The sequence below is a fragment of the Lampetra planeri genome, chromosome 81 (genome assembly GCF_965212315.1).
Source record: "Lampetra planeri chromosome 81, kcLamPlan1.2.h2, whole genome shotgun sequence".
Lineage (NCBI taxonomy): Eukaryota > Metazoa > Chordata > Hyperoartia > Petromyzontiformes > Petromyzontidae > Lampetra > Lampetra planeri.
Window position 1 is genome coordinate 1,996,460 of NC_136185.1, and position 67,818 is coordinate 2,064,277.

Here is a 67,818-nt window from a genome sequence, read left to right on the forward strand (position 1 = left end):
TCCGTGAACATAAAGCAGACTTGAAACACGGTAGAACGAACACCTCAGCCATGGCAGACCATTGTTATAATTCAGTGGGCTCACATGACATTGACTTCTCCAAGACGGAGGCTCTTTGAAGGCCATCCGGCTACCATGAGAGATTCGTTTATGAAGCCATCCACATATATAAACACAAAGACCATTTCAACCGAGAAGATGGACTCTGGCTCAGCAATCATTGGAAGGACGTGATAAACCATTTCGGGTCTTAACTGATTGTGTTCACGTTTTCTCCTCACGAAATGGAATCTTTGCTCTGCTGCAAGTCTCCTGCTACCACTCTCCCATTGACATATTTCGTTGCTTCCTCTTGGTACCTTTCACGCGACGATCAATGAGATGGTGTATAGCAGATTGTATAATAATAAATAGTATAACAGTGTAATGTCTAATATAATGTATAAGGTAATATATAGTATCGTAATTGTATAGTGAATATACAGCAGTGTGGTATACAGTAAGGTGTGTATAAAAGTAATATTACAATGTATAGTCTAAGGTGGTGTATAGTAACACAGTGTATAATTCAATGTTGGGTTTGTCTATGGCAGTGTATAGTACGGGGTATATCCGTGTGATGTAAGAAAAAAGTTTAGCTGGAGGCATATTATTGTGTTTTTTGCGACGTAGAAGTGTAATGTATGACTTACTGTTAGTAGCTGAGCTTATTGGAGAGTATATTGACTATATTGATTACATTGATGTATTTTATATTTTAGTTTTTATCGGTTCACTATATGGTAGTCATTATATAGTGTAGCGTATACCCAGTTACTTAATGTTAATAGCTCAGCTTATTGGAAAGTATATTAAGCACATTGATTATATTGATGTAAATTTCGATTTAAAGCTTTCGTTACTGCAGGGATTCATTTTCTTGGTTCTTTCGGTAAAGTCACGTAGAATGGAAACAATAAAATAAAACATAATAAAATAATATAAAGCTACCCATACGGATAATAAAATAATATAATATAAAATAATATAATAATCTATTTTATTATGTTTATTATTATTTTATTATTTCCATTCTATGTGACTTTACCGAAAGAACCAAGAAGATATATTGATGTAGTTTATATTTTAGTTTCTTCACACAGGTGTATTATATGGTAGTAGGGCATTTGCAGTTCTTTAGAAACTCCTTCTTTGTTGCCCACACAATGCACGCGCTTGATACGCCCCGCCCTCTCCCCCCCGCCCCTCCCACCCCGCCCCTCTTCTCCCCATGCCACTCATCCCCCGCCACTCACACTGAGCCCGTCTCGCGCTCGATGACGTCACGAGATAACCCCTGAACCAGGAAGTGACGCTGGTGAGTCGTCTCCGTGGGTCTCTGAGCAGAGGTGTTGACATCGTAGTTGTTGTGGTGGTTGTGTTGTGGTGGTTGTGGTGGTGGTTGTGGTGGTCGTGGATGTGGTGGTTTTGTTGTGGTCGTAGTTGTGGTGGTTGTAGTAGTTGTGGTGGTTGTGGTGGTCGTAGTTGTCGTAGTTGTGGTGGTTATGTTGTGGTGGTCGTAGTTGTTGTGGTCGTGGTTGTTGTGGTGGTGGTTGTGGTGGTCGTAGTTTTGGTGGTGGTTGTGGTGTTTGTAGTTGTGGTGGTCGTGGTTGTTGTGGTGGTTGTGGTGGTCGTAGTTGTGGTGGTCGTGGTTGTTGTGGTGGTTGTGGTGGTCGTAGTTTTTGTGGTAGTTGTGGTGGTTGTAGTTGTGGTGGTGGTTGCAGTTGTGGTGGTCGTAGTTGTGGTGGTTGTAGTTGTGGTGGTTGTAGTTGTTGTGGTCGTAGTTGTGGTGGTCGTTGTTGTGGTGGTTGTTGTGGTGGTGCTGGTTGTGGTGGTTGTGGTGGTTGTAGTGGTTGTAGTGGTTGTGGAGGTGGTGGTTGTGGTGGTCGTAGTTGTGATGGTTGTAGTTGCGGTCGTCGTAATTGTGGTCGTAATTGTTGTTTTGGTTGTGGTTTTAGTGCTCGTAGTTGTGGTGGTTGCTGCAGGGACGGATCAAGGTTCTTGTAGGCCATAAGTGATAACTTTCAACAGCTGCTACTGCTGCCCACGTTACTACCGCCCACGTTACTACCGCCACTGCCTTCGATTTCGCCTAGATTGAAGCAGGCTGCTTTATGTGAGGAGCTCGCAAATCCTTGAAAGATCTGGACAGTCCCAACGGTGAACTCCTCCAACAGGCGAGGCTGCGTCGGCTGGGTCATGTGCCCCGTATGCCCAGCCACTGCATGCCCAAGCAGCTTTTGTTAAGTTATATACAGGAGCCTAAACGGGTGTGTCATGGGCTAAAGATGAGATATTATACAGGACGATGTGTGAGTGATGTGATACAGGAGGATGTGTAGCTGAGTGAATTTGCTCACGACTGGTACCAGGGGTGTCAAGATCGGCCTCTGGAGGAGGAGGCTCGTGAAGGACGCTACTGGACAGTTGGAGGCAGTCGCCCTCCAGCAACAACGGAGGGCAGAGGAGCGACGCTCTCTACATTTGAGAGGAGCGCCGGGTGGCTAAAAGACATCGAGCTGGCACAGTAGAGGACACAGGTGATGCATTTGCCAATAATCTCAGTCAACCCATTGTATCTGGGTCTGTCTTGTGACCAGCCAGAATGCGTTCAACAATTCACATGGCCTTAAAGTGCACAGTGCCTGGCACAAGCACGTGGTGATGTCACAACAGTGTCAAATAGGTTATTGGTGTGTGTATGTGTTATATATATATTGTGTGTCATATGTATGTATAGCTACTGGGTGTACTGCATGTGATCGATGTCCAGGTGCAGTCGAGGGATGGCTCCTTATTGGTCATCAACCATGTTAGGGGCCGTCCATAAATCGCGTCACGCGATTTTGGCCGATTTTTTACCCCCCTCCCCCCCCTCGTCACATGGCGTCACAAAAAGTCAGACCCCCCTCAAATATGACGTCACGAAGCTCTGCCCCCCCCCCCCCAAAACAATATTTCCATTTTGAAAAAAAACATGCTTCAAATCACTTTAAACTATTGTCACTGTAGTGCGTATTTAATGTGGAGCTGCACTCTGATGTAGGATAAATACGTATTAAAAAGGAACCGTTGGAGAGCTGAAATTTAGCATAAAATTCACTTGAAAATATTCAACGCGTAACTAAAACTGCAAATGTTCAGAATATTATATTGAAATTATATTATAATTATAAAATATTAAAAGTAATTATAAGTATAAAAAAATACTTGAAACTTTGTAGTAGAACGAAGCAAAATGGAGAGTACAATTATAACAATCACATATTCATTCCACAGAATGAAATGCCCTGGTAGAATCATTACAAATAATTTTTTTAATAACAATCATTTTAAATTTTTACAAAATTTATGCTTCTCCATTCTACCATGAAGAAGCAAAATGCTCCTTCATGGAATAAATAAAAGGTGAGCTTAGTACATTTAAATAATCAAATAGTTATACTGGTAGGAACGAAGTGAACCAGCCTACAATAGATTATATCGTCCGTCCGTCCTTCCGTCCGATGTCTGATTAGGTGTAGCAACATCGCCCCCTACTGCAAACACTTGGCATGACCCTACAAAAACCTTTAGACTCAGTGAGGCTTTCCTGGCTAAACAAGTGTAATAATAGATTATCTTTATATTCTTTGCTTATTTGTTCCTACCAGCCCACCCCGCAGGGACCTGTTAATGAAAATTAATCAAAATTAGTGTTATAACAATTCGCTTGTTTATATTTATTTAAAGTTGCGCATTTTGACGTCGCATCACATTTCTCAAACCCCCCCTCCCCCCGTCACACATCGTCACAAATGTCTGACCCTACTCCCCCCCCTAGGTGTGTGATGTCATCTATGGACGGCCCCTTATGTTTGCTGATGATCTGGTGATTGCTGCTCACTCAGAGGAGGAGTTGGAGGCGCCGCTGCTGAACCTGGAGTGTGTCACAAAGAGGTGGGGTCTTACTATCAGCCCCACCAAAACTAAGCACCTGCCTGGGTATTTTGTGTCATCAAAGACTCTACCCCCTCAGCACCCTATTGGTGGTGTAGCAGTTGATGAGATGTTGGAGAGTTTCCCATACCTGGGCAGTGTGCTTATGTCCAGCACCGGTTTGACAGCAGAGGTCTCACTCTGAATCAGTCGGACAGCATTTTCATTTAAGCGACTGCCTAATTTTGCATGGCAGCTACCTCGCCTGTCACTCCACACGAAGCTTCAGGTCTTCTCGGATACAGTCATGCCCTCCCTTGCAAAATGTGGAGCCCCCTCTAACTGAACATCTGCACCAGTTTGTAATATTCAGGCTAGCCTGTCTACGATCCATCCTGGGTTTAACCACACTGGTTTGTGTAAGTTCAGGGATCATTGCAAGATCTGGACAAAGTCCCATCAGTGGTGCCACAATGGTGAGATGTTAACTACATCACCTGGTATACAGGACTTCATCGGTTCAATCCGGACCCTGACATTTAGAAAATACTTTTAGAATATTTGGCTGCTAAAAATGTCCACGTGATGATAAGCCACTTCGTTGAGCTATCATTTGTGGCCAGGTCATTTCTGAAAAAGAGATCTATTGCTCAGTGCGCTTTACCTGGTGTGATAAAAATATTTAATGGTTTTAAAAAAAATCTGTGAGCTCTCCTGGCAAGTGAGTGCATTAGCTGGGTTATGTCGCCCGCATTCCCAGCCACCGCATGCCTAAGTGTCTGTTCGGCTGGGTGTTTCATTTAGTTTAGTTTCATTTATTAGGTATAACCCTGTGAGCTATGGGTGCAACCGCAACAAAACAAAAACATGAACAAGAAACATCTTAAAGTGACTACATGCAACAGAAAAATCCTGGAAAAAAGAGCAAAGTCTTCAAGAAAAAACACTGTATTTCAACGCTGTGTGCAAAAATCCCGGTGGGATGCAAGTCAAACAATTTAGATTAAAGTTATCAGCCTAACTCTGTGCTACAACAAACAAACATGGCTAAACCAAAACGTTTTCAAAATCACCAAAATAAAGCTATAAAAACAATGTAACAGTGATCATAGGAACTGAATCAAATTTAACAATAAACGATATACATAACATGTACGACCAAACTTTGCAGCCATAGTTTGCTGCATGAGTCACTCCATAACAGCAGGAGTATCAGTAGCAGAATCAAAATCAATACACCTTTACAGATCAGCACACTATAATCAAAACTCAAGATCATACTTTGTTGCGGTTATCCGGAATGATACATTTGATTTCAGGCCATTCTGAATAGCAGTGGCAGCTAGGGGTGTACATCTCCTCTAGAGCAGTTTTGAGTGAAGATCTCACAGGCAAGTTGCAATTTATTGGCGATAGCATTCCAGACCCTGGGGGCATCAATAGAAAAGGCCCTTCCTCCAGTATTTGTACGGCAATAAGGAATGTGAAGCTGGTAAATGAGCAAAGACCTTAGGTCATATTTGTTCTTCGAAACTGAGGAGATCCAGCAGGTAGTCCGCTGATTTTTTTTGTAAGTACATCGTGAATAATACTACGTGTGCGTGTATATTCTGTGTATATTTTGTGTAAGGTGTGCATCTCATGTCCCCTGGGTGTACTGTGTGTCAGTATGTAACGCATGTGTATATTGTGTAAGGTGTAGATGTGTATAATGTGGAGGTGTTCTATAATGTGTATCATGTATATTGGTTATATATATTTTGTGTGTAATGTGTAGGTTGAATGACATGAAGCAGAGACTCAAGACAGCCCAGTGGTAGAAGGAATCAATGCGAGCAGTCTCCATACGACATGAGCCACACTGGACACATTAATTTCAACGACAAATTACACATGGCCAAGAAGACCTTCAAGTGTACTATATGCGAGAAGGTATTTCGACGTTCACCACTACTTAGAACTCACCAGAGACAACACACAGGAGAGAAGCCCTTTAAGTGCACTGTCTGTGGTAAAGCGTTTCCACAGTCAGGATCTCTTAACGCTCACCAGAAAACACACACAGGCGAAAAACCCTTCAAATGCACTGTGTGTGGAAAGGCATTTGGAACTTCAGGAATTTTGTTTCAACATCAGAAAACACACTCAAGTGATAAGCCCTTCAAGTGCACTTTGTGTGAGAAGACATTTAGACAGTCATCACATCTCCAAATTCACCAGATAACACACACTGGCGAGAAGCCCTTCAAGTGCACTGTTTGTGGTAAAGCGTTTACACAGTCAGGATCTCTTAACATTCACCAGAGACAACACACAGGCGAGAAGCCCTTCAAGTGCACTGTGTGTGGTAAAGCATTTACACGCTCAAGATGTCTTACCATTCACCAGAGACAACACACAGGCGAGAAGCCCTTCAAGTGCACTTTGTGTGAGAAGACATTTAGACAGTTATCACATCTCCAATTTCACCAGAGAAAACACACAGGCGAGAAGCCCTTCAAGTGCACTGTGTGTGGTAAAGCATTTACACGCTCAAGATGTCTTACCATTCACCAGAGACAACACACAGGCGAGAAGCCCTTCAAGTGCACTTTGTGTGAGAAGACATTTAGACAGTTATCACATCTCCAATTTCACCAGATAACACACACTGGCGAGAGGCCCTTCAAGTGCACTGTTTGTGGTAAAGCGTTTACAAGGTCAGGATATCTTAACATTCACCAGAGAAAACACACAGATGAGAAGCCCTTCAAGTGCACTGTGTGTGGGAAGTTATTCACACGGTTAGTCAACCGAAATAGGCATGAGAAGATCCATGTGGAGAAGGAGGTGGAATCGAGCCCATCTCGCATTCAACAAGATCCAAAAGACAACCCGAGTTTAGCAACGTGGCCATCAGTGAAGGTTCAATGGGAAGAAGTGAAGGGGGAATGTGAAGAGGTGAAGGTGGAATGTGAAAATGTGAAGATGGAATGTGAAGAAGTGAAGGTGGAATGTGAAGATGAAGACTCAACTCCAGGCCCCGACCTCCAGGTGAATGGAGGCAGCGTCAAGCAGGAGGAGCATTCGGACTCTGAGGGAGGGCGAGGCGACCCACAGGAGGTTGTGGATGTGGAGGTGTGGGTGGAGTTTTTGGCGGAGGGATCATGCAGTGGTTAGTGTGCTGTCTTACGAGCGCGGGAACCCGAGTTTGATTCCCGTTCACGGTCGACATCGGTGACAATTATCTGAATTGGTCCTGGACCTCCCCAAGGTTAACTCAGCCTCAAATGAGTACCTGGTGTGGTGCCTAAACACCACTGGGAAGATAAAGGCGGACGGGCATGGTGCTGACCACCCACCCCCTCGTGTACCGTGCCGGCCTTCATCGGTGCTCGCTGCCACACTTGTCTTTAAAGTCTGTTCAGGCTCTCAAGGGGCAAATTTAACTTCAAAGTTTTTGGACAAAGCAGAGTAAGAGGGCCCAGCACGTTTGAAGTGGGGTCTGGAAAGGTCTGAAAGAATTCCCAATGAGGTCACCTTATTTACAGGCATCTCATTACAACAATACGTGCAGCTTTTAGCGTCATCCACTCAGAGGTTACCTTTCATTTAACGTAGCTACCCCAAAGCCTTGGGAACCACCTAAGAAGTTTCGTCTCTTGGAATCTCCATCCGGTCATCTTCTGTCCTCATTCAAACTGACTCTCTTTTAAAATCACCAACGTTTAAGTGTGAATGCTATTTTACATCATAATTACTATTATTACATATCTTTGTTTTATCTGTAATTGGGTGGAATGCTTTGATGTTACTTACTGGCCCGAGTCGCCCTTAAAACAAATCTCTTCTCAATGGGGTTTGCTCGGAAAATATACTTCTGGTTCTTCGGATTCTGTAAATCTGATGGCATTGAAAACATTATTTAGCATTATGAACGAATGATTACCCATCAACCGATTGTGAGTCTCGATGTAACAAGTTGCGTGTATCGGGGTCACGTATAGAATATGGGATGTCTGGACAGATCGATTGCGTGGTATGAATGAGCAATGCCCTTGTATTCATGTGACTGCAGATGTTTGTGCAACACGAGCTCTCAAGACTGATATTGACCTGTGTTTGAGTTGTACACCTTCTGGTGTCATCTGGTCCAACACCAATGGGGACTAGGCTCTAAAGAAAGCCGTCTCGGGTGTGGACCAATCAACTTCAAGGACAGTGCATATTATTATCATTATCAGAGTTGCTTCTTTTTGTTTGCTTTTTTGAATTCTTGTGTTGTGGTTATTGCAAACATGACGCCTTGAATAAAGGTGTCAGTTTTGTACCAGTTTAAAAGGGTAAAAACCTACTACTATATTTTGCCACTGGTAAAAGAGATCTCATAGTGTAAATGCTTACCCCAAGCTCTCAAGACTCTGATATTGCACTGTGTTTGAGTTGTACGCCTTCTGGTGTCATCTGGTCCAACACCAATGGGGACTAGGCTCTAAAGAAAGCCGTCTCGGGTGTGGACCAATCAACTTCAAGGACAGTGCATATTATTATCATTATCAGAGTTGCTTCTTTTTGTAAAGTCACGTAGAAGGGAAGTAATAAAATAATAAAAATAAAACATAATAAAACAATTCTCACGACGTTTCGGCCACAACGCAAGTAGCCGTCCTCAGTCGAAGAATGAAACACCACCAAGCTTGGAGCATATATTTAAGCTGGGTTAGAGGGGGGGAGGTGGGAAGAAGAGCGCCTAGACAAAATAATTTGCATATCAAGAGGAATTCAGCATATGGAAAATGCGTAGGAGGTGGGCGGGGGGGGGGGGTTCCAAATCAATACTATGCCCGTGCATTATGCAGGATTAGCAGCATCAAAGGGGGGGGGGGGTAGCATTAACAAAGGAAAGGAATGTTAATAGTATGTAGCTGCAGTTACTAAACAACCACGTAAAAACTAAAGTATAAACTGCATAACAAACTAAAGTATAAACTACATAGCATCATCAGTATACTTACTATACTCTACAATAAGCTGAGTTACTAACAGTAAGTAATACATAAAAAATTCTACGTAAAAAATTATATAATATGCTTCCATCTAAACTTTATTCTCTTACATCACACGCGTCTATACCGTACTATATACTGCCATAGACAAACCCAACATTAAATTACACTATGTATTATTCTACCCACCCTAATGTGTATCGAAATGGTTTATTACATCCTTCCAGTGATTGCTCAGCCAGAATCCATCTTCTCGGTTAAAATTGTCTCTGTGTTTGTATATGTGGATCGCCTCATGAACGAATCTCTCATGATAGTGTAATTTAATGTTGTGTTTGTCTATGGCAGTATATAGTACGGTATAGACGCGTGTGATGTAAGAGAATAAAGTTTAGATGGAAGCATATTATATAATTTTTTACAACGTAGAATTTTTTATGTATTACTTACTGTTAGTAACTCAGCTTATTGTAGAGTATAGTAAGTATACTGATGATGCTATGTAGTTTATACTTTAGTTTGTTATGCAGTTTATACTTTAGTTTTTACGTGGTTGTTTAGTAACTGCAGCTACATACTATTAACATTCCTTTCCTTTGTTAATGCTACCCCCCCCCCCCCTTTGATGCTGCTAATCCTGCATAATGCACGGGCATAGTATTGATTTGGAACCCCCCCCCCCGCCCACCTCCTACGCATTTTCCATATGCTGAATTCCTCTTCATATGCAAATTATTTTGGCTAGGCGCTCTTCTTCCCACCTCCCCCCCTCTAACCCAGCTTAAATATACGCTCCAAGCTTGGTGGTGTTTCATTCTTCGCCTGAGGACGGCTACTTGCGTTGTGGCCGAAACGTCGTGAGAATTGTTTTATTATGTTTTATTTTTTATTATTTTATTACTTCCCTTCTACGTGACTTTACCGAAAGAACCAAGAAGATGAATCCCTGCAGTCACGAAAGCTTTAAATCGAAATAGCTTTTTTTTGTTTGCTTTTTTGACTACTTGTGTTGTGGTTATTGCAAACATGATGCCTTGAATAAAGGTGTCAGTTTTGTACCAGTTTAAAAGGGTAAAAACCTACTACTATATTTTGCCACTGGTAAAAGAGATCTCATAGTGTAAATGCTTACCCCAAGCTCTCAAGACTCTGATATTGCACTGTGTTTGAGTTGTACGCCTTCTGGTGTCATCTGGTCCAACACCAATGGGGACTAGGCTCTAAAGAAAGCCGTCTCGGGTGTGGACCAATCAACTTCAAGGACAGTGCATATTATCATCATTATCAGAGTTGCTTCTTTTTGTTTGCTTTTTTTACTACTTGTGTTGTGGTTATTGCAAACATGATGCCTTGAATAAAGGTGTCAGTTTTGTACCAGTTTAAAAGGGTAAAAACCTACTACTATATTTTGCCACTGGTAAATGAGATCTCATAGTGTAAATGCTTACCCCGAGCTCTCAAGACTCTGACATTGCACTGTGTTTGAGTTGTACGCCTTCTGGTGTCATCTGGTCCAACACCAATGGGGACTAGGCTCTAAAGAAAGCCGTCTCGGGTGTGGACCAATCAACTTCAAGGACAGTGCATATTATTATCATTATCAGAGTTGCTTCTTTTTGTTTGCTTTTTTGACTACTTGTGTTGTGGTTATTGCAAACATGATGCCTTGAATTTCGATTTGAAGCTTTCGTGACTGCAGGGATTCATCTTCTTGGTTCTTTCGGTAAAGTCACGTAGAAGGGAAGTAATAAAATAATAAAAATAAAACATAATAAAACAATTCTCACGACGTTTCGTCTTCAGCTGAAAACGGCTGCTTGCGTTGTAGCCGAAACGTCATGAGAATTGTTTTATTATGTTTTATTTTTATTATTTTATTACTTCCCTTCTACGTGACTTTACCGAAAGAACCAAGAAGATTATCAGAGTTACTTCTTTTTGTTTGCTTTTTTGACTACTTGTGTTGTGGTTATTGCAAACATGATGCCTTGAATAAAGGTGTCAGTTTTGTACCAGTTTAAAAGGGTAAAAACCTACTACAGTAATGAATACATATTTTCTGTTCAATTACTTTGCATTATATATTTTTCATGTACTTTTGTTGTAACTGACTAAATGAAAGCGTGGGGCGCGCGTACTATTTTTGAGCAAATGTGTATTCACAATGGAAGTAAATGTTCATATCTTGTTAATATGTTGTAATTTGAATATTTCGATTTAAAGCTTTCGTGACTGCAGGGTTTCATATTCTTGGTTCTTCTGGTAAAGTCACGTAGAAGGGAAATAATAAAATAATACAAATTAAACATTAAATTCTCACGACGTTAAGGCCACAACGCAAGCAGCCATCCTCAGGTGAAGAACAGAGCTGTTGGAAAGACAGCGTCCTAATGAACACTGCTTAGCTTGGCAGTGTATTTTAAGCTGGGTGGGAGGAGCAGAGCACCTTGACAAAGGAGTTTACATATCAACAGGAATTTAGCATGTTGATGACATGCAGATATGGGGTTAGTCACTCTTTGTGGAATGTGTAGGCGGTGGGGGGGTCTCAGTCATATTATGCGGGTGTATTATGTAGGACTAGCGGTAAGTACCCGGCGTTGCTTGGGCGAAACAGACAGAAACACACATCGACTTAAAGACATCGACCCACACACATAGAAACACATCGACTTAGACGCACACACACATGGTTAAACCCAGGATGGATCGTAGGCAGGCCAGCCTAAATGTTTCTTATCGGCGAAGATGTTCCATTAGGGGGGTCCAAGATTCGCAAGCGTAGAGAAGGGAGGGAATGAACGTGGGCGAAAAGACCTGGAGCTTCGTGCGGAGTGAGAGAGCAGGTAGCTCCACACAGTGTTACGCAGCCGATGAAAATATAATGCCGCACGACTTATTCGGAGTGAGACCTCTGCTGTGAAACCGGAGCCGGTCATGAGCACACTGGGTAGGTATGGGAAACTCTCCACTCTCTGCACAACTGCCCAATCACCAATTGTGAGTTGTGGGGGTGGATTGTACGATGGTACAAAATACCCAGGCAGGTGCTTAGGTTTGGTGGGGCTGGTGGTAAGGCCCCACCTCTTAGTGGCAAGCTCCAGGTTCAGCAGCAGCGCGTCCAACTCGTCCTTTGAGTGAGCATCAATTAGCAGATCATGGGCATACATAACGTGCTTGACCAATAGGGAGCCATCCCTTGACCACAGCCGGGCATAGATCAGCCTCCCATTGTATCTGTACCAGATGGGAATTCTTCCGGTACAGCCATTGAAGGCTTGACGAACTTCGTGGTCCAAATATATGTAAAATAATGTGGGAGGCAGAGGACATCCCGGTCGCACCCCAAGGTATAGAGGGAATGGCTCTGACTCACGACCACGTAGTTTAAAGCCGGTCCGCTCACCATCATGAAGGTCCGTAAAGATCGTGGGCAGTGGGTCAGGGACTCTGAAAGCACGAATAACAACCCAGAGCCAGGCCTACTGATGGTATCATAGGCCTTGACCAGGTGAATAAAGTACACAACATGGACTAACACGCACACATGGACCTACAGACACGCAAATAAATGTACTTACACTGACTAACATGGAGGCATGCACACACAGCGACTTTAGACACACCCACATGGAGTTACACAGACACATCGACTCACACACAAACACATCGACTTATACACACAGACATGGACTCGCACACACATAGACATCCACTTTAGATACACATGGAGTTACACACACATCAATGTACACACAGACATACGTGACCTCACACACATTGACGCAAACAACAACCGCCATTCGCCACTAAGTGGCGGTGACGTCACCACGACTCTTGTGCCAGGCCATGTGCACCTTGAGGCCACGTGAAGTGTCGAACGCCCGCTGGCAAGAGGTCACGGGGCAGACCCAGGTGCCACGGGTCGACTGACTGAGATGACCGAGATGATTGGCTGATGCACCACCTGCGCCCCCTACTGTGCCAAATTGCTGTGCTTTAGCCATCCGGTGCTCCGCTCGTTGTGAGCGTCGCTCCTCCGCCCTCCGTTGTTGCTGGAGGGCGACTGCCTCTAACTGCCCAGTAGCGTCCTTCACGAGCCTCCTCCACAGAGGCCGATCTTGACACCGCTGGTACCAGTCATCGGCAAGTCCACTCAGCTCCACGTCCTCCTGTACCACATCACTCCATCTCTTCTCTAGCCCGTGCCGCGCCTGTTTAGCCCCCTCGATCCGGCCGAACAAAAGCTGTTTCGGCATGCGGGCTACATGACCCAGCCAACGCAGCCTTGCCTGCCGGAGGAGCTCACCGATGGGACTTTGCCCAGATCTTTCAAGGATTTGTGAGCTCACACAATCCAGCCTGGTTAAACCCAGGATGGATCGTAGGCAGGCCAGCCTAAATGTTTCCAACCGGCGAAGATGCTCCATTATGGGGGTCCACGTTTCACAAGCGTAGAGAAGGGAGGGAATGACTGGCCGAGAAGACTTGAAGCTTCGTGCAGAGCGACAGACTAGGTAGCTTCCACACAGCGTTACGCAACCGATGAAAATATATTGCCGCTCGACTGATTCGGAGTGAGACCTCTGCTGTTAAACTGGAGCCGGTCATAAGCGCACTGCCCAGGTATGGGAAACTCTCCATTCTCTTCTTCTTCTTCTTTTATGCCTGATGATGATTGCTTGTGTTGCAATCGAAACGTCGCTATTATTTTAATTTATTATTTTATCTTTAGACGTGACTTAACCGAAAGAAACAAAGAATAATTCCTGCAGTCACGAAAGCTCCAAAATTAAGATTGAACCACTTCTACGGGGAAGTTTTAAGCTTATCCTTTTCTCTCTCTGGCTATGTGTTCTCTTTGCCTTTGTCCTCTCTTTAGAATTTTCACACTTAAAATTCTAACTTAGCAATCTTTGTGATACGTAATCAACCAGGCTATGCGCAAATTGTGTGTTAACCGACTCTCTGTGTTGTATTACATCACATTTCGATATTTTGCTAGGTTATTTAATTTTCGTGTGCCTTTCTCCTAGTTTTCAAGCTTGCGTGCCCGTGCCACGTCATCTTGTTTGCAGCAACGGTACGTTGCCGTACACTCATTGATGTGCTGGTTTTCTCTGCCCCCTCCCTCTCTCCGTCCCCGCCCCCCCTCTCTATGTTTAAGGGACCGTCACAGGGTCGGCCCCTCTCTTTGTGCCGATGTGTGTCCTCTCTCTGTGTGCCGTTGTGATGTCTGTCTGCTTGTATGTCTGTCTATAGTTTTCTAGTTAGATTTTTGTTACTATTTCTTTTATGCCTGATGATTGCTTGTGTTGCAATCAAAACGTCGCTATTATTTTAATTTATTATTTTATCTTTAGACGTGACTTAACCGAAAGAAACAAAGAATAATTCCTGCAGTCACGAAAGCTCCAAAATTAAGATCTCCATTCTCTCCACTCCTGCCCCATCACCGATTTGGAGTTGTGGGGGTGGAGTGTCCGATGGTACAAAATACCCAGGCAGGTGCTTAGGTTTGGTGGGGCTGATGGTAAGGCCCCACCTCCAGTCTCAGCAGCAGCGTCTCCAACTCCTCCTCTGAATGAGCAGCTATTACCAAATCATCGGCATACATAACGTGGTTGACCAATAGAGAGCCATCCCTTGATCGCACCCGGGCATCGATCAGCCTCCCATTATATCTGTGTAATAAAAGACTCTTCAACAGTGTAGATCTCCGTTGTCCTTTATTCGGGTTTTTGTCTCTCGCCCCTAAGGCGTCCTCGCTCAGACCCGCACCTCCTCCACCGTACACCCTGCAGCCACACTGCTGCTCCGCTCAGCAGCTACACCGCTGCTCCGTCTGCAGCCACACCGCTGCTCCGCTCTGCAGCCACACTGCTGCTCTGTGTGCCCCGCACACTCTGCCAGCTCTTCACGCCCGGCTGGCTTCCCACACTCCATTAGCTCTGCTGTGCCCCACGTACACCGCTGGCCGATGGTGCCGTGGCCTTCCACCACGTGGCAATCGCGCCACCCTCTAGCCACTGCCCAGCGTGGCCTCCTCCTGTTTCCACTCCTTCTCAACTCCCAGATCCCTTCCGGTTCGCCCGCCGCTGTTGGAGGCCCGTCAACACCAAAGTCCCGTTCCCCAGAGAGACCCGTCGCCGGGGTCTCCCGCAATCGCGTCCGTGGTGGGGTTGGAGGGGCAGCGGGGTCAAGTGTCCCCGTCGCCGTGGTAGGCCCACCCGGAGCAGGATTGGCTGCATCCGTCAGTGTCACGGCCGGTTCGTCTGTCCTGGATGATCCTGCCGCGTCGCGTCCATGGTCGAGGCCTCCTGCTGGGGCGGCCGCGGAATGCGAGCCCAACAACCTCTGGCGAAGTGGCCTTTATGGCCGCAGCGGAAACACGCCAAGTCGGTTCGCCGTGCAGCACCTCAGGACCCCTGTCGTCCCGAACGTAGACAGCCTTCTTCAGGTCCCATCCTGTCGCACCGCCTTCGACCGAGGGGCCCCCCGTCCACGCTGACACCTGTTTCCACCGTCGAAGGTTAAATTGGGCATCCAGGCACTTAGCAGCCGCACGGGACGTTAACTTATCGTGCCCGCACACCGGCATGGGGATGCCCAAGTCCCTGGATAACTCCAACATCTTCCCCAATATCAGGGGTCCCAACAAATCGGGCTCCGTCTCCGGATACGCGGTCATAGCCAGCTCCATCACGGCACCCTGGAATGCCACCGGCGATTCTTCAGGTGCCCGTTGTCGCTGCACGAACCTAGGATGAGCATCGTCCGGGGGTTCATACGCCTCCGCCATTTCTTCGAACACCCCCTGTAGCGTCCTCTTCTTTTCGGCCTTGATGGAGCGGAAGAACCTGACGGGCTCGTCGTCAAGAAGTGTTGGCAGAACCTCCAATGCTTCCGCGTCCGTCCATTTCGCGGATCGTACAGCCGCTTGAAAACGGCAAGCGAATGCGCTCCAATCTCCGCCGATGGAGAACTCTTTCACAGTTGTTAGACGATGGCTGCAGGTCCCTGCTCCGCCGTCTTCCGTCGATGATGATTCGAGCGGCAGCGACAAGATGGCGTCACTCCGCAACGTGTTCAAAATTGCGGCTCCCCGCGGTGGAGGACGCAAGATGGCGGCTTCCCGCCGTTCCTCCCCAGCCACGCCCAAGATGGCGGTTTCGTGCCGTGTGTCGGAGAGGGCCGACTGCGTCGGCAAGGCCCCAGTCGGATGGTCCCCACTTGGCCTCCCCGAACTCGTCGTGGGCGTCACAAGGGTGTATAACTGCGTTAAAACAGCCTTCAGCGACTCAAGTTGGGCCGCCGCGTGTCGCCATCCTCCGTCGGCGTCCACCAACGCGGACGGACCTGCTGAGCCGGCAACGTCCTGCACCCCCGGCGCGTCGCTCGTCCCTGTGTCGCCTCCTCCCTCCATCGTCGGTAGCGCCACCACCGGAGGAAGATCGTCGTCAGAAGATGGTGCAGAAGACGGTGCAGGGACGTTCTTTCTTCTGAGCTGTTTTGACATGCCGTTTCACTTCCGACACCAATGTAATAAAAGACTCTTCAACAGTGTAGATCTCCGTTGTCCTTTATTCGGGTTCTTGTCTCTCTCTCTCGCCCCTACGGCGTCCTCGCTCAGACCCGCACCTCCTCCACCGTACACCCTGCAGCCACACTGCTGCTCCGCTCCGCAGCTACACCGCTGCTCCGTCTGCAGCCACACCGCTGCTCCGCTCTGCAGACACACTGCTGCTCTGTGTGCCCCGCACACTCTGCCAGCTCTTCACGCCCGGCTGGCTTCCCACACTCTACTAGCTCTGCTGTGCCCCACGTACACCGCTGGCCGACGGTGCCGTGGCCTTCCACCACGTGGCAATCGCGCCACCCTCTCGCCACTGCCCAGCGTGGCCTCCTCCTGTTTCCACTCCTTCTCAACTCCCAGATCACTTCCGGTTCTCCCCCTAAATCCTCTCCCTCACGTGACCCTGACTCCTCCTTCTCCTCACGTGACCCAGACTCCGCCCCCTCATTCCTTGCTCGCATTACATCTGTACCAAATGTAGATTCCCCCGGTACAGCTATTGAAGGCTTCACGAACTACGTGGTCAAAATAGATGTTAAATAATGTGGGAGCCAGAGGACATCCCTGTCGCACCCCAAGGTGTACAGGGAAATGCTCTGACTCCCGGCCACGTAGTTTAACCCGGGCCCGCTCACCTTAATGAGGGTCCTTAATGATCGTGAGCAGAGGGTTAGGGACTCCGAAAGCATGAAGAACAACTGAGAGCCCAGGCCTACTGATGGTATCATAGGCCTTGACCAGGTCAATAAAACAGAGATGTAGTTCTTGTTGAAATTCTCTACACTTCTGCTGTAGCAGACGGACAGAAAATATGGCATCTGTGCAGAACTGCCCTTTCCTGAAACCGCATTGGGGCTCCGCAAGCCTCTCCTCAGCGTGCCTAGCAAGGCGATGTTGAATAATCCTTGCCAGGACCTTACCCGGCACACTGAGGAGTGAGGTGCCCCTGTAGTTGTTACAGTCTGTGCGGTCCCCCTTCTTAAAGAGGGGGACCACCAGGACATCCTTCCAATCCTGCGGAACCTGTCCAGCGGTCCAGACTGTTGTTATGATGTCATATAGGGCAGTCTGTGCACAAACCCTATCCTCCCTCAGCATTTCGCTTGGGAGATCATCTCTGCCCGGTGCTTTTCCTGGTCTCAGGCTCTGGATCGCCTTCAGTATTTCCTCAACAGATGGCACCTCAGCCAGCCACTCACAGGGGGTGACCTCTTCCAATATTTTAGGCACCGCAGTCTCAGCAGGGTTATCCCCACTTTGTGCCATCATGTTTTCCTGGCTGAGGGATTTCCCCTCCCCCAGGACCTCACAGAAATGATCAGCAAATCTGCAAACCTGTTCCTGGGGGTCGGAGATTGGATCACCATTTTTTCCCCTAATGATGGTAATAGGTGTGTCGCTGCAGGTTACTTTTTGGATGGAGTTAAATAGTGATTTGTGATCGCGGGCCACTGAGGCAGACTCCATCTCCTCAGCAACCCGCGACCACAACCCATCATCCTTGCAGCGCCTCACGGATCTCCGAACCTCCGAGCGAAGGCTGCGGTAAGCCTCCTCATTCTCTGACGTCGGATGCTGTAGCCGATGAGAGTGGGCCTGTCGCTTTTTCTCAACTATCCTGAACACCTCCTCTGTCAGCCAGGGTGGGGAGGTCTGGACCACGTACCCAAAGCAGCCATTGCAGCTGCATGAGTCACAGTCCTAAACCTAGCCCATTTACCCTCAACATCAGGAGGAGTGGGGGACGATGCCAACCCCAGCTGCAAGCGATGATGAAATTCTCGCTTGCAACTTTCATTAGCTGAGACCAGGCCATTTTAGGTTGGAATGGGGTCCTGGGTGTACACCCACCACCGGAGTGGAAGAATGGCAGGCGCATCTTACAGAGGGCAGATCAGCTCCACGGTAGGTCCTGGTGTCAAGGACATGGGCTCGCATCCGCTGGTCCGTCACTATGTAGTCCAGCAGATGTTCTTGCTGGAACCCGGCATGCATCACTGATGTTGTCTGGATGCGCCAATGCCGGAACAGCGTGTTGGTAATTACCAGCCCATGGGCTGCACAAAAATCTAGCAGGCTCCTACCGTTGTTATTGAGCTGATCTGGCCCATGCCTTCCAATCACTCCAGACCAGGTGCCAGCATCATGACCAACTCGGGCATTGAAGTCACCCAACAAGATGACTCTGTCCCGAGTGACCACTTTAGCCAGCACCTGTGACAGGAGATCATAGAAGGCATCCGACTCATCGGCTTTGCCTGCATCCCTCCACGGATGTTCGTTTTCGGTGGGGGCATAAGTAACCACGACCACCACTCCTCGCCTCCGGTTGATGGGAAGGCGAGCCCAAAGTAGCCTGGGGCTTACAGCTTCCGACACCTCACCGCCACGCTCCCACGCCCCCTTAATTATTTTGTTCAGAAGAAGAGCCACACCCTGTTGTTTGGCAGTCTCCTGCCCCGAGTAGAGGACTGTCCACCCCTCATGGTGGCAGGAGCTAGACCCGGTCCACCGGACCTCCTGAATGCCACAGAGATCCAGGCGTACCGGTCCAGCTCCCAACAAAGGAGTGGCAGCCTCTCCTCCGCAGTGAGCGTTCGAACATTCCACGTGGCCATCCGTAGTGGCTTTTCGTTGTTTCTGGAGGAGCCCCAAGGGTGAAGATTCAATCTCCTGGCTCCGCCAATTGGGGTTTTGCCGGGAGACGTCATAGACGCCTGTACCCCCGGGGCCTCCGGCACAAGTTTATTAGTTACATATTTATGTTTAATTCGTAGTTTCGTGGTAATGAATTGAAGGTGGAGGGGTTACCAGCCCCTCGCACCCGTCCAGAGCCCCCGTTTAGCCACTGTGGTGGTCACAGACGCCATGAGGGGAGAGGCCAATGGGCATTGGCCCTCCCCCCACAGCACTGTCCACGACAGAGTTGCCCGTCCGGCACCACGAGGAGGTAGGGGGTTGTTTTGCCGGACCCAAACACATATGTACTTACACACACATATCAACTAGGACACACATGGACTTGTGTGTGTAAGACACACATGGACTTACACACACACACATATCGACGTGCACAGCAATCCCCAATGATGGCACAGCTATCAGCCTCGAAGCAGTACGTATCAGTAAATAGCGTGACGTGGCCAATGAAAACAATGGAAATGCATAGAAGAAATAAGCTGAAATAAGTGTAAATTAAAGAGCAGCGGTACGCACAGGTAAGTTGAGAAGCAGGCTACAGTCTTGATTATAGACTGGCAGGTCGCCGACTCAATGACATAAGCATTTCTACAGTCGACATTAAAAGCTGGAAATACGGGCAGCAGCTGAAAAAGCAGAATACAGTCGACATAAAATGCTGGCAGTACACTGAGTGTGGTAAAGAAGCAGGCACCAGATTAGAGACTGGCATACTCTCATAATGGCCAAAAGGCAAACTAGCAGTGTAGATAATAGAGTGCCAGTGCACTGGCGTTAATTAATGAGCAGGCAGCGGTCCACAGCACAGACTGGCAGTACATCATCGCAGCGTAAAAAAAGACAGCAAAAAAAGGGAATATTTAGCAATCTACTAATGAAAAATACGTTTTCTGCACACAAACATTATTATAGTAATCTTTGCCAACGTATTTATTTGATAAGAGTGTAGGGGATCTGCGAGCCAGCCTCACGCACACGCACCACGCAAACACGGCGTCACCCGGACCAAGGCGTGCCAGACGGGAGTGTGTATTGGAGATGCGTTAAAGGGCGCTGTGGGACGGGTGTTCGAGGTGGGTTGTGGAACGAGTGTAGCTGTGCATTGGTGAATTAAATAAGTGCTTCAAACCATTATCGACTCCTCTTCAATAGTAAACAATGAACCTGAGTTATCTGCACACAAACATTATGAATGTAATATTTGCCAACGTATTTGTTTCGTAATAGTAAACAATGAAGCGGAGTTGTTATCTGCACTCAAAATTATTATTGTAATGTTTGGCAACTTATTATTTCGATTTAAAGCTTTCGTGACTGCAGGGATTCGTCTTCTTGGTCCTTTCGGTAAAGTCACGTAGAAGGGAAATAATAAAATAATAAAACATAATAAAATAAAAATTCTCACGACGTTTCAGCCACAACACAAGCAGCCGTCATCAGGTGAAGAAACAGAGCTGTCGGAAAGACAGTGTCCCAATGAACACCGCCAAGCTTGGCAGCGTATATTTAAGCTGGGTCGGGGGGAGGAGAGCGCCTTGACAAAGGAATTTACATATCAACACCGGAATTAAGCATATTGATGGGAAATGCAGATATGGGATTAGTCACTCCTTGTGGATTGTGTAGGTGGTGGGAGGGGGGGTCTCAAATTCATATTATGCTAGTGTATTATGTAGGATTAGCAGTGATAAAGGGAGGAAGTAGGATTAGCAGTAATAAAGGGAGGGAAATTTTAATCGTAAGAAACTGCAGCAGCCAAACCACCGCATATCAAGATCGTGCATTGTGTGGGCAACAAAGAAGGAGGAGTTTCTAAAGAACTGCAAATACCCTACTACCATATAATACACCTGTGTGAAAAAAACGAAATATAAACATCAATGTGCTCAATATACTCTCCAATAAGCTGAGCTATTAACATTAAGTAACTGGGTATATGCTGCACAACAAAATTCAAGAACTATTCAACGATGGCAGCTATACAAAAAATAAAAAGAGACCCCACCAACAGCCTCGTCATCAAAACCAACAAAATCATTTCTGATTCAACCACATTAATTGATCAAACCAAACAGTTCTCGTTGAAACCTTCTGTGGTCAGGCCACCAAGATTATATGGCTTACCAAAAATACATAGAGAAGATACACCATTTCGTCCAATTGTGTTACTATCAACTCCCCCACCTACAAACTGGTTCGTTTTTTGTCTGAAATCCTGCGGCCTTTCACTGGAAAAACCACCTCTGTGGTACTAAACTCTACCCACCTGGTATCGACAATCAAGGGTATTTCCCTGTCCCCAGACGACCTGCTTGTCAGTTTTGATGTGGTTTCCTTATTCACCAAAGTTCCTGTACCTGACACCATCGCAATCATTGAAGACTTGGTTCATCAAGGACTGAATACTGAGGTACCCCCCCCTGGTGAGACACTGCATACTTCACCTGAAATGAAACTTTCTACAAACAAATTGAGGGCACCCCAATGGGCTCCCCCCTATCTCCGGTTGTAGCCAACGTTTTCATGGAGAAATTTGAGACTGACGCCATCCAGACTGCCTCTCGACGCCCGACCTTATGGAAGAGGGGCGTGGATGACACTTGTCATCTGGCCACATGACCGGCTTGCTCTAGACCAATTCCTCGACCACATCAATTCCATACACCCAGCCATCAGATTCACCATGGAAGTCGAAAAAAATGGCAAGCTACCCTTTTTGGATGTCTTAATTAAAAGGAGATCTGATGGTTCAATGAGCCACTCTGTCAACAGGAAAGCTACCCATAAGGATGCTTACCTAAAACCGGATTCCCACCACCATCCATCCCAGAAGAATTCCCTCATCAAGACTCTACACCATAAAGCCCAATGCATCTCCGACCAGGAACACATTGCCTGTGCACTAAAGCACGTACACCTAGCTCTCAAGGCTAATATTTACTCCGACTACACAATCCGCAAAGCCATCACTCCAACCATGAAGAAGGATCCTCTTGAGGAGCCTTTCAAAACCATCAACTTACCCTACATTACGGGGGTCACAAAAAAGACCTCCAAAATCCTGAACAAACACAAGATCCAGGTCCGATTCAACACAGTACATAAAATCCGTGATCTGGTACCTTCTGTAAAAGATGTGGTCCCAGACATACAGTACCCTAGCATCTACAAAATAAGTTGCCTCTGTGGTAGCAGTTACATTCGAGAAACGAAACGACATGTCTTGGACCGCATGCGTGAACATAAAGCAGACTTGAAACACGGTATAACGAACACCTCAGCCATGGCAGACCATTGTTATAATTCAGTGGGCTCACATGACACTGACTTCTCCAAGACGGAGGCTCTCTGAAGGCCATACGGCTACCATGAGAGATTCGTTCATGAGGCCATCCACATATATAAACACAAAGACCATTTCAACCGAGAAGATGGACTCTGGCTCAGCAATCATTGGAAGTTCGTGATAAACCATTTCGGGTCTTAACTGATTGTGTTCACGTTTTCTCATCACGAAATGGAATCTTTGCTCTGCTGCAAGTCTCCTGCTACCACTCTCCCATTGACATATTTCGTTGCTTCCTCTTGGTACCTTTTACGCGACGATCAATGAGATGGTGTATAGCAGATTGTAAAATAATAAATAGTATAACAGTGTAGTGTCTAATATAATGTATAAGGTAATATATAGTATCGTAATTGTATAGTGAATATACAGCAGTGTGGTATACAGTAGGGTGTGTAGAATAATACATAGAGTAATATTACAATGTATAGTCTAAGGTGGTGTATAGTAACGCAGTGTATAATTCAATGTTGGGTTTGTCTATGGCAGTGTATAGTACGGGGTATATCCGTGTGATGTAAGAAAAAAGTTTAGCTGGAGGCATATTATTGTGTTTTTTGCGATGTAGAAGTGTAATGTATGACTGTTAGTAGCTCAGCTTATTGGAGAGTATATTGACTATATTGATTACATTGATGTATTTTATATTTTAGTTTTTATCGGTTCACTATATGGTAGTCATTATATAGTGTAGCGTATACCCAGTTACTTAATCTTGGTTCTTTCGGTAAAGTCACGTAGAATGGAAATGATAAAATAAAACATAATAAAATAATATAAAGCTACCCATACGGATAATAAAATAATCTAACCTATATAACTAATTTTTTGTCTGTCTGTCTGTCTGTCCGTCCGTCTGTCCGTCTGCGTACGCTCCCTTCCAGGGGATGTAGCTCTCGTACCGTGGGGTTCGCCGAGATTAAATTTTGCAGGTGGGCACGCCCCTGGCCCCGCGGTAAACTTAGGCATTTCAGATTTTTCGTCTCTAAACTTTAAATAGGACCGATTATCTATTTAGTGCGATTTATCTTTATTTATTTATTTACTATTGCCGACCAGCACGTAACGAAGCACGCCGTTGCGCATGAGTGAAGGCGGTTGCCCCTGGCAACAGGCGGTTGGCCCCTGGCAACGGGCTGCAACGCTGCTTCGAGGTGGACGCCATTTTTAATTCCCGTAAAAAATATGCGCACGCATTAACACGCGACTCTGAGGTAAATTCATCAAAGTTTCACGTCCTCTTCACTTCCCCACCACACCAATGTGTGCAATTACTATTATAGGGTCGGTAGATAATAAAATTATAGCGATTAGACAGTATTATTGTAGCGCGGGGGGGGGGGGGGGTAACGGCCCCAGTACCCAGCCTCAGCCGGGTGGGCAATCTAGGCGAGGCCGGAGGCTCTGCACGGTACTAGGCCTCGACACCCCACACGTGTCAGGTGACGACTTTGTGGTATACCCAGCGTTGCCTGGGGGAAAAATACATTTAAAATCTTCTGAAAACTTTAAAACATAACATACCAATGAAAATACAACTGTGTAATTAAAATTCTAAACCCGACCGCGCCAAGAATCGATTCTCTGAATCGCGAAGAGGAATCGAAGGTTGTAGATTCATTTAGAATCGCCCTGTTCCCGTTTCATATAAGTTTGTTATAGAGTCGATGTAAACTGCTACGAATGGGAAATATCCGGCGTTGACCGGGGCAAAAATATAATTAAAAACTCCTGAAAACTTTAAAACATAACATACCAATGCAAATTAAACTCTGTAATTAAATATGGAAACCTCCTACGCGCCAGGAATCGATTCTTTGAATCGCGCAAAGGAATCATCGAAGGTTATAGATTCCTTTAGAATCGCCCTATTCCGGCCACGTTTGCTTAACATTTCCCACACACACATTCACACATTTAGCTTTTACATTTAATATACAAAACGTCAGCATCTACTGCTGTCATCATAGGTAAAAATATATACACCTTCACCACTCTCCCTCATCACTCTCCCTCACTCACCCTCAACACTCACTATCACTCACTATCACTCACCACTCACTATCACTGACCACTCACCACTCACACTCACCCTCACCACTTACCCTCACAACTCACCCTCACCACTATTCCTCACTACTTACCCTCACCACTCTCCCTCACCAATCACCAATCACCCTCAAGCATACTTGGCGACACGTAAGTAAGTTTTTAAAACGGGAATAGGGTGAGTGGTGGTAGTGAGTGGTGAGTGGTTAGGGTGAGTGGTGATTGGTGAGGGTGAGTAGTGAGGATGAGTGGTGAGCGTGAGTGGTGAGCGTGACTGGTGAGGGTGAGTGGTGAGGAATAGTGGTGAGGGAGAGTGGTGAGGGAGAGTGGTGAGGGAGAGTGGTGATTGGTGAGGGTGAGTGGTGAGGGTGTGATTGGTGAGGATGAGTGGTGAGGGTGAGTAGTGAGGGTGAGTGGTTGTTGTGAGGGTGAGTGGTTGTTGTGAGGGTGAGTGGTGAGGGTGAGTGGTAAGAATGAGTGGTGAGGGTGAGTGACGGTTGTGAGAGGTGATTAGTGAGTGGTGAGGGTGAGTGGTGATTGTTGAGGGTGTGATTGGTGAGAATGAGTGGTGAGGGTGAGTGGTGAGGGTGAGTGGCGGTTGTGAGTGGTGATTAGTGAGGGATGAGTGGTGAGGTTGAGCGTGAGTGGTGAGGGTGAGTGGTGAGGGTGAGCAGTGAGGGTGAGCAGTGAGGGTGAGTGGTGATTGGTGATTGGTGAGGGTGTGATTGGTGAGGATGAGTGGTGAGTAGTCAGGGTGAGTGGTGAGGGTGAGTGGTGAGTGGTGAGGGTGAGTGTTGAGGGTGAGTGGTGAGTAGTGAGGGTGAGTGGTGAGCGTGACTGGTTAGTGGTGAGGGTGAGTGGTGAGGGAGAGTGGTGAGGGAGAGTGGTGAGGGTGAATGGTGAGGGTGAGTGGTGAGGGTGAATGGTGAGGGTGAGTGGTGAGGGTGAGTAGTGAGTGGTGAGGGTGAGTGGTGATTGGTGAGGGTGAGTGGTGAGGGTGAGTAGTGAGGGTGAGTGGTTGTTGTGAGGGTGAGTGGTGAGTGGTAAGAGTGAGTGGTGAGGGTGAGTGGCGGTTGTGAGTGGTGATTAGTGAGGGGTGAGTGGTGAGGGTGAGCGTGAGTGGTGAGGGTGAGTGGTGAGGGTGAGCAGTGAGGGTGAGCAGTGAGGGTAAGTGGTGATTGGTGAGGGTGTGATTGGTGAGGATGAGTGGTGAGTGGTCAGGGTGAGTGGTGAGGGTGAGTGGTGAGCGGTGAGGGTGAGTGTTGAGGGTGAGTGGTGAGTAGTGATGGTGAGTGGTGAGCATGACTGGTGAGTGGTGAGGGAAAGTGGTGAGGGAGAGTGGTGAGGGTGAATGGTGAGGGTGAGTGGTGAGGGTGAGTGGCAAGTAGTGAGGGTGAGTGGGGAGGGTGAGTGGCGGTTGTGAGTGGTGATTAGTGAGGGGTGAGTGGTGAGGGTGAGGTTGAGTGGTGAGGGGAGGTTGAGCGGTGAGGGTGAGCAGTGAGGGTGAGTGGTAATTGGTGAGGGTGTGATTGGTGAGGATGAGTGGTGAGTGGTGAGGGTGAGTAGTGAGGGTGAGCGGTGAGGGTGAGTGGTTGTTGTGAGGGTGAGTGGTGAGTGGTGAGAGTGAGTGGTGAGGGTGAGTGGTGAGCGTGAGTGGTGAGGGTGAGTGGTGATTGTTGAGGGTGTGATTGGTGAGGATGAGTGGTGAGTAGTGAGGGTGAGTGGTGAGGGTGAGTGGTGAGGGTGAGTGTTGAGTGGTGAGGGTGAGTGGCGGTTATGAGTGGTGATTAGTGAGGGGTGATTAGTGAGGGGTGAGTGGTGAGGGTGAGCGTGAGTGGTGAGTGGTGAGGGTGAGCAGTGTGGGTGAGTGGTGATTGGTGAGGGTGTGATTGGTGAGGATGAGTGGTCAGGGTGAGTGGTGAGGGTGAGTGGTGAGGGTGAGTGCTGAGTGGTGAGGGTGAGTGGTGAGAGAGTGGTTAGTTTTGAGGGTGAGTGGTGAGGTTGAGTGGTGAGGGTTAGTGGAGAGTGGTGAGTGGTGATTGATCAGTGGTGATTGGTGAGGATGAATGGTGAGTAGTGAGGGTGAGGTTGTGTGGTGAGGGTGAGTGGGGGTTGTGACGGTGAGTGGTGAGGGTGAGTGGTGAGGCTGAATGGTGAGGGTGAATGGTGAGAGTGAGTGGTGAGTGGTGAGGGAGAGTGGTGAGGGAGAGTGGTGAGGGTTAGTGGTGAGGGTCAGTGGTGAGGGAGATTGGTGAGGGAGATTGGTGAGGGAGATTGGTGAGTGGTGAGTTGTGAGGGTGAATGGTGAATAGTGAGTGGTGAGTGGTGAGGATGAGTGGTAAGGGTGAGTTGTGAGTGGTGAATGGTGAGGGTGAATGATGAGTACAGTCAATATGCACTGCTGTAATCATAGCAGGTACCACCACCACCACAGAATGTACTGCTGTCATCATAGCAGGTACCACCACAGTATGTACTGCTGTCGTCATAGCAGGTGCCACCACACTCGGTATGTACTGCTGTTATCATACCAGGTACCACCACCACAATATGTACTCCTCTCATCATAGCAGATACCACCACAGCAGTATGCACTGCTGTAATCATAGCAGGTTCCACCACAATATGCACTGCTGTCATCATAACAGGTACCAACACAGCAGTATGCACTGCTGTAGTGATAGCAGGTACGACCTCAGTCGGTATACACTGCTGTAGCGATAGTAGATACTGCTATTGAGTTGGTAGATACCGCTATAGTAAATACTAAAACAGTCAGTATATACCGCTACAGTCAGTCAATACTGCTACAGTCAGTATATACTACTATACAGTCAGTACATACTACCACGGTGAGTAGCTACTAGAGTCAGTAGATACTATTATAGAGTGAGTAGATACTGCTATAGATTTTGTAGTTACTACTATAGTCATTGGATACAACTATAGAGTCAGCAGATACTATACAGTTAGTCGTTACGAGTATATAGTCGGTAGATACTACTGTAGGCCCAGTAAATACTACTATGGTCAGTAGTTATTACAGTCACTAAATACTACTACACAGTCAGTAGCTACTACTGGCTCAGTAGATACTACGGTACAGTCAGTAGATACTACTACAGAGTCAATAGATACCACTTCCTCTGTTGTCTGTGTAATGAGTTCGAATTAGGTGCACACACACGCAGCTTGGAGGCAACACTATTTATTAACGGTAAGTAATATAACACTGTACATGAGGTGGTGACCACCTTCCTCAACTCACTAACACTCTGGAACGCGACACAGACTGGACCAGGCAGGCAACGGCCTGCCTGGCCCAGGACGACGACTCAGGACTTGACGACCGATGATGTCTTCTCCTTGGAGTACAGTACAACAGCCTCGCTCTGCGTTCACACCACGCTTATATCTGGTTTGGCGTGGCTGGCTCCGCCCCGGCGTGGCTGGCTCTCTTCAGGCCACGCCTCCCTTCCCAGGACACGCCTCACTTCCCCCACCTCTGGGAAGGTCCGGATTTCTCCAGCACGTGACCCCCCAGGCACCCCCTTGGGGCCCCCAGCCCTCGTACAGGCCGACACAGTAGTGACCATTCTATGTCACTACATCACCCCCCCCCTGTATAAACACACAGCCGTCCCCGGCTGTAACACAACTGTGAAAAATCGAAAAGGTGTGCCTCCGAACCAGCAACATCAATAAATGACCGGCGACCGATAAGAGATACAATCACGTAATTTATACAGAATCGACGAGGGTAAAAGGGAACCGCATAAAAAACGGGGAATAAACAACAAATATACATGAAAACTGGCTAACCCACTTACGCTCCAGCACAGCCCCCCCCCCGTTAAAATCACGCATGCAATGACAGTCACCCGTTAGCACCCCCCAGCCTTTCCGACGTGGCGTCACAACCAGTAGCACGCGTCGGCCATATCGGGGGGGGAATTTCCATGTTACCACCCCACCGCCTTTCCGACGCGGCGTCACAACCAGTAGCACACGTCGGCCATATCGGGGGGGGAATTTCCATGTTACCACCCCACCGCCTTTCCGACGCGGCGTCACAACCAGCAGCACGCGTCGGCCATATCGGTGGGATTTTAACCCAGTCTCTCTCCAAGACTCGCATCGCAGCATATAGCTGTACCGACCGAGCTGAGACGACCCAGTCTCTCTCCAAGACTCGCATCGCAGCATATAGCTGTACCGACCAAGCTGAGACGACCCATCGTTCACTCACTGCACAACATGCACCCTAACAACTGAGGGATACAGTCTCAACGTAACAGGACAACTCCACCTGAACCTTACGAATCTCCAGCCCACTGTTTCAACGCGCCTCGGAGGGTCTCAACCTCCGAGCCGTCAGGTCAAGCTGTCAGCCATAGCATGACAGGACCACACTCCCCGAGCCATGTGAGCGCACAGCCCACAAGGCTAGACAAGCCACAGAGTGTCTCGATCTCCGGGCTGTCAGGTCAAGCCGTCAGCCATAGCATGACGGGACCACAACGTTCATGTTAGACACGCAACACTCACTGGGCCATCCTGGTCAGGACCTGCGCCCCAAGATAGGTGACAGCCAGCAGCACAATTCCAAATCCCTGGCAGCATGTCACCATCGCAATTTAACACCATCACAACACATACAATTTGAATTATGATCCCCCACAGAACTGATCCAATGCCGAACAGGTACGCACAATTTGTGACGATCCCGAATATTCAATGGTCACAACAATACACCTCACATCCCGTATCCGTACACATCATCTCCGAGACTCGCATTGCAGCATGCAGCTGTACCAACCGAGTGGAGAGAGCAACGCAATTTGATGGCAATTAACGGAAACGCACCCCCGATCCATGTAGAACACAAGAAGCATTCCCGCACAAAAGACATCATCTGTGCAACAACGGACAGGAACCAACCAGTGAGTTTGAAACAAACCGAACCTGTCATTTCAAAATCCCCTTCAACATTAACCATGGGACTCAGGGCATTAGAATTTTGAGAGCAAAAAAAAACTAGACACAAACGTCAAAAATCGCCGAATTGATTAATACAGTATATGCAGTATACGAAGTTCGTACAGTCAATCATTTGGCGCAATGCTCCATCCAGTCCCCACATATAAACAACAACAATCCTAGACAACCGCAACAACAAACCAATCCTAAACCCCTACGCCAAGCATCAAAAACGCCACACAGCAACACACCACAACACCAAGCACCCAACTAACATCCCTATGAATAGCAAACCAAAAGCCCTAAGCCAACCTCTTCCTGGCCACAACATCACAACAACAATATAACACCAAATAACACTCGCACAAGCCAAAATGCAAAAAGAACAGAGGGAAAAACCGTCCGCGAGGAACACAAAACCGGAGAGTCAAACTGAAAAAGTCCCTCCAAGCAGTGTCTCCAACGTCGAAACCCTCTCTTCAATCACGGGCCCCTCTCGCTCTCACCACCGATGCCCTCCCCCGCTCTTCTTACTTCAATGTGGGGAGGGAGGCCCGTAATCACAGGGCTGCAGCGGCGCGCCGCCAGGCCGGCGCAGCACACAAGGCGCAAAAGGCGGGAATGCCGCCACCGCGAAAACACTGCCGCGGTGAAAATAGCGGGAACGCCGCTGTGGGAAGTGCGGGAACGGCCACACGTTGAAATGGCGGGAACGCCACCGCCGCGGGAACGCTGGCACGTAAAAAAAAAAAAAATGGCGGGAACGCCGGCACGTTGAAGTGGCGGGAAACGCCGGCACGTTGAAGTGGCGGGAAACGCCGGCATGGTGCAAATGGCGGGAACGCCGGCGCTGTGAAACTGGCGGGAACGCCGCCGCAGTGAAATGCAGGAACGCCGGCACCGCCGAAACGGCGCGAACGCCACAGCTGCGTCATCTTGCAATTTCGCCATCACTCACCAACACCCGGCCACTCCCTTGCCACCAGCAGCTGGTCGAGTTGACGAGCGACGTCGCTCCAACTCGCCGTCGATGGCGACCAGCCCGGGCCCGCAGCCTCCTCCCATGCAGGCTGCAGTCGCCCATCCCCCGGGGCACATCACCGGGGCCCCGGACTCCGGGGTCGTCGCAGGGAGAAGCCAGGTGCAACCCACACCGTCCATCCGCACCTCCGGTTGGGTCTTGCACTTCGCTGCCAGCTTTTACACCATGGCAGCGAAGGGTACAGCTTCTTCAAATTAATCAGCGAAAGTTCGATGACCACTTCTACACCAAATGTAATGAGTTCGAATTAGGTGCACACACACGCAGCTTGGAGGCAACACTATTTATTAACGGTAAGTAATATAACACTGTACATGAGGTGGTGACCACCTTCCTCAACTCACTAACACTCTGGAACGCGACACAGACTGGACCAGGCAGGCAACGGCCTGCCTGGCCCAGGACGACGACTCAGGACTTGACGACCGATGATGTCTTCTCCTTGGAGTACAGTACAACAGCCTCACTCTGCGTTCGCTCTCTTCAGGCCACGCCTCCCTTCCCAGGACACGCCTCACTTCCCCCACCTCTGGGAAGGTCCGGATCCCTCCAGCACGTGACCCCCCAGGCACCTCCTTGGGGCCCCCAGCCCTCGTACAGGCCGACACAGTAGTGACCATTCTATGTCACTACATCTGTAAGGTGTTGTTAGTATATATACCTACGAGGGGTAAAGATATTTTTTGAGGGGGGGGGGGGGGAGACCACAATTTTCGGAAACCTTTTGACATCAACTATTTACCCCACACTTTCTACAACTTTTTGGACTTGTGAAAGCCTCTTATATATTTGTTGGTGAAGAAATGTACAAACAGCCCACCGGGCTTTGACAATACCTTAGTATCTGTGTATATATATGTAAGGTTTTTAAGAAATATATTTTTCACCCGGGCAAAGCCGGGTACTTCCGCTAGTATAATATAAAATAATATAATATTCTATTTTATTATATTATTTTATTATGTTTATTATTATTATTTTATTATTTCCATTCTACATGACTTTACCGAAAGAACCAAGAAGATATATTGATGTAGTTTATATTTTAGTTTTTTCACACAGGTGTATTATATGGTAGTAGGGCATTTGCAGTTCTTTAGAAACTCCTCCTTGTTCTTTGGTTCTTTCGGTAAAGTCACGTATAAAGAAAAAATAATAAATTAAATAATAACATACGACGTTTCGATTGCAACACAAGCAATCATCACCAGGTATAATTAAATAGTGACATAAAATCTAACCAGAAAACTATAGACAGACATATAAGCAGACAGATATCACCAAGATACATAGAGCGAGCAACACATGTACAGAGAGGGGTGATCGTCTCTGTGGGGTGGCCTTAAATAGACAGAGGGGGGCGGAGGCAGCGAGAGGGAGGGGTTAGAGACAAAATTTACATGTCAATGAGTACGAGGAGACGCGTTGAGCAGTACGCAGGCTTAGAGGGAGAAAGAGACACACTAAAATTAAATAACCTAGCAAAGTATCGAAATGTTATGTAAAACGACACAGAGAGTCGGTCAACACACAATTAACGCATAGCCTGGTCGATTACGTATTTCAAAGATTGCTAAGTTAGAATTTAAGTGTGAAAATTTCAAAGAAAGACAAAACATAAAAACAAGAGGAACGGAGACAAAGCAGAACCTAAGAACGACAAAAACCGAGTGTAGACAGAAAAAATTACACTAAATAAACAGGCAGAGAGAGAGAATAAAAACCCAGAGAGAGAGAAAAAAGTTAAACTTAGAACTTCCCCGTAGAAGTGGTTCAATCTTAACTTTGGAGCTTTCGTGACTGCAGGAATTATTATTTGGTTCTTTCGGTAAAGTCACGTATAAAGAAAAAATAATAAATTAAATAATAACATACGACGTTTCGATTGCAACACAAGCAATCATCATCAGGTATAATGAAATAGTGACATAAAATCTAACCAGAAAACTATAGACAGACATATAAGCAGACAGATATCACCAAGATACATAGAGCGAGCAACACATGTACAGAGAGGGGTGATCGTCTCTGTGGGGTGGCCTTAAATAGACAGAGGGGGGCGGAGGCAGCGAGAGGGAGGGGTTAGAGACAAAATTTACATGTCAATGAGTACGAGGAGACGCGTTGAGAAGTACGCAGGCTTAGAGGGAGAAAGAGACACACTAAAATTAAATAACCTAGCAAAGTATCGAAATGTTATGTAAAACGACACAGAGAGTCGGTCAACACACAATTAACGCATAGCCTGGTCGATTACGTATTTCAAAGATTGCTAAGTTAGAATTTAAGTGTGAAAATTTCCGCCGCTGTCTATAGTTTTCTGGTTAGATTTTATGTCACTATTTCATTATACCTGATGATGATTGCTTGTGTTGCAATCGAAACGTCGTATGTTATTATTTAATTTATTATTTTTTCTTTATACGTGACTTTACCGAAAGAACCAAAGAATAATTCCTGCAGTCACGAAAGCTCCAAAGTTAAAACTCCTCCTTCTTTGTTGCCCACACAATGCACGCGCTTGATACGCCCCGCCCTCTCCCCCCCGCCCCTCTTTCCCCGCCCCTCCCCATCTTCCCCCCCGACCCACTCATCCCCTGAGCCCGTCTCGCGCTCGATGACGTCACGAGACGACCCCTGAACCAGGAAGTGACGCTGGTGAGTCGTCTCCGTGGGTCTCTGAGCGGAGGTGCTGACATCGTAGTTGTGGTGGTTGTGTTGTGGTGGTTGTGTTGTGGTGGTTGTGGTGGTGGTTGTGTTGTTGTGGTGGTTGTGTTGTTGTGGTGGTTGTGTTGTTGTGGTGGTTGTGTTGTGGTGGTGGTTGTGTTGTTGTGGCGGTGGTCGTGGATGTGGTGGTTGTGTTGTTGTGGTCGTAGTTGTGATCGTAGTTGTGGTGGTTGTAGTAGTTGTGGTCGTAGTTGTGGTGGTTGTGGTGGTCGTAGTTGTGTTGTGGTGGTCCTAGTTGTTGTCGTAGTTGTGGTGGTTATGTTGTGGTGGTCGTAGTTGTTGTGGTCGTGGTTGTTGTGGTGGTCGTAGTTGTGGTAGTCGTAGTTTTTTGTGGTGGTTGTGGTGTTTGTAGTTGTGGTGGTCGTGGTTGTTGTGGTGGTTATGGTGGTCGTAGTTTTTGTGGTAGTTGTGGTGGTTGTAGTTGTGGTGGTCGTAGTTGTGGTCGTAGTTGTGGTGGTCGTAGTTGTGGTGGATGTAGTTGTTGTGGTCGTAGTTGTGGTGGTCGTAGTTGTGGTGGTCGTAGTTGTGGTGGTCGTAATTTTGGTGGTCGTAATTTTGGTGCTCGTAGTTGTGGTGGTTGTAGTTGTCGTGGTCGAAGTTGTGGTTGTTGTTTTGGTTGTGGTTTTAGTGCTCGTAGTAGTGGTGGTTGCTGCAGGGACGGATCAAGGTTCTTGTAGGCCATAAGTGATAACTTTTAACAGCTGCTACTGCTGCCCACGTTACTACCGCCGCTGCCTTCGATCTCGCCTAGATTGAAGCAGGCTGCTTTATGTGAGGAGCTCGCAAATCCTTGAAAGATCTGGACAGTCCCATCGGTGAACTCCTCCAACAGGCGAGGCTGCGTCGGCTGGGTCATGTGCCCCGTATGCCCAGCCACTGCATGCCCAAGCAGCTTTTGTTAAGTTATATACAGGAGCCTAAACGGGTGTGTCATGGGCTAAAGATGAGATGATATTATACAGGACGATGTGTGAGTGATGTGATACAGGAGGATGTGAAGCTGAGTGAATTTGCTCACGACTGGTACCAGGGGTGTCAAGATCGGCCTCTGGAGGAGGAGGCTCGTGAAGGACGCTACTGGACACTTGGAGGCAGTCGCCCTCCAGCAACAACGGAGGGCAGAGGAGCGACGCTCTCTACAAATGAGAGGAGCGCCGGGTGGCTAAAACACATCGAGCTGGCACAGTAGAGGACACAGGTGATGCATCTGCCAATTATCTCAGTCAACCCATTGTATCTGGGTCTGTCTTGTGACCAGCCAGCAGGTGTTCAACAGTTCACATGGCCTTAAAGTGCACAGTGCCTGGCACAAGCACGTGGTGATGTCACAACAGTGTCAAATAGGTTATTGGTGTGTGTATGTGTGTATATATATATATTTTGTGTGTAATATGTATGTGTTGCTACTGGGTGTACTGCATGTGATCGATGCCCGGGTGCAGTCGAGGGATGGCTCCTTATTGGTCATCAGCCATGTTAGGGGCCATCCATAAATGACGTCACGCGATTTTGGCCGATTATTTACCCCCCTCCCCCCCCTCGTCACATAGCGTCACAAAAAGTCAGACCCCCCTCAAATATGACGTCACGAAGCTCTGCCCCCCCCCCCAAAACAATATTTCCGTTTTGAACAAAAAACATGCTTCAAATCACTTTAAACTATTGTCACTGTAGTGCGTATTTAATGTGGCGCTGCACTCTGATGTTGTAGGATAAATACGTATTAAAAAGGAACCGTTGGAGAGCTGAAATTTAGCATAAAATTCACTTGAAAATATTCAACGCTTAACTAAAACTGCAAATGTTCAGAATATTATATTGAAATTCTATTATAATTATAAAATATTAAAAGTAATTATAAGTATAGAAAATACTTGAAACTTTGTAGAATGAAGCAAAATGGAGAGTACAATTATAACAATCACATATTCATTCCACAGAATGAAAAGCCCTGGTAGAATCATTACAAATACTTTTTTTAATAACAATCATTCAAAATATTTACAAAATGTATGCTTCTCCATTCTACCATGAAGAAGCAAAATGCTCCTTCATGGAATAAATAAAAGGTGACCTTAGTAAATTTAAATAATCAAATAGTTAATAATGAAAATTAATCAAAATTAGTGTTATAACAATTCGCTTGTTTATATTTATTTAAAGTTGCGCATTTGACGTCGCATCACATTTCTCAAACCCCCCCCCCCTTGTCACACATCGTCACAAATGTCTGACCCTCCTCCCCCCCCTAGGTGTGTGACGTCATTTATGGACGGCCCCTTATGTTTGCTGATGATCTGGTGATTGCTGCTCACTCAGAGGAGGAGTTGGAGGCGCTGCTCCTGAACCTGGAGTGTGTCACAAAGAGGTGGGGTCTTACCATCAGCCCCACCAAAACTAAGCACCTGCCTGGGTATTTTGTGTCATCAAAGACTCCACCCCCTCAGCTCCCCATTGGTGATGTAACAGTTGATGAGAGGTTGGAGAGTTTCCCATACCTGGGCAGTGTGCTTATGTCCAGCACCGGTTTGACAGCAGAGGTTTTACTCTGAATCAGTCGGACAGCATTTTCACTTAATCGACTGCATAATTCTGCATGGCAGCTACCTCGCCTGTCGCTCCACATGAAGCTTCAGGTCTTCTCGGATACAGTCATGCCTTCCCTTGCAAAATTTGGAGCCCCCTCTAACTGAACATCTGCACCAGTTTGTAATATTCAGGCTAGCCTGTCTACGATCCATCCTGGGTTTAACCACACTGGTTTGTGTAAGTTGTTCAGGGATAATTGCAAGATCTGGACAAAGTCCCATCAGTGGTGCCACAATGGCGAGATGTTAGCTACATCGCCTGGTATACAGGAGGTCGTAGGTTCAATCCGGACCCTGACATTTAGAAATATACTTTTAGAATATTTGGCTGCTAAACATTTCCACGTGATGATAAGCCACTTCGTTGAGCTATCATTTGTGGCCAGGTCATTTCTGAAAAAGCGATATATTGCTCAGTGTGCTTTACCTGGTGTGATAAAAATATTTAATGGTTTAAAAAAAAATCTGTGAGCTCTCCTGGCAAGTGAGTCTGCATTGGCTGGGTTATGTCGCCCGCATTCCCAGTCACCGCATGCCTAAGTATCTGTTCGGCTGGGTGTTTCATTTCATTTAGTTTCATTTATTAGGTATAACCCTGTGAGCCATGCGACTCTTGACTCAGGTGCAACCGCAAAAAAACTAAAACATGAACAAGAAACATCTTAAAGTGACTACATGCAACAGAAAAATCCTGGAAAAAACAGCAAAGTCTTCAAGAAAAAGCACCGTATTTCAACGCTGTGTGCAAAAATCCCAGTGAAACAAAAACAACCATGAGACAATTTAGATTAAAGTTATCAGGCTAACTCTGTGCTACAACAAACAAACATGGCTAAACCAAAAGTTTTCTAAATCACCAAAATAGAGCTATAAAAACAATGTAACAGTGATCATAGGAACTGATTCAAATTTAAAAATAAACGATATACATACAGTGAGGGAAAAAAGTATTTGATCCCCTGCTTATTTTGTACGTTTGCCCACTGACAAATAAATGATTAGTCTATAATTGTAATGGTAGGTTTATTTGAACAGTGAGAGACAGAATAACAACAACAAAATCCAGAAAAACGCACGTCAAAAATGTTATAAATTGATTTGCATTTTAATGAGGGAAATAAGTATTTGACCCCCTCTAAATCAGAAAGATTTCTGGCTCCCTTTAAGAGTGTGTTCCTAATCTCAGCTCGTTACCTGTATAAAAGACACCTGTTCACAGAAGCAATCAATCAATCAGATTCCAAACTCTCCACCATGGCCAAGACCAAAGAGCTCTCCAAGGATATCAGGGACAATATTGTAGACCTATATAAGGCTGGAATGATCTTCTTGGTTCTTTCGGTAAAGTCACGTAGAAGGGAAATAATAAAATAATAAAAATAAAACATAATAAAATAATTCTCACGACGTTTCGGCCACAACGCAAGCAGCCGTCCTCAGGTGAAGAACAGGTCTGTCGAGAAGACAGCGTCTGAATGAAACACCCCAGGCTTGGAGCGTATATTTCAGCTGGGTTGGAGGGGGAAGAGCGCCTTGACAAAATAATTTGCATATCAAGAGGAATTTAGCATATTTATGGGAAATGCAGATATGGGATTAGTACTACTTGTGAAATGCGTAGGAGGTGGGCGGGGGGTTTCAAAGTCATATTATGCCAGTGCATTATGCAGGATTAGCAGCATCAAAGGGAGGGGATAGGGGTAGCATTAATAAAGGGAAGGAATGTTAATAGTATGTAGCTGCAGTAACTAAACCACCACGTAAAAAAAAAAACTGAAGTATAAACTACATAGTATCAGTATACTAAATATACTCTCCCATAAGCTGAGCTACGAACAGTAAGTAATACATTACAATTCTATGTCGCAAAAAATATAATATGCTTCCAGCTAAACTTTTTTCTCTTACATCACACTGGTCTACTCTGTACTATATACTGCCATAGACAAAACCAACATTAAATTATATACTGTATTACTATACACCACCCTATACCTTTGACTATACATTGTAAGATTAAACACAAGATCCAGGTCCGATTCAACACAGTACATAAAATCCGTGATCTGGTCCTGTCTGTAAAAGATGTGGTTCCAGACATACAGTACCCTGGCGTCTACACCTCAGCCGTGGCAGATCACTGCTACAATTCAGTGGGCTCACATGACATTGACTTCTCCAAGACAGTTCTCTGCAAGCCATCTGGCTACCATGTTGGTTTTGTCTATGGCAGTATATAGTACGGGGTAGACCCTTGTGATGTAAGAGAAAAAAGTTTAGCTGGAAGCATATTATATTTTTTGCGTCATAGAATTGTAATGTATTACTTACTGTTAGTAGCTCAGCTTATTGGAGAGTATATTTAGTATACTGATGATACTATGTAGTGGTTTAGTTACTGCAGCTACGTACTATTAACATTCCTTCCCTTTATTAATGCTACCCCTATCCCCTCCCTTTGATGCTGCTAATCCTGCATAATGCACGGGCATAATATGACTTTGAAACCCCCCCGCCCACCTCCTACGCATTTCACAAGTAGTACTAATCCCATATCTGCATTTCCCATAAATATGCTAAATTCCTCTTGATATGCAAATTCTTTTGTCAAGGCGCTCTTCCCCCTCCAACCCAGCTTAAATATACGCTCCAAGCCTGGGGTGTTTCATTCAGACGCTGTCTTCTCGACAGACCTGTTCTTCACCTGAGGACGACTGCTTGCGTTGTGGCCGAAACGTCGTGAGAATTATTTTATTATGTTTTATTTGTATTATTTTATTATTTCCCTTCTACGTGACTTTACCGAAAGAACCAAGAAGATGAATCCGTGCAGTCACGAAAGCTTTAAATCGAAATTTAAGGCTGGAATGGGCTACAAGACCATCACCAAGCAGCTTGGTGGGAAGGTGACAACAGTTGGTGCGATTATTCGCAAATGGAAGAAACACAAAAGAACTGTCAATCTCCCTCGGCCTGGGGCTCCATGCAAGATCTCACCTCGTGAAGTTGCAATGATCATGAGAACGGTGAGGAATCAGCCCAGAACTACACGGGAGGATCTTGTCAATGATCTCAAGGCAGCTGGGACCATAGTCACTAAGAAAACAGTTGGTAACACACTACGCCGTGAAGGACTGAAATCCTGCAGCGCCCGCAAGGCCCCCCTGCTCAAGAAAGCACATATACATGCCCGTCTGAAGTTTTGCCAATGAACAGAATGATTCAGAGGACAACTGGGTGAAAGTGTTGTGGTCAGATGAGACCAATTCTCAATTCGCCGTGTTTGGAGGAGGAATGCTGCCTATGACCCCAAGAACACCATCCCCACCGTCAAACATGGAGGTGGAAACATTATGCTTTGGGGGTGTTTTTCTGCTAAGGGGACAGGACAACTTCACCGCATCAAAGGGATGATGGAAGGGGCCTTATACCGTCACATCTTGGGTGAGAACCTCCTTCCCTCAGCCAGGGCATTGAAAATGGGTCGTGGATGGGTATTCCAGCATGACAATGACCAAAAAAACACGGCCAAGGCAACAAAGGAGTGGCTCAAGAAGAAGCACATTAAGGTCCTGGAGTGGCCTAGCAAGTCTCCAGACCTTAATCCCATAGAAAATCTGTGGAGGGAGCTGAAGGTTCGAGTTGCCAAATGTCATCCTCGAAACCTTAATGACTTGGAGAAGATCTGCAAAGAGGAGTGGTACAAAATCCCTCCTGAGATGTGTGCAAACATGGTGGCCAACTACAAGAAACGTCTGACATCTGTGATTGCCAACAAGGGTTTTGCCACCAAGTACTAAGTCATGTTTTGCAGAGGGGTCAAATACTTATTTCCCCCATTAAAATGCAAATCAATTTCTAACATTTTTGACATGCGTTTTTCTGGATTTTTTTGTTGTTATTCTGTCTCTCACTGTTCAAATAAACCTACCATTATAGACTGATCATTTCTTTGTCAGTGGGCAAACGTACAAAATCAGCATGGGATCAAATACTTTTTTCCCTCACTGTAACATGTACGACCAAACTTTGCAGCCATAGTTGGTTGCATAACAGCAGGAGTATCAGTAGCAGAATCGAAAAATTTCAATACACCTTTAAAGATCAGCACACTATAATCAAAACTCAAGATCATACTTTGTAGCGGTCATCCGGAATGATACATTTGATTTCAGGCTATTCTGAATAGCAGTGGCAGCTAGGGGTGTACAACTACTTTAGAGCAGTTTTGAGTGAAGATCTCACAGGTAGTGATCCAAGTTGCAGTTTATTGGCGATAGCATTCGAGACCCTCGGGGCATCAATGGAAAAGACCCTTCCTTCAGTATTTGTACGGCAATAAGGAATGTAAAGCTGGTAAATGAGCGAAGACCTTAGGTCACATTTGTTCTTCGAAACAGTGAGGAGATCCAGCAGGTAGTCTGTTGATTTTTTTGTAAGTACATCGTGAATAATACTAGGTGTAGGTGTATAATCTGTGTATATTGTATGTAATGTGTGCATCTCATGTCCCCTGGGTGTACTGTGTATATTTTGTGTGTAATGTGTAGGTTGAATGACATGAAGCAGAGACTCAAGACAGCCCAGTGGTAGAAGGAATCAATGCGAGCAGTGTCCATACGACATGAGCCACACTGGACACATTAATTTGTACCACAAATTACACATGGCCAAGAAGGCCTTCAAGTGTACTGTATGCGAGAAGGTATTTCGACGTTCATCACAACTTAGAACTCACCAGAGACAACACACAGGAGAGAAGCCCTTTAAGTGCACTGTCTGTAGTAAAGCGTTTACACGTTCAGCATCTCGTCATGCTCACCAGAAAACACACACAGGTGAAAAACCCTTTAAATGCACTGTGTGTGGAAAGGCATTTGCAGGTTCAGGAAATTTTGTGACACATCAGAAAACACACTCAAGCGATAAGCCCTTCAAGTGCACTTTGTGTGAGAAGACATTTAAACGCTCATCACATCTCCAAATTCACCAGATAACACACACTGGCGCCAATCCCTTCAAGTGCACTGTTTGTGGTAAAGCGTTTACACGGTCAGGATCCCTTAACATTCACCAGAGAACACACACAGGTGAGAAGCCCTTCAAGTGCACTGTGTGTGGTAAAGTGTTTACACGGTCAGCATCTCTTAACAGTCACCAGAGAAAACACACAGGCGAGAAGCCCTTCAAGTGCACTGTGTGTGGTAAAGCATTTACACAGTCAAGATATCTTAAGAATCATCACCAGAGACAACACACAGGCAAGAAGCCCTTCAAGTGCACTGTGTGTGGGAAGTTATTCGCACGGTCAGACGACCGAAATAGGCATGAGAAGATCCATGTGGAGAAGGAGGTGGAATCGAGCCCATCTCGCATGCAACAAGACCCAAAAGACAACCCGAGTTTAGCAACGTGGCCAGCAGTGAAGGTTGAATGGGAAGAAGTGAAGGGGGAATGTGAAGAGGTGAAGGTGGAATGTGAAGAAGTGAAGGGGGAATCTGAAGAGGTGAAGGTGGAATGTGACAAGGTGAAGGTGGAATGTGAAAAAGTGAAGGTGAAATACGAAGATGAAGACTCAACTCCAGGCCCCGACCTCCAGGTGAATGGAGGCAGCGTCAAGCAGGAGGAGCATTCGGACTCTGAGGCAGGGCGAGGTAATCCCCAGAAGGTTGTGGATGTGGAGGTGTGGGTGGAGTTTTTGGCGGAGGGATCGTGCAGCGGTTAGCGTGCTGCCTTACGAGCGCGGGAACCCGAGTTTGATTCCCGTTCACGTTCGACATCGGTGACAATTATCTGAATTGGTCCTAGGCCTCCCCTAGATCAACTCAGCCTCAAATGAGTACCTGGTGTGGTGCCTAAACACCACTGGGAAGACAAAGGTGGACGGGCATGGTGCTGGCCACCCACCCCCTCGTGTACCGTGCCGGCCTTCATCGGTGCTCGCTGCCACACTTGCCTTAAAAGTCTGTTCAGGCTCTCAAGGGGCAAATTTATCTTCGAAGTTTTTTTAGCAAAGCAGATTGAGGGCCCAGCACGTTTGAAGTGGGGTCTGGAAAGGTCTGAAATAATTCCCAATGAGGTCACCTTATTTACAGGCATCTCTTATTACAACAATACGTGCAGCTTTTGGCGTCAACCACTCAGAGATTACCTTTCATTTAACGTTACCCCAAAGCCTTGGGAACCACCTAAGAAGTTTTGTCTCTTGGAATCTCCATCCGGCCATCTTCTGTCCTCATTCAAACTGACTCTCTTATTAAAATCACCAACGTTTAGGTGTGAATGCTATTTTACAACGTAATTACTATTATTACATTTCTTTGTTTTATCTGTAATTGTGTGGAATGCTTTGATGTTACTTACTGGCCCGAGTTGCCCTTAAAACAAATCTCTGCTCAATGGGGTTTGCTCGGAAAATATACTTCTGGTTCTTCGGATTCTGTAAATCTGATGGCATTGAAAACATTTAGCATTATGAACGAATGATTACCCATCAACCGATTGTGAGTCTCGATGTAGCAAGTTGCGTGTATCAGGGTCACGTATAGAATATGGGATGTCTGGACAGATCGATTGCGTGGTATGAATATGAGCAATGTCCTTGTATTCATGTGACTGCATATGTTTGTGCGACACGAACTGTCAGCTTAGAAATGTAGGTACCATCTTCCTCAAGAGAACAATTCGTAGTTTTCTTTAAAATAAGGAACCTAATGGGACCTGTCTCGGCCTCACTGTGCATTTCTCTGCACACTTTCGTCTAATAACACAGAGCAAGGATAAACGTCAAAACTCTGATGTGTTTAATTAAAAACAAGAAAACTGGTGGATAAATAACAGATCAAATATATATTTTTAAACTTTTTTTTAAACACGCACTTATGAAATGTACTAAAAAGTAAAAAATAAATATTTTCTGTTCAAGTACTTTGCATTATATATGTTTCATATACTCTTGTTGTAACTGACTAAATAAAAGCGTGGGGCGCGCATACTATTTTTGAGCAAATATGTCTATTCACAATGGGAAGTAAGTGTTCATATCTTGTTAATATGTTGTAATTTGAACGTAAAGGTTTTAAGCCGTATATTTTTGGAATGTCTGCATTGAGAATGTAAAGTTTAACACGTATGCTTTCGCGACCAATATTATTCATATAGGTTATTTTTGGGTCAGATCGTGTTATTTATTTACTTTACATAGAATAGAATGTAAAGTAACTTAATATGTAGTGAATATCTTATTATTGTAACGTAGAGCTTTTCACGTGTTGATGATTGTGAATGTCTCGATTGACAATCGCAAGTAACTGGTGATATGTTGGTCATATGTTGTCATGTAAACGTGTAAGTTTTTAAGCCGTTTATGTTTGTGAATATGTCTGCATTGACAATGGAAAGTAACTGCTCATACAGTGAGGGAAAAAAGTATTTGATCCCCTGCTGATTTTGTACGTTTGCCCACTGAAAAAGAAATGATCAGTCTATAATTTTAATGGTAGGTTTATTTGAACAGTGAGAGACAGAATAACAACAAAAAAATCCAGAAAAACGCATGACAAAATTGTTATAAATTGATTTGCATTTTAATGAGGGAAATAAGTATTTGAACCCCTCTCAATCACAAAGATTTCTGGCTCCCAGGTGTCTTTTATACAGGTAACGAGCTGAGATTAGGAGCACACTCTTAAAGGGAGTGCTCCTAATCTCAGCGTATTACCTGTGTAATGTGAGGTTATATCCGGGTCGCTGACAGATCACAACTCGTCACGATGATTGGCTCTGTCGGTCCTGGTCCATAGCCAATGGGGGGAAGCCTAGGGGCGTGGCTCTGGAAAGGTGACAGCTGTAAATAGAGGATTGGTTCTGCTGGCTTTAGCCACATCCAATGGGGAGACGAGTCAGGGGCGTGATCCCGGGAGCCTACGGTGGAGTCTGGAAGATTCCATAGAGGCTAACCAGGATTGGTGGAAAGGTACCACGTGACCCGGGTATTAAATAGGGGTGGAAACGAACAACACGTAGTCAGAACTGGAACGAACGAAGGGAAGGGGCCACGCAGGAGCGGGGGTCCAGGCTGCCACGTGGCTGCGCGCGTCTCTCTCTTTCTATCCCTCTCACGCTGTCTGTCAGCAGCGTGAAGGAGTGTTGTAATGAAAGACGAATAAAGACCGGATTCCAGAAGTGGCTTCAACGACCTTTATTACATTGGTGACAGAAGTGTCTATTGCGACCGTTTGGACGATTCTTACAAAATGTTCAAGCACCTCAAGAAGAGAAACCCACCGGACCCTCCGTCGGAGGAAGATGTTGAGGTGGACGAGGACGAGCTGGTGGGAGCTGCGGGTCCTCTACCTCCGTCTGCTGCTCTCCCCGACAGGCCGGCGAAACAACGTCTCCTGCTGCGGACGAGGGGTGGCGTCGGCTGGCGGAGCAGATAGAATCGCTCCGTGCGATCCTGCTAAATCTTGTAACGGCGGTCGCGTCATCAGCGGCCCTCGGGCGGGCCGCGTGGAATTCACCCAAGGGCCAATGATCAAGATTTTCAGCGGGAAACGACGTCCGCCATTACTCCTGCCGCGGAGGGAGAGGCCTCCATCTTGGGCGGGGCTGCTGCAACTGAGCCGCCGGATGCCATCTTGGGCGGGGTTGCTGCCACGCAGCCGCCGGACGCCATCTTGGGTGGGGCCGCTGCCACCCGGCTGCCGGACGCCATCTTGACGGAGCCGCGTATTGCGCGGAGAGTGGGATCGGAGACGCTCGAGGCCTCGGACATTCACCGCGGCCATCGCCTTTCCTCATATTAAAGAATTTGTCGCCGGGGGTGACTGGAGCGTGTTCACGTGGCAGTTCGAGTCAGCCTTTCGGTCGGTGCGATGGACGGAGGCAGAGGCGCTGGAGGCTCTGCCCACGCTGTTGGATGATGTCTCCTTTGGAGTCTTCCGATCCATCCCGGCGAGTAAGAAGAAGACGCTGCGTGACGCTTTCACGGAAATGGCGGAGTTCTACGAGCCGCTGATGGTGGCTACCAGGAAATTTATGCAACGTCGTCGAGGAGCAGAAGAATCGCCCTTGGCTTACCGAGGGGCGCTGTTAGCGCTTGCCATGGCCGCCTACCCCGATTCGTCAGCCGATCTCTTGGATCCTCTCATCCTTTCCAGAATGATAGAGTTAGCCCAGGAACTTAACATCTCATTACCGGTGTGTGTCCACGAACCGCTTATGTCTCGATGGGCGGCGCGCTGCTTGGACGCCAAGTTCAACCTCAAACGCTGGGATCAGATGGCTGCATGGACGGGGGATCCTGAGATAGACGGGCCACCGTTAGGGTGGTCTCCACGTCGGGTGGTCCACAGCTCCAACGACTCCAGCGATGATGAGGTGATGGCTGCTGTTCATCGCTGGGTCCCGAAACGCCGGCCACGCGAGCAGCGTGATGGGGCCGGACGACCACGAGCGGGGACCTGGGCGAACGACCGCCGGGCGGCGGCGGCCACGTGCTTTAAGTGTGGCCGACGAGGCCATTTCGCCCGGGATTGCCGCTGCCGACTTCAACCTCCTCAGCTCCCGTCGGGCCGACTTCCATCTCCTTCACCGGACGCGGATCCATGGCACCCTCGGGCAAGTCGGCACATATCGGACACCCGGCAGGTCTTGACACATCACCCATCCACTTGCACGCATGTTTGCACTCCGGAAGGGAATTGTGGGTCACCTGTGTCGATGCCGCACTCGGTTACACAATGGAAGAAATTGGCCTGTAGGGTGGTAGCCGCGTCGGGGTCCTCGATGGTACGGGGTACCATCAATGGGGTCGATGTCCGTATTTTGGTGGACACAGGCATGTCTGCTACCATCACTTCCGATGTTATTTTTCATCTGTCCATTCCTACGCCGCGGATTCGACCGGCTAACGACGCGTGCATTGCTGCAAATGGGGGTAGCATGGGTATTTTGGGGCGAGTAGATGTGCGCATTGCTATAGTGAATATCACCGCGGAGGGACCAGTTTTGATCTCAAGTTCATTGGCCGTCTCATGCCTATTGGGCACCGATTTCCTTCGCCGCATGCCCGTTAAAATACTCGTCGACCAAGGTTGCTTGGAAATGCCAGGGGGCTGTAGAATGTCGTTCCTGCCGTCCCTGCTGGGCCGTTCGCCCCCAGGAAACGCTGTTTACGCGATTGTTACTGTCACGGTAGAAGTACCATCAGGCTCACAAATGCTTATTCCACTGCGTTACCAGAAGCGATTGGAAGCTGCGGATGGTGCGACGGGTGTGCTGTTGTCCCCGTCGAATTCTGTGGCAAAAATAAATATCTTTTGGTCGGGGTCGAATATTTTTCTCGCTGGCCTATGGCCTGGCCTTTGCCTGACCAAACAGCCTCATCCATCACCTAGGCTTTCTTGAATGGATATGTCATGGATAAAGGAGCACCCGAAGGGCTGCTCACAGATCAAGGACGTAACTTTTCCAAATTGATCAAAGAAGTGTGCTCTGCTTTGGGTACAAAGAAATCTGCACTTTCCCTTACCATCCGCAAACGGATGGCATGGTGGAACGATTTAACCGCACACTTTCGGCCATGCTTTGTCACACGGTGAGTGAAAAATCAAACCGATTGGGACTTGCACATACCGGGCGTCCTGGCGGCATACCGCATGGTTCCGCACGCGTCCACAGGATATTCGTAATTTTTCCTGATGTATGGCCGTGAGAATTGATGTGCAACTTGGTGCAGCAAGGAAACAACCGTCCCCTTCCTTGCCTGACCACGTGCGGGACTCGCTTAAACGGGTTACGGAGGAGCGAGAGGCTCCTCCGTAACCCAGATGTGCGACGGCCCGTACGCAGGCAAGGAACGAGAGGTATGCGCGTCGATCGCGAACTGACATGCCTTGGTCGGTGGGCGATATGGCATGGCTCCATTGCCCTCAGGTGCCAGTGGGTACATCCCCTAAACTGGACAAGCCTTGGCGGGGGCCTGTGAGGCTGGTGGACATTCGGAATCCCCAGAGTGTTCGCATCCAGTACGGCCAACGTCGTTGGTATGTCCATTCGTTGTGGCTCAAGCCCTATGTTGACCCGCGTGCTGGCCCTTCATCTCCACTTGTTGACCTGCCGAGGTCTGCCGTGCCGAATCTGCCACTTGCCTTGCTGATTGATCCCCAGCGGGGCTGTGTTATACCCCCCACAGATGAACAGGTTTTGAAGGACGACGAGACCCCGGACGTTCCACCTCTAACGGTGCCTGTCCCAGATACAAAGGAAACTGAAAATTCTTCTTCTCCACGGCAACCACCTTCTGCTGAACAGTCGGCGAGGCAACCACGCGCGAAGGGAGGAGAGGGTCCGGCGTCGCGTACGCGGTCGAAGTCTCTCCAATTTCGCGAATACTGCTTTCCTTGCGGTCTGTCACCCTGGTGTTACTGCGCTACAGGGGCGCCCTAATGTATGTCGGTTGTTTTAATGTTTTAAATTCCTCGGCGCGTTGACGCCTACTACCCCTTACCTTGTTAATGCGTCTTAGACGCCCTAAGATTTATTCAAAGGGATTCGGGCTGTCACTCCTTTCCCAGCCGAGACGGCTGACTTTTTACACCGGGGGGGGAGGAGAGTGATGTAATGTGAGGTTATATCCGGGTCGCTGGCGGATAACAACTCGTCATGATGATTGGCTCTGCCGGTCCTGGTCCATAGCCAATGGGGGGAAGCCTCGGGGCGTGGCCCTGACGTAATAGAAAGGTGACAGCTGTAAGTAGAGGATTGGTTCTGCTGGCTTTAGCCACAGCCAATGGGGAGACGAGTCAGGGGCGTGGTCCCGGGAGCCTACGGTGGAGTCTGGAAGATTCCATAGAGGCTAACCAGGATTGGTGGAAAGGTACCACGTGACCCGAGTATTAAATAGGGGTGGAGACGAACAACACATAGTCAGAACTGGAACGAACGAAGGGAAGGGGCCACGCGGGAGCGGGGGTCCAGGCTGCCACGTGACTCTGCGCGTCTCTCTCTTTCTATCCCTCTCACGCTGTCTGTCAGCAGCGTGAAGGAGTGTTGTAATGAAAGACGAATAAAGACCGGATTCCAGAAGTCGCTTCTACGACCTTTATTACACCTGTATAAAAGATACCTGTATAAAAGATACCTGATCACAGAAGCAATCAATCAGATTCCAAACTCTCCACCATGGCCAAGACCAAAGAGCTCTCCAAGGATGTCAGGGACAAGATTGGAGACCTACACAAGGCTGGAATGGGGCTACAAGACCATCGCCAAACAGTTTGGTGAGAAGGTGATAACAGTTGGTGTGATTATTCGCAAATGGAAGAAACACAAAAGAACTGTCAATCTCCCTCGGCCTGGGCTCCATGCAAGATCTCACCTCGTGGAGTTGCAATGATCATGAGAACGGTGACGAATCAACCCAGAACTACACGGGAGGATCTTGTCAATGATCTCAAGGCAGTTGGGACCATAGTCACCAAGAAAACAGTTGGTAACACACTACACCGTGAAGGACTGAAATCCTGCAGTGCCCGCAAGGTCCCCCTGCTCAAGAAAGCACATATACATGCCCGTGTGAAGTTTTCCAATGAACATCTGAATGATTCAGAGGACAACTGGGTGAAAGTGTTGTGGTCAGATGAGACCAAAATGGAGCTCTTTGGCATCAACTCAACTCGCCGTGTTTGGAGGAGGAGGAATGCTGCCTATGACCCCAAGAACACCATCCCCACCGTCAAACATGGAGGTGGAAACATTATGCTTTGGGGGTGTTTTTCTGCTAAGGGGACAGGACAACTTCACTGCATCAAAGGGACGATGGACGGGGCCATGTACCGTCAAATCTTGGGTGAGAACCTCCTTGCCTCAGCCAGGGCATTGAAAATGGGTCGTGGATGGGTATTCCCGCATTACAATGACGCAAAACACACGGCCAAGGCAACAAAGGAGTGGCTCAAGAAGAAGCACATTAAGGTCCTGGAGTGGCCTAGCCAGTCTCCAGACCTTAATCCCATAGAAAATCTGTGGAGGGAGCTGAAGGTTCGAGTTGCCAAACGTCAGCCTCGAAACCTTAATGACTTGGAGAAGATCTGCAAAGAGGAGTGGGACAAAATCCCTCCTGAGATGTGTGCAAACCTGGTGGCCAACTACAAGAAACGTCTGACATCTGTGATTGCCAACAAGGGTTTTGCCACCAAGTACTAAGTCGTGTTTTGCAGAGGGGTCAAGTAATGATTTCCCTCATTAAAATGCAAATAAGTTTATAACATTTTTGACATGCGTTTTTCCGGATTTTGTTGTTATTCTGTCTCTCACTGTTCAAATAAACCTAACATTAAAATTATAGACTGATCATTTATTTGTCAGTGGGCAAACGTACAAAATCAGCAGGGGATCAAATACTTTTTTCCCTCACTGTAGTCTAAGTTAAAACCAGTTAACTCACACTTTAAATCACATTGTACAATAGCAGTTGACAAGTGCCACTTTTTTCATGAAATAGCAAGTTTAATTAGCTGGTGTTGTTTTTTTATTAGCATTCTAGGGAAATGTCACCTAAAAAAGAGAATTATCACGCTACATGTTGACATATAGCATTCTTGTTTAACTGTGTTGGACAGCCTAATTGTGCATCTCCCATTAGTGTCGCATTACTTTTATACAAAACACGAAACCTTTGTCTGTAATGGGTCTAGTTACGTTCTTGAAAATAGCCACAGTTGGCAAATCCGCGATTCGCAAAACTCAAAAGGCATTGTGGGGAAAACGAGGGTCTGTTTCACGGGTTTTCTAATACAACACCTGCTCCTCCGCCGCCTGTTTGACATTACCCGAGGCGAGCTGTCAGGGCCAGCAAGGCCTTCTCTGCTAGCCTAGAGATTGTCAAAATCAGAAATGTATTATTTAATATATATTTTCATTAATGCTATATGTATTTTACAAAGTTCGTTCCCATCAGTCTATTAACGTCATGCCATTGCTACTCTCTCCCTCCGTAACAATGCTTTCAGTGCAGCTCATAAATTAGAGTGTGTATCCAATCAGATTTTCCACCTGTGCTGTCTCCGGGTGAAACATCTACCGAGGCCTTCAGAAATTTGAGTGAATCCCTTCTGCTGTTGAAGCAAATGGGGACGATGTTGTCAAATTCTTTAACCAATCAGATTTCGAGTGCCATGTTGGGTGTGTTCTTTGACACGCCGGAGCCTTCTTGCTTGTCTCGCCGCCTACGTCAGCATTTTTCGTGTGGTGTGATCGGGTCAGCTAACTGAAACATGTAACGTGGCATCATCTTAGATTGATTTAAACTTTATTTCGTGACGTTTAGATTTTTTGATGTAATGCATTATATTTTTTGGTTAGATTTTTACTTAGCCCTGTTTTTTTTTTACGCACAATGGCTGAAGGAGACAATTATTTGGTGGCGGATTTATTGGACATTACATTGATTTGGGCTATGCGATATCAATTTGTGATGCAGCATCCTGTCATACTGCATAATAGTGGTATATCCTTGGATTCAGTCACTATGTATTCATGTATCTCCAATTAGTGTATTGTAACTCTCAGGTGTTGAGCCTCGTGTTAAATAACTTGATTCCACTCGATAGAAGTTACTGTCACTGAATATGGGGGGTGGTTACGTCGAATGACAATAGCCTATTGCCCTCGTGTCATGGTGAGGTTATTCGAAGGCGGCTTGATTGCGGGAGGATAGCACTGAAGGCCTCGGTGTAAAATACATGGCCCACCACTGGTTACCCTACAGCCGACACCAACCCAGACATTACACGGGGAGTATCTTGAGTGAAAAATACGTGTGATATATTCTACAGTGTAAAATGTTATTTGAACAGTACATTTTCGAATTTTACACATCAATGTAGCATACAATACTGTACACGAATTCGAGTAAAGCAGCGTACGCTACTGTACAGTGCTGTACAATACCGGACACGTGTTTTCCTGACGCGTACACTACTGCGCATGGACAGGAAAGAAATTCACAGGCAGCAACACTGGAGGCTGGGAACACCACGTGATGTGGGACCCGCGATGGGATGCTGCGGAGACAAGGGAGAGGCAAGATTGGAGACAAGACGGCAGAGGTGTAAAAAGTACTCAAAAATGTTACTCAAGTGAAAGTACAAGTACTGAGGGAAAATTTTACTCAATTAAAAGTAAAAGTATCTGGCTAGAATCTTACTTGAGTAAAAGTAAAAAAGTACTACATTAAAATTGTACTTGAGTATTAAAGAAGTAAAAGTAAAAGCAAGAATGAAAACTAGAGATTCTTGTTTAAGCTTTTAATCTCAATGTTAGTTAATACATTAACTAATGAACCATATTGTAAAGTGTTACCGTTTTGACAATACAACATGTTTGGTAATTATTAAAAATAAAAATGTATCGCTTGATTTTCTTGTGTTGTGCATGAATTCAAACACAATGAGAGCACGGAACGATAATGATGATTCAAAGCAATACTGCTATAGGCGCCAAATTTCCCGTGGACCTAACGTTACCATAGCAAATAATTTACAGACAATTACCAATGCATTTAAGCATTTTATTACGTGAGCCTTATATTGTCAATCGCATGCATTAGTGAAAATAGGCCTACTACACATATAAAAGGCGCGCCGTCAAGGTCAAAACATGCACACAAAAAAACTATCAGTAAAACAAAATACTTAACGTACTTACCTCAATATGCTTCCTTAAGTTTGATAGCGAACATTTGAAGGCCGATATTTCCTTATTAAGCGGGAGACAAAGGACACATTTAATCTTGAATGAATCCTTATTAATACCACTAAAAGAAAAGAATTCGCTAAGATACGGCCACGGGTGCTCTTGATCCTGTGGCTCATTTTGGACTGTGCTCGCAGCTGAATCATGTTCTTCCTCCATTTTCTTCCACTGATTGACTGTTATAATTTCTCTAATTTCCAGGTCAAGGTGCTGTGCATTGTGGTAATAGATGTGACATGACGTCACTTCCAAAGGACCAATGAACATGTCTGACCAATTCCATGTAATGTGAAAACGATTTTCATAGGCAGAATAAATAACATTTAAATTAAACTGGGCATCAGCGCAATTCAATTGGTTTGGTAATAGCAACGGAAAATAGAATGAAGTGATCTCCAAAAAATAAGTACTTTTTGACTGTAAATAAAATTGTAAGGAGTAAAAAGTACTTTTTTTCTAAAAAAAATGTAATTAAGTAAAAGTAAAAGTATTGATTTTTATTCGTACTCAAGTAAAGTAAAAAACCCCAAAAATAATACTTAAGTACAGTAATCAAGTAAAATTACTCAAGTACTTTACACCTCTGCAAGACGGAGACAAGGTGGCACCGCGTGCATATCTTGAATGTATCTGGTGTCCATATCTTGAATGTATATGGTGTCAATATCTTTCCACCATCCTTCAACTAAAGTCCTGGAGCGAGGGATAAGGAGCAAAGCAGCAGGCCTGACGAGTTGCAAGCTGTAGAAACAAATTCACATACAGGTAGTTTGGGAAGATGGGTCGTGCAGTATCTGCATTAGTTATTGATCTGCAGGGCAGCACCCCAAGTGACTGCCCACCCCGATCCGGAGAGCAACCTACAAAAGGTAGCTTAAAACATGTTCACCCCAAATCGTACCTGATCAGCTCGGCGTGGCTGGTGGGTAACCAATTTAGTAATAAAAAGCAAAAGTATAAACAGAGAAATACATTTGTAATTGAAATTTGGAATGTTTGCACCCTAATTGATCGAGAGGTTTGCCCCAGACCAAAACGAAAGACTGCACTTATTTTACGGGAGCTCAATCGCTATGGCATAGACATTGCTGCTCTCTCTCTCTAAGACACATTATTCTGGGGAAGTACAGATCATGGAATACCTCGCAGGATACACCCTACACCCTCTGGTCAGAAAGACCCGAAGGAAAGAAACGTACTGCAGGGGTCAGTTTTGCCATGAAGAATTCCCTTGCCAGAACATTGCCATCGCTTCCTGAGGGGAATTCAGATAGACGCATGGTACTTCGCCTCCCTCTTAAGGCCATTAGACACATCATAGTTGTCTCGCCTTATGCTTCAACCTTAAATAACCTCAAACGATAAAGGAAACGTTATATCATGAATTATCCTCCATTCACAGGAATGACAAGATCCTCTTGCTAGGTGACTTCAATTCCAGGGTAGGGACCGACCATGACACCTGGCCTGGTTTCATTAGAATGCATGGTGTGGGCAAGTTTAATAGCAATGGTCAACGTCTCCTGGGACTGTGCTCAATGCATAGCCTCTCATCAAATTATTTATATCTACTTCCTCACCATCTCAAAGCAATCTGGATGCACCTGAGGTCAAAACATTGGGACTTGATAGATTATATTATTACTCCACAAAGTGATTCAAAAGACATCTACATCACACGAGTAACAAGAGGTGCAATTGGTGACACAGACCAATGTCTTGTAAGATCAAAGATGCACCTTCATATATATATACTCCAAAGTGTAAAGACTGCACCACTTCCAAATAAACTCAACATAATCAAACTTAAGGCGGAATAGTTCCAGCTCTCCTTCCAACAGAATCTTGGCCAATCTCTGAGAAACCTTGCCTCCGAACGCAAAGATATTGCGCTACGTTTGACTAGTTTCAAAGACACCGTCTATAACGTCTCATCAAACGTCCTTGGAATTTCAAGTCGAAGACACAAGGACTAGTTTGATGAGAATGACCCACAGATCCAGGAGCTTCGATATGCAATAGCTTCAGCTCCTAACACCCTCCTTCAAGGCCCTCAATCCCAAAGGAGGAAACTGGCATATTATACAATATGGTCCACCCTCCAGAAGAAGCTAAGAGAAATTTAAAATAAATGGTGGCACGAGTAAGCAGCTGAAATACAAAATTACACAGATGCATAGCAGTATAAACAATTTTATCATGCACTTCAAGAAGTCTATGGCCCAGTTACTCATACAGAAACCCCACTTGAAATAAAACATGGCCAATGCCTGATCACTGAGATTGGGGAACTTATGAAATGGAAATAACTCTTACAAGGTTTATTGAACCAGCCTGGTAGAACCACAGAGCAAGCACTAGATAAAGTAACCCCACCTTAGATTCTGCTTGAACTTGACAGTGACCCCACACTTGATGAGGTCAAACTAGCAATCCGACAACTCAAATCTGGTAAAGCCCCGGGAGTGAACGAGATTCCTGCAGACATACTTAAAGCTGGTGGAGATATTCCCGGTGAAGAATTATGGCACTTATTCAGAGAGTTCTGGAAATGTGGAGTCCTACGACAGGACCTGAAGGATGCAGTTTTAGTACCATCTTTAAAAAGGGAAATAGGGCCACCTGTAACAATTACAGAGGCATTTATCTTCTTTCTATTCCACGTAAATGTTTAGCCGAGATGATTCTTAACATAATCAATAAAGCCATCACGAACAAAATTATCCCATAAAGCAAAGGTGGTTTTAGGGAAGGTCTAGACACAACCAACATGATTTTTACTCAGACAACTACAAGAGAAGTGCATTGAACATCAGTAACCACTGTACGTGACCTTGTTTGATCTCGACTTTGACATAGTAGGGAGAAAGGGACTTTGAAAACTACGACTAAAGTTTGGGTGTCCACCCAGAATCCTTGGAATAATCAAGATAGTCCCATGATGGTATGCAGGAAGGGTCAGCACTCCCTCAGACATATCAGATGCATTTATTTCAAATGGAGAGAAGCAAGGCTGTGCTCTAGCTCCAACTCTTTTAGCCTGTTCTTTGCCACTATGGTCGATGAGGCTATGAAGGATCTGAAAGCAGTAGTAGCTATCCAGTCCCGCACAGTTTCTGGGCTTCATAACTTGTCATAGTTACGCACGACAATTTCCCATCAGGGAGATCATAGTACGTATGCAGATAACTGTGCCTTGGTTGACCACACTGAAGTGGGCCAACAACTGCTAGTCAGCTACATTTCCAATTCAGCCAGAGAATTTGGTCTCGCTGTGAGCCTCAAAAAAACTGAGGTAATGCATCAACCGGCTCCTGGGATCACTGAATCTGGAGCAAGGATCCACATTGTCCAACACCAACTTAACTCAATCACATAGTTCACATATCTGGAAAGTACAGTGATAAGCAATGGTAATCTGGACCAAGAGATTAAAATTAGAATAAGCTGAGCCTCGTCCGCTTTCGGTCGCCTTAGAGAGCATCTATGGGACAAGCCAGGCATCACCATAAGGACAAAGTGCAGTGTTTACAGGAGTAGCTCTCCTTCATAGTTCTGAAAATTGGACTCCTTACCGTCGCCATTTACAACTCAACAACATCCAGCAGACCTTGCTAGAACTGGAATGGCTTCTGTGTCATCTATGGTCACCGCTTCCCAACTTCGCTGGGCTGGACACACTCGGAATGGGAGGAAAAAACACTCCCGAAACAATAGCTCTACACTAAATTGCAAAAGGACTCCCGAAGTGGAGGTCAGTGCCTGCGCTTTAAGGATGTATTTCACTAAAATTTGAGATGAAGAATATCGGTAGATTCATGGGAAAATCTCGCCAAAAACAGACAGCAATGGCACACAGCTACTCAACTGCTTGAGAGACATGTTAATGACACGGAGAAACACTAAGCCAGGAGACGCGGGTTAGAAGTGGTTACAGTATCGGCCAGTGCATCTGAATCTCAGGAGTTACCCTCAGTCCACTGTGCATGTGACCCATGTGGAAAGGTGTGTCGTTCAATCACAGGTCTTGCTAGTCAAAAGCAAACTCACAGGAATCAAACAGTACAACCACGTAAAATGACTAAAGTATACCGACTCCCGATGCAAGAGGTCATCGTCCTTGGGGACGCATTGCATGATCATGATGATGGCACACGAGGGGGTGGGTGGCTAGCGCTACGCTCGACTGCCTTAATCTACCCAGTGGTGTTTAGGCACCACCCCAGGTACTCATTTGAGGCTGACTTGACCTAGGGGAGGCCCAGTACCGATTCAGATAATTGTCACTGATGTAAACCGTGAACGGGAATCAAACTCGGGTTGCCGGGCTCGTAGAGCAGCGTGCTGACCACTAAACGATCACTGCCCCAAAAACTCCACCCACACCTCCACATCCACAAATTCCTGAGGGTCGCCTCGCCCTCCCTCAGAGTTTGAATTTTCCTCCTGCTTCACGCTGCCTCCATCCACCTGGAGGTCTGGTCCTTGAGTTGAGTCATCTTCATTTTTCACCTTCACTTCTTCACAGTCCACCATCACCTCCGCACAGTCCACCTTCACCTCTTCACATTCCATCTTCACTTCTTTACGTTCCACCTTTACTCCTTGACGTTCCACTTTCACTTTTTTACATTCCACCTTCGCTGCTGGCCACGTTGCTAAACTGGGGTCGTCTTCTGCTTCTTGTTGCATGCAAGATGCACCCAATGCAGCACTTTCACTTCTCGATTCCACCTCCGTCTCCACATGGATCTTCTCATGCCTATTTTGGTCATCTGACGTTGCATGTGCCTTCCCACACACAGTCCACTTGAAGGGCTTCTCCCGTGTGTGTTTTTTCTGGTGAACGTTACGAGATCCTGACTGTGTAAATGCTTTACCACACACCGTGCACTTGAAGGGCTTCTCGCCTGTGTGTTGTCTCTGGTGAATGTTAAGACATCTTGACTGTGTAAATGCTTTATCACACACAGTGCACTTGAAGGGCTTCTCGCCTGTGTGTTTTCTCTGGTGAATGTTAAGAGATCTTGAGTGTAGAAATGCTTTACCACACATAGGGCACTTGAAGGGCTTCTCGCCCGTGTGTTGTATCTGGTGAACATTAAGAAATACTGACCGTGTAAACGCTTTACCACAAACAGTGCAACTGAAGGGCTTCTCGCCTGTGTGTTGTCTCTGATGAATGGTAAGACATCCTGACTGTATAAATGCTTTACCGCACACAGTGCACTTGAAGGGCTTCTCGCCTGTGTGTCTTCTCTGGTGAATGTTAAGAGATCCTGACCGTGTAAACCCTTTATCACAGACAGTGCACTTGAAGGGCTTCTCGCCTGTGTGTGTTCTCTGGTGATGTTTAAGAGATCCTGACCGTATAAACGCTTTACCACACACAGTGCACTTGAAGGGCTTCTCGCCTGTGTGTGTTTTCTGGTGAATTTGAAGTTGTGATGACCGTTTAAATGCCTTCTCACACAAAGTGCACTTGAAAGGTTTATCGCACGAGTGTGTTCTCTGATGTTGCAAAACATTTCTTGAATCTGCAAATCCCTTTCCACACACAGTGCACTTGAAAGGCTTCTCGCCTGTGTGTGTTCTCTGGTGAGTTTTAAGTTGTGATGACCGTCTAAATCCCTTGTCACAAGTAGTGCACTTGAAGGGCTTCTCGTCTGTGTGTATTCTCTGGTGACTTTGAAGTTCTGATGACTGTCTAAATGCCTTCTCACACATAGTGCACTTGAATGGCTTCTCATCTGTGTGTGTTCTCTGATGAATATTCAGGTGAGATGACCGTCTGAATTCCTTCTTCGCCATGTGTGACTTCTGGTGCAGATTCATGTGTCCAGGGTGGTCCGTGCCGTATGGACACTGCTCGCATTGGTGTCTTCTAGCACCGGGCTGTCTTGAGTCACTGCTCCTTGTCATTCAACCTACACATTACACACAATATATACACACACATTACACGCAATAGATATACACACACACACTACAAGCAATATACATGATACATATGCATTATACAACACCAACACATTACACACAATATACACGATACATAAATATTATTCACACAACCTACACACTACACACAATATACATCATATACATACGCATTGCACACTCACATGCAGTACACCCAGCAGATATACATGCACATTACACACAATATACACAGATATTATACGCTTACACGCAGTACATTAACTGTTATCAGCCAATAATATGTACTCCACATTATCTGCATACTCTTAGATTAACATAATGTTTAACTGTGATTAACCCAAACAATAGGCACGGGCATATGCTCAGATTAATATGTTCCATTATAACTTACACGACTACATTAACCCCTCTCTGGCTTTTGCACCGGATAGGCATCACAGTGATGACATCACCTTTACTCCCCTCTATTTCAGACCGGAAACAGAAGGAATTCTTCGCAATTCTGGCTATCGACCAATGGAGCTTGTTGCTGTTGTAATCAACACTAAAACGTCACAGCACTCGACTTGTAAATGTTGTAATGCGTTCACTCTCCAACACACAACTGGCGTGCTGAACTAGTAACTCATTGGCATGTTATGTTTACGTGACAAACCTTGGTAACTGGCTTTGTCAAGCGGTGGTGGCAGGTTTCACGGCACATTCACCCGATCAAACCCAAAAAAAGCTTTATGGATGTTTATTTTATATAGATTTAAAACGCGAACTTACAAATTGAACCGTGGAACTATTTTGTTCAGCACGTAATTGCGTGTGTAAAAGTAGTGCAGCAGTTAGCATGCTACGCTACGAACCCAGCGTCCAGAGTTTGATTCCCGCTTATGGACAACACCAGTGACGATTATCTGAATGGGCCTCCCTGAGAGGGAATCGGCCTCAAATGACTACCTGGTGTGGTGTGCAAACATCGCCACTGGGGATACAAAGGTGGTCGGGTGTGGTGCTGCCACTAACCCCCTCGTGTACCGTGACGGCCTTCATAGGTGCGCGCTTACAGCACCTGCCCCGACAGTTTATTTAAGCTATACGGGGAATCTTTTATATTCGTCTTTGTTGTGAGTGGGTGAGAGTGAATATGCCAGTGAGTGAGTGTGGGTGGGTGAGTGGGTAGTTCGATGGGTGAGTGGGTGAGTGGTGGACGAGTCCGTGAGTGGGTGGATGGATGAATGGGTGAGTTGGTGTGGGTAGGTGGGTGAGTAGCTGGGTAAGTTAATGGGTGAGTGGTTGAGTAGGTGAGTGGCTGGAATTGTGGAATGCTTTCATGTTGTCTGTCGGCCGAGTGGCCCTTGACAAATACCTTCTTAGCTCTGTGGGCTTTACTGGAAAATTATTCTTCTGACTGAAACTTTCTGCGTGGAGTTTGCATATTCTGCACCTGTTTTCCAAGGTTTTCCTCCAATTAAAAAATATGCAACCCCCCCCACATCCAAGTAATTGAATTAACATCGCAGTGCTGAAAATGCAGCTGCCTACAAATGACTCAAGTTGCAGGAGTCCTTGTAAAATATTCGCAGATTGGGCAAAAAATCCTGAAAGTGAGGATCTCACCGATGAGATCCAGCAACGAGGGCAGGCAGCAGGCCTGAAAGTGAACGAGGAGCATTTAGCAAAAGTAAATGGAGCAGCAGGGCAGACATCAAACACCGACGTACGATACACTTAAGACACCGATCCATAGCTGTGCGCACCTCAATCGATATCGTTACAAAGGGAGAGAAATAATGAAGCAAAAAAAAAGTAATCAAGGCAAAAGCAGCTGTATCACGTAAATCTAAGTTACATATTGAAGACTCGCCACAACATCGCGAAGCAGCCAGGAGAGATGATGTAGAGATGCACCAGAGTAGAATGACGACACAGCGAAGGGACAGGAACGGAGCAAAGGACTCGGCCGAGTGTCGTCTCCTCAGTGAGGTGAAGCAATGAGCCAGGCTGAGGACAAACAACAGAGCGAGAGAGAGAATCGCAATCAGTGAAGAGCGGTGGAGCAGCCCTGCACGGCCCCACGCTGTAGGGGGCCATCCATTTAGTACGTACGCATGGAGGGGGGAGGGGGTTAACCCAATTCCATACGCTTGCATATGGGGGGTCTACTGACAATGTACGCATAGGAAACGGGGGGGTGAAGCCTCGATAATAATGCAGCCAGCGGTGGACTGTTTGCTTAAACACGTTAATATTATTCATCCTTGTTCGTTTCTGCATGGATTAAATACGAGGGACGGGGGGACAGGGTGCGCAGGTGGGGGGGGGGTGTAAAAAGTACGCATGCGTACAGGAAGGGGGGAAGGGGTCAAGTTTTGACAGATTTTTTTGCGTGCGTACTAAATGGATGGCCCCTAACGCATCGCTGTTACAGCCTGAACGGAAATCCCCAGTTGATGCCACTAAATCGATATTCCTAGAACAGGAAGACGAAGCGAGGCTTCAGCTGGGTAAACAACCACCACCACACCCACTACAACAACCGCCACACCCACTACAACAACAACCACAACGCCCACAACAACAACCATCACACGCACTACAACAGACACCACCACACCCACTACAACAACCATGACAACAGCCACCACACCCACTACTACAACCACCACAACAACCACTACAACAGCCACAACAACCACTACAACTACCACACCCACTACAACCACCACACCCACTACAACCACCACACCCACTACAACAACAGCCACCACACCCACTGCTACAACAACCACTACAACAGCCACAACAACCACAACAACCACTACAACAACCACTACAACAGCCACAACAACAATCGCCATTCGCCAATAAGTGGTGGTGATGTCACCACGACGCTTGTGCCAGGCTATGTGCACATTGAGGCCGCGTGAAGTGTCGAACGCCCGCTGGCAGGTCGCGGGGCAGACCCAGGTGCCACGAATCGACTGAGATGACCGAGATGACTGGCTGATGCACCACCTGTGCCCCCTACTGTGCCAACTTGCTGTGCTTTAGCCACCTGGCGCTCCGCTCGTTGTTGTGAGCGTCGCTCCTCCGCCCTCCGTTGTTGTTGGAGGGCGACTGCCTCCAACTGCCCAGTAGCAGCAGCGTCCTCCAGAGGCCGATCTTGACACCACTGGTACCAGTCATCGGCAAGTCCACTCAGCTCCACGTCCTCCTGTACCACATCACTCCATCTCTTCTCTAGCCCATGCCGCGCCCGTTTATCCCCCTCGATCCGGCCGAACAAAAGCTGTTTCGGCATGCGGTGGCTGGGCATGCGGGCTACATGACCCAGCCAGTAGTTTTACCCGGACCCGCTCACCATCATGAAGGTCCTTAATGATCATGAGCAGAGGGTCAACGACTCCGAAAGCACGAAGAACAACCCAGAGCCCAGGCCGACTGATGGTATCATAGGCCTTGACCAGGTCAATGAAGCAGAGATGTAGGTCTTGTTGGAATTCCCTACACCTCTGCTGTAGCAAACGGACAGAAAATATGGCATCTGTGCAGGACCGCCCTTTCCTGAAACCGCATTGGGTCTCCGCAAGCCTCTCCTCGGCGTGCGATGTTGAATAATCATTGCCAGGACCTTTCCCGGCAAACTGAGAAGTGAGATGCCCCTGTAGTTGTTACAGTCTGTGTGGTCCCTTCTTAAAGAGGGGGACCACCAGGGCATCCTTCCAATCCTGCTGAACCCTTCCAGTGGCCCAGACTATTGTTATGATGTCATGTAGGGCAGTCTGTGCACAAATGCCACCTCCTCCCTCAGCATTTCGCTTGGGAGATCATCTCTGCCCGGTGCCTTTCGTGGTCTCAGACTCTGGATCGCCTTCAGTACTTCCTCAACAGATGGTACCTGAGCCAGCCACTCACAGATACAACAACCACGACAACAACCACTACAACAACCACTACAATCACAACAACAACCACTACAACAGCCACTACAACAGCCACAACAACCACTACAACAACTACAACAACCACTACAACAGCCATAACAACCACTACAACCACTACAACAGCCACAACCACAACAACCACAACAACCACAACAACCACAACCACTACAACAACCACAACAACCACTACAACCACTACAACAACCACTACAACAACCACTACAACAACCACAACAGCCACAACAACCACTACAACAACCAAAGCAACCACTACAACCATAACAACCACTACAACAGCCACAACAACAACCACAACAACCACAACAGCCACAACAACAACCACTACAACAACCACAGCAACAACCACTACAACAGCCACAACCACAACAACCACTACAACAACCACAACCACTACAACAACCACTACAACAACCACAGCAACAACCACTACAACAACCACTACAACAACCAAAGCAACCACTACAACAACCACAACAACCACTACAACAGCCACAACAACAACCACTACAACAGCCACAACAACAACCACTAGAACAGACACAATAACTACTACAACAGCCACAACAACCACTACTACCACCACCACAACACAACCACTACAACAGCCACAATAACCACTACAACAACCACAACAACCACTATAACAGCCACAACAACTACAACCACCACTACCACAACGCAACCACCATAACACAACTACGACACAACCACGACACAACCACAACACAACCACCACAACACAACTACAACCACCACAACCACCACAACTACAACTACCACCATGACAACTACCACAACTACAACCACCACAACTACAACCACCACAACTACAACCACAACTACAACCACCACAACTACAACCACAACTACAACCACAACTACCACCATCACAACTACAACCACCACAACTACAACCACAACCACCACAACTACAACCACCACAACTACAACCACCACAACTACAACTACCACAACTACAACCACAACTACCACCATCACAACTACCACCATCACAACTACAACCACCACAACTACAACCACCACAACTACAACCACCACAACCACCACTACAACCACCACTACAACCACCACAACTACAACCACCACAACTACAACCACCACAACTACAACCACCACAACTACACCAACCACAACTACCACCACCACAACTACAACAACCACCACAACACAACTACCACCACCACACAACGACCACGACCACACAACGACCACCACAACACAACTACCACCACAACACAACTACCACCACCACAACTACAACCACAACTACAACCACCACAACACAACTACCACCACCACAACTACAACACAACTACAACCACCACAACACAACTACCACAACACAACCACCACCACAACACAACTACCACAACTACAACCACCACCACAACACAACTACAACCACCACCACGACTACAACCACAACACAACCACCACCACAACTACAACCACCACAACACAACTACCAACACAACACAACTACCACAACTACGATGTCAGCACCTCCGCTCAGAGACCCACGGGGAGTCGACTCCCCGACTCCACTTTCTGGTTCAGGGGTCGTCTCGTGACGTCATCGAGCGCGAGACGCGTTCAGAGGGGTGGGGGGAGGGTGGAGAGGGATGAGGTGGGGGGAGGGGGGAGAGGTGGGGAGCGGGGCTGTGGGGGAGGGGCTGTGGGGGAGGGGTGGGGGGAGGGTGGAGAGGGATGAGATGGGGGGAGGGGTGGAGGGGGGAGAGGTGGGGGGCGGGGCTGTGGGGGAGGGGCTGTGGGGGCGGGGCTGTGGAGGATTACAAATGTGAAACCACTCTGGACGCTGAGGGTGAAGCCGATGCAGCAACGTGTGGATCAATCTTCCACTCCGTTTCAACTCCTTCCCGTGAGTGGCCACACGAGGGGAAGGCGAATCCTGGATCACCAGAATGTGGTGGACAGCAAGGTTGCGAAAGAAGTTCCACATTCATGCGGTTGATCGATTGTAATTATCTGGCACTGCGCGATTATCCGGCTTCCAACATTATCCGGCTTCCAACATGATCCGGCTTCCAACATGATCCGGCTTCCAACATTATCCGGCTTCCAACGTGATCCGGCTTCCAACATTATCCGGCTTCCAACATGATCCGGCTTCCAACATTATCCGGCTTCCAACGTGATCCGGCTTCCAACATTATCCGGCTTCCAACATGATCCGGCTTCCAACGTGATCCGGCTTCCAACATTATCCGGCTTCCAACATTATCCGGCTTCCAACATTATCCGGCTTCCAACATTATCCGGCTTTCAACATGATCCGGCTTCCAACATTATCCGGCTTCCAACATGATCCGGCTTCCAACATTATCCGGCTTCCAACATTATCCGGCTTCCAACATTATCCGGCTTCCAACATTATCCGGCTTCCAACATTATCCGGCTTCCAACATTATCCGGCTTACAACATTATCCGGCTTCCAACGTGATCCGGCTTCCAACATTATCCGGCTTCCAACATGATCCGGCTTCCAACGTGATCCGGTTTCCAACATTATCCGGCTTCCAACATCCGGCTTCCAACATTATCCGGCTTCCAACATTATCCGGCTTCCAACATTATCCGGCTTCCAACATTATCCGGCTTCCAACATTATCCGGCTTCCAACATTATCCGGCTTCCAACGTGATCCGGCTTCCAACATTATCCGGCTTCCAACATGATCCGGCTTCCAACGTGATCCGGCTTCCAACATTATCCGGCTTCCAACATTATCCGGCTTCCAACATTATCCGGCTTCCAACATTATCCGGCTTCCAACATTATCCGGCTTCCAACATTATCCGGCTTCCAACATTATCCGGCTTACAACATTATCCGGCTTCCAACGTGATCCGGCTTCCAACATTATCCGGCTTCCAACATGATCCGGCTTCCAACGTGATCCGGCTTCCAACATTATCCGGCTTCCAACATTATCCGGCTTCCAACATTATCCGGCTTCCAACATTATCCGGCTTCCAACATTATCCGGCGGTCTCGGGCAAAACCGCTCCAAAGGCTGTACCCAGCCGGGAGGCGATCGGCACCACGTGCGTGACAAAACAAAATGTTGCTACGCTTAGGGCCAAATATAAATATACACTGCATACAACAACTTGAACGATGAAAATACTGCACGTATATACATTTTTCATGACTTACAACTACAGGAACACAAAAATGATAATTTACACAGTGCAATCCGGCGAAACGTGCGCTGTCTAGTTCGCCCGAGGACCCAGTCTCAAGGCTCCATCAGTTCGGCGATCATCAAACACAAGTTGTTGAAACAAGAGCTTAGGGGGCGTCCATAAATGACGTCACGCGATTTTGGACGATTTTTGACCCCCCCCCCCCCCTGGTCACAAGGCGTCACAAAAAGTCAGACCCCCCCCCCTCAAATATGACGTCACAAAGCTCTGCCCCCCCCCTCCAAACCATATTTCCATTTTGAAAATAAAACATGTCTCAAATCGCTTAAAACTATTGTCATTGTAGTGCGTCACATTTCTCAACCCCCCCCCCCTCCTCTCGTCACACATCGTCACAAATGTCTGCCCCCCCCCCCCCCAGGTGTGTGACGTTATTTATGGACGGCCCCTTAGAACATCACTCCATGCAGAGCCCTTGGGATTGCAGTGGGAACTTCGGTACAATACACACGGTAACTTATTATAAAAGGATATATTTTTTTGTTTTTCATTAGTTTATATACGACTATTTGTAACAAAAAAACATACACAACACCTAAAAACATGTCTAATAAGAAGGGGCAAAAATAAGCTATTTTAAATCATGATTATAGATTATCCGGCGTTTTTGAAAATTCGGCACCCCATAATCGTTTATAATCGATGATCTACTGTACATCATCCCCATCTGTTCAAACTCGACTCCCATACCCCGACTCTGCAAGAAGTGTGGACTACTCTCCATTGTGTTCCTTCTGTGTTGTCCCCTCGCTTGTACGTGTAGGTTTTTATTTCCTTCCAGGTGCTTCCGCTTTCTTCCCACAAGTGTAACTAAATGCTCGTTAATTGGCAGAAAACATCTTGATGTGTAGAGGAGCACAGAGCTTGGGCAATTGATGGTAGCACGTGGCTCTCCCACCACTTGGCTGTTGCCTTCCCTGCTCGTGGTTTGATTCATCCTGCGCTAACGCAGTTCGGCATCGGCGACGGTGCAGTGCTATAAGTTGACATTGTTAGTGGCTACAGCTCTATGATAACCAGTGTAATTGCCCGTCACGTGACAGGCTCAAGAAATGTTAAGTTAATTAATATTATATTGTATTTATTTCATCAGACATTTTCTTATACATCACATTTGGTGTTATTTGACTATCATCTCTCAAAAGTTTTCCTCGAGATTACTTTAGTTAAATCAGCACTTTGATACTCTTTGGTTCTTTTGGTAAAGTCCACGTAGGTATAAACTATAATAAATCACCACGTTTAGATCGCAACACAAACGGTCGTCCTCAGGCGGAAAAAATATAATCCAGCAGTGGATCTGCTGAACTAACGTGTCGGATAATATTTTTTCCGCCTGAGGACGACCGCTTGTGTTGTGCCCGAAACGTCGTGATTTATTTTATTTTCTACCTACGAGACTTTACCGAAAGAACCAAAGAGTATGGATTCCTGCAGTCACGAAAGCTTCAAATCAAGACAGCACTTTGATGTTGGTTGGATTTTTGCATTTTTATAAAGCAACGTAATGAAGTTGTCCATGGGAAAAACAGGTTCTTTGAGATAAACAAACTAAAAAGTGTGTTTATCTCAACGACAAACTAAAAACGTTTGTGCTTGTGACTTATTTGACAGTGGTAGCAAATGCAGGAATGCGTGGAAATTGCCTTCGCTTCAAAATAAATGAACTCACATCAGAATCACCATAAAACCTGTAAATAAAGAATTACAATGGTAAATCACCTTTATCATAGTGTAATAAAGGACTCGACTACGGTATCTGGCTTGGTGTCCTTTATTCGGGTTCGTCTTCTCTTTCCCCACACGGCTCTCTCTCAGAGACCCTCCGCTCCGCGGCCGACGCTGTTGTCGCTGCTGTAGCCCCTTCCTCCGTCCTCCAGCAGCCCCGCTGCTGACCTCTTCGTGCAGCCTCTCCGGCTGCCCTCGCTGCAGCCTCACCGCTGCTGTCTCTCTCCTTCAAGGCAGCCCCGCTGCTGATCCCTTCGTGCAGCCTCCCCGGCTGCTCTCGCTGCAGCCTCACCGCTGCTCCCCGTTCCTCCGGGGTCGGTCACCGCTGGCCGACGGTGCCGACCGTACTCTGTGTGTGTGGCGATCTCGCCACTCCCCCAGCCCTCGCCCTGCGTGGCCTCACTCTAGCCCAGTCTCCAATCACTCCCCTCCTCTTCCGGTTTCTCCCCTTTAAGACCTGAACCCTTACCCCCACGTGACGTAACTCCTCCCCCCCGTGACGTCACATCCGGAAGGTCGTTTACGCCCGCATTACACCAGCGTTATGAGAGCTGTTTGAGTTACGTTTCTATTAGGAAGAAAGTAAACGAAATGTTTAAATGAAAAAATATTTTCCAAACTTAACATTTTCCACAACTGAGAGTGAATAAAAAAATATAAACATTTGGTTTTCCAATCTTGATTTGAAGCTTTCGTGACTGCAGGAATCAGAGGTGTGGACTCGAGTCATGTGACTTGGACTCGAGTCAGACTCGAGTCATGAATTTGATGACTTGCGACTCGACTTGGACTTGCATAACAATGACTTTGTCCCACCTATGAGATGTGGACTCGAGTCATGTGACTTGGACTCGAGTCAGACTCGAGTCATGAATTTGATGACTTGCGACTCGACTTGGACTTGCATAACAATGACTTTGTCCCACCTCTGGCAGGAATCCATATTCTTTGGTTCTCTCGGTAGGTAGAAAAATACTAGATCACGACGTATTCGATCGCAACACAAGCAATCGTCAACAGGTGGGACAACCACAGCATGAAAAAAACTGCTGAAGTAGGCGAGAGATCTGCCGTGGCACGAGGTTATATAGTGTATAGTGTAGTGTATAGTGTAGTGTATAGTAGTGTATAGTTAGTGTATAGTGTAGTGTAGGGTGGTGTATAGTAGTGTATAGTGTAGTGTATAGTAGTGTATAGTGTAGTGTATAGTAGTGTATAATGTAGTGTATAGTG

General features: G+C 46.7%; 3 protein-coding genes across 13 annotated transcripts; 2 read left to right on the forward strand and 1 right to left on the reverse strand.

Annotated features, from left to right (window-relative positions):
- Positions 1 to 1,274: 1,274 nt before the first annotated feature.
- On the forward strand, positions 1,275 to 24,359 carry LOC144738327 (uncharacterized). 4 transcript variants are annotated; one of them, XM_078621355.1, is made up of 4 exons: positions 1,275 to 1,357; positions 2,412 to 2,579; positions 3,863 to 3,978; positions 5,735 to 8,043. In XM_078621355.1, exon 4 carries the CDS (start codon positions 5,809 to 5,811, stop codon positions 7,114 to 7,116), a length of 1,308 nt encoding a protein of 435 aa, XP_078477481.1. In that variant the 5' UTR covers positions 1,275 to 1,357; positions 2,412 to 2,579; positions 3,863 to 3,978; positions 5,735 to 5,808; the 3' UTR covers positions 7,117 to 8,043. The 4 variants fall into 4 exon arrangements, with proteins under 4 accessions (XP_078477481.1, XP_078477484.1, XP_078477480.1 ...); XM_078621358.1 differs by lacking the exon at positions 5,735 to 8,043 and adding an exon at positions 13,979 to 24,359 and having other exon boundaries at positions 1,351 to 1,388; XM_078621354.1 differs by having other exon boundaries at positions 1,351 to 1,388.
- Positions 24,360 to 33,210: 8,851 nt separating this feature from the next.
- Positions 33,211 to 48,040, forward strand: LOC144738332 (uncharacterized). 6 transcript variants are annotated; one of them, XM_078621373.1, is made up of 4 exons: positions 33,211 to 33,293; positions 34,393 to 34,560; positions 35,615 to 35,730; positions 40,501 to 48,040. In XM_078621373.1, exon 4 carries the CDS (start codon positions 40,575 to 40,577, stop codon positions 41,673 to 41,675), a length of 1,101 nt encoding a protein of 366 aa, XP_078477499.1. In that variant the 5' UTR covers positions 33,211 to 33,293; positions 34,393 to 34,560; positions 35,615 to 35,730; positions 40,501 to 40,574; the 3' UTR covers positions 41,676 to 48,040. The 6 variants fall into 6 exon arrangements, with proteins under 6 accessions (XP_078477499.1, XP_078477500.1, XP_078477497.1 ...); XM_078621371.1 differs by having other exon boundaries at positions 33,275 to 33,293; positions 34,351 to 34,560; XM_078621372.1 differs by having other exon boundaries at positions 33,289 to 33,324.
- Positions 48,041 to 51,247: 3,207 nt separating this feature from the next.
- LOC144738320 (uncharacterized) lies at positions 51,248 to 63,218 on the reverse strand. Of its 3 annotated transcripts, XM_078621337.1 has the most exons (3): positions 63,133 to 63,218; positions 59,508 to 59,644; positions 51,248 to 57,636 (listed from the first exon to the last, which is right to left on the reverse strand). In XM_078621337.1, exon 3 carries the CDS (start codon positions 57,629 to 57,631, stop codon positions 56,069 to 56,071), a length of 1,563 nt encoding a protein of 520 aa, XP_078477463.1. In that variant the 5' UTR covers positions 57,632 to 57,636; positions 59,508 to 59,644; positions 63,133 to 63,218; the 3' UTR covers positions 51,248 to 56,068. The 3 variants fall into 3 exon arrangements, with proteins under 3 accessions (XP_078477463.1, XP_078477465.1, XP_078477466.1); XM_078621339.1 differs by lacking the exon at positions 59,508 to 59,644 and having other exon boundaries at positions 63,133 to 63,181; XM_078621340.1 differs by lacking the exons at positions 59,508 to 59,644; positions 63,133 to 63,218 and adding an exon at positions 59,261 to 59,500.
- Positions 63,219 to 67,818: the final 4,600 nt, after the last annotated feature.

Coding starts and splice junctions, on each gene's coding strand:
- LOC144738327 (XM_078621355.1), top strand. CDS start 5,809: ATGAGCCACACTGGACACATTAATTTCAACGACAAATTACACATGGCC.
- LOC144738332 (XM_078621373.1), top strand. CDS start 40,575: ATGAGCCACACTGGACACATTAATTTGTACCACAAATTACACATGGCC.
- LOC144738320 (XM_078621337.1), bottom strand. CDS start 57,631: ATGACAAGGAGCAGTGACTCAAGACAGCCCGGTGCTAGAAGACACCAA.